This window comes from Tasmannia lanceolata, unplaced genomic scaffold, assembly GCF_043159265.1.
Source record: "Tasmannia lanceolata isolate RefF3 unplaced genomic scaffold, GAP_Taslan_0.1 ptg000019l, whole genome shotgun sequence".
NCBI classification, from domain to species: domain Eukaryota; kingdom Viridiplantae; phylum Streptophyta; class Magnoliopsida; order Canellales; family Winteraceae; genus Tasmannia; species Tasmannia lanceolata.
Window position 1 is genome coordinate 13856460 of NW_027518696.1, and position 54606 is coordinate 13911065.

Sequence of the window (54606 nt, forward strand, 5' to 3'; positions counted from 1 at the left end):
ATTACTCCAGAGCCCAATCCTGTTCCTTATCTTGCTCAAAAGCGGCTGACAATCTATAGCAGAGAGCCTAGAAGTGACAAGCGGGAGGCCCAAATATTTGATGGGGAGGGCTCCCTCAGAGATGTTCAGAATCGTACAGATGTGGTCTTTAACCTGATCCGAGCAGCCCGTAAAGAAAATTTCGCTCTTTAAGGTGTTGATATCCAGCCCAGACCAATTCCGGAATTGAGTTAAACAATTTTTTACTCCTGAAGCAGATTCCGTTGATGGATCAATGAAGATCATAACGTCGTCGGCAAATAGGAGATGCGTGATGGTAAGATCTCCTCTGGAGAAGGGGCTCGAAATGCGCTTGTGAAGGAGAGCTTGATCAAGGGAGGTAGTCAACATTTCCATGATTATACAAAATAGAAGAGGGGAGAGGGGATCTCCTTGCCTGAGCCCATTGGAGGAGTTGAAGAAGCCTTTGGGAATCCCGTTGATGAGGATAGAAAAGGAAGCAGTGGAGATGCATTGCGAAACCCACCTGCACCAAGTCTCATGAAAGCCAATTTTCCTCATGAAGGATATTAGAGAGTGATGATTAACATTGTCGAAAGCCTTCCTTAGATCTAATTTAATACACATTGCTTTTTTCCTTTGGTTTCTGTGAAAACCATGGCAGAGATCATGGGTAAGAAGAATATTGTCTTGGATCAATCTTCCTTGAATAAAGGCCGATTGATTAGGACTTATAATTTTGTCCATAACTCTCTTTAACCGGTTAGCCATCAACTTGGTTATAATTTTGTAAAGAAAATTACAGAGGGAGATAGGTCTCAAATGATTAGGACTGGTTGCATTAGCACATTTGGGGATAAGAGAAATGAATGTGGTGTTAAGAGCAGGTAAAATTTTACCTGAGTGAAAAAAGTGCTGAATAGCAAGAGTGATATCGTGGCCAATAAGATACCAAAAACTTTTAAAAAATGAGCCATTAAAACCATCTGGACTCGGGGCTTTATTCCCATCAGCCTTGAAAACAACCTCCCTGATTTCTTCATTAGAAAAAGGCAAAATGAGGGAATCTGCTTCTTCAATTGAAAGAGTTTTAGAAGGATCCGGAGAATCTCCTTCGAAAGACTGATTATGATTCAGGGTGGAATGGAAATAGCTAACCAAAATGTCTTCAATTTCATCCGGGTTAGTCGTGATCTCCCCATCGGTCCTCGCAATTGCTTGGATGCTGTTCTGGTTCCTTCTCATATTCATCGCCGAATGAAAAAAAGCAGTATTATAAACTAGCCTCTCATATTAATAACAACCCCTTTGCCTTTATATTCAAATATTTGATATTTGCAGCCCTCTTTGTGTACACGTTCAATTCCTTTTAAAAGGTTTACATGATCCTTGATGTTTGCCAATAAATTTTGTCTTGTCCTTAAGCCACTAGTTGTCGTTCATCTCGTTCTTCTTTCTCTTTGAAATCTTCTTTTTCCAATTTATTTCAATTGAGGAACCTCTGTTCGAGATGCGTGCCTCAAATAACTACTCTACTCAGTTGAGGTGCTTCAGTCCCTTGAGGTAAATGTCTTGGAGCCTTGGAGTGCATGCCTGAGAGAATTTTCTTGCCCATTGGACTCGTTCTCGCCAATTTTGGCATTGGTATGTTGTGACCCATTTAATGCAGACTTGCCCATCGAGATCGAGGCCTTGAGTCTCTCTTCGCTGCTTATCTTGCAAGCATTATTCCTTTCGGCAGTTGGCACCCGTGGACATTTGGCAAGAAGCATTAGTCAACGTTAACGGACTTTCTTCATAGGCTTGGTGTGCATTACACTAGAAGATCCGGAAATATTCCGCTTGAGAGTATTGGGGGAGTTTTTTTATTGTAATTATTTGGGGACTTTTTATTTTAGGCAAACATATATAGATTTTCAATCTATATACGTTTGAGGGGCATGTTGAGATTTGTCAAATCATATCATGATAAAGATCTGACCGTTTATGATCTTGGTGGAAGTTGGTTTAGATTAGGATGTGGCAGATTAGGGAAGTTGGTTTAGATTAGGATGATCTTCTTATCTTTAATTATCTCTCATGTTTATCTCCAAGTGCTTATTTAAGCACTAGTTATTGCTAATTGTAATTAACACAGATTAATAGAAAATCTTTCTTTTACAAAAAGGCCTATATTAGTAAAATCTTAAAGAGGTTCAACATGTATAAATGCTCCCACTGGTGATACCCCTATGGTTAAAGGGTAATATATTAAGGCAATTCTAATGTCGAGAGATATATTTAAAATGGGAAAAATGAGGAGTGTCTCTTATGGTTTCACAGTAAGGAATCTCGTGTATGATCAAGGTAACTACTCCCTTTATCAAATGAGGGCTTGCCACATTACCTGTTAAGGAAGACTAGAATGTCAACTCTCAATACAAGGAAGGAGAGAGATTTTATCTCTTCCATAATCGTCCAGATCCTTGGCAACATTTATGGGCAACATTTATGGGTTACCTCATTTACCCCATTCTCACCAAATATAGCAAGATGCATATCCAATCATGTATATTCTTTTATTCCTTTCCATTCTTTATGTTAATAGCTTTTGGGAAACTTCCTAAAACGAAGCCAATGTAACCATTGTAAATCCTCTTCATATTATTAATAAATATACAGAAGGCTCTCCATTCTCATTAATTGAGAGAGAACAAAACCAAACGGTCTATGTTTTCATTACCTGAAGGGATTGGATTGAAACATTAATAGAAAATTAAGGATGTTTATGTAATGTTTTTAGAAACATGGATTATAGTGATGTTTAAGGGGCCGTTTGGAGACGCGGATTTTAGAATCTGGGATTTCTTCAAAATTGTAGCTAAGAGACAAGAGAAGAATTGGACCAGCCGTCGTTTTTGACTCGTTTTTTACCTCTCGCCTTTCTTTCCGTCAGCAAGAGAGTAGCAGATCCTCCCATATTTTCATGTTTTAGAAATCTCAGGATGCAGGAGAGATTTTTAAAACCTGAATTTCTCACTTAAAATCAAAGAAACGCTGTCAGGACAGCATTCAACAGCTTGATCATGAACCCTCTTTTACACTGTTTTCAAACTAAAAACCTAGATTCTAAAACCCGCGTATCCAAACTGCCAAGTGTTCTACGAGGAAGTACTGTAGTATCCCAAAATATTCAATAAAAAATAAAATTCTAAGGTCTAATAAGTATGCAGTTTTTCTTGGAAAGTTTTGGAAACAAAATCTATGAAATTTTTTTGGTCCTATTCCAAATAGAATATCTTAACCATTGGTTTTTAATGTATTTTCTTAAAAAAAATCATGAGTAAGCATTTGTAGGCTTCAATTGGTTGACATGATAAACAATCCCAATCACCACGACTAATATCACAAGTTTGGTCACCAAACAGTACAAGAAAAAGCGTTTTTGAAATTATCACATTAGATGTAAAAATCATCTCCAAACGTTTTTAAAAGGGTCATGGATCTACATTGAGCCTAAAATCACACCCAAAGACAAACCCAAGCTTGATGAGGAGATATTTCAGCATATAAGGAAGAAGAAGGAACTGTCAACATGAAGTGAGATTTCCAACATGGAAGAAATACACGAAAGTCAAGTTGTTCTTGGAGGCTTCCTTACAGTGTCTCGATGGACCTTGTATGATTGTATCCCTCTTCATTGAATATTTTGGGATAGAGAGCTGTAAATCAACGAAGAGGACCCATTCTTAAGAACTTATAACCCGTTGTTAGGACACCTCCAAGTGAATGAGTTTATGTGCATATTTCCAAATCAAGATACTAAAAATGACTTGTGGACCTATTCTTCAACAAAGTTTCAAACAACAAAGGCATTAGGGTTGTAGTTGTCCTAATATCCTCTGATGAACGAGTTAACTAGTTAAGCATTACAATTTCCATCAGGCCATTTTCGATTGCAATGACAACAAGACATAATATGTTTTGTGCACTGTAAGATTAGAAGACGTGCATTGCAAGGTTAGAAGTGCAAAATATGGGAATTTTCACTAATCTTGATTAAAAATAGTTAATCCTAAACTACGCTTTTATAGAACACTTAGGGAAAAACAAGGATAACTAAAGATAAGCATGGAGGATATCATCCTAATCAAATAATCCAACTAAGTTGCCTAATCTAACCAAAATACTTAATCTATCACACACAATCAAATGGTCAGATCTGAAAATGGATATGGTATTCTCTAACAAGAAGTAGACTTAATATGAATAATATGAAGGTTGTGAGGTTGATGGTATATGGAGACTCTTCTAACTATATAATCATAGACTACTAGAATACAAAGGATATAAAAGCTCTTATCAGACTGAAAACAACTTGGGTAGAAACAGTGAGAAAAGACTTGATGGCTAGGAACATAACAGAGAACATAACCTTGGATATGAGAGAATGAAAGAAAATAATCCTTGTACACGAACCCAACTAGTACCAGGATTAGACTAAGTCAATTTGAGCCAGATAGATTCTTTCACCTTCTTCATGAAAATCTTCTAATGGATTCATTAGCCGACCTCAACTAGTATGGACAAAGGCTTATAGTTGAGTTGAGTTGAGCATCGTGTCATTGGAACATAGATGGTCTTGAAATCATTTCAAGGTGATAAATTTTGCTTACTTGTCAAGGACAAAGAACTAGTATACAAATGCTCTAGTCACGCCTGCCTTGATGTTAATGATATCAAAAGAAGGCCCAATGAAGATGTCAGATTTATAAGAGAAGTGAGCAAAACACATTACTAGTTTTTGGAAGGAGGAGGGGCACACAATCCACGGTTTGCTGATATAACGAGAATTAAAAGCAATTATTCTTTTTGAAACATGCAAATAATGTGATAGACTTCCAATTACATAAATCAATAGTTTAAACCGCACTCAAAGATAGGGCATTTCCCATTGATATAGTAACTTACGTGCGCGAAAAAATGGTAACTCCAAATGTAAAATTAAAATATATTGCTTCTCACCATCCCATATTGTGTGAGACAAACCATCTAGTGGTTAGCTTTGAAGCTCACCATAGTGGGACAACAATAGTTAAAAATAGCCCATAATAGCATGCTTCTGCGTGAGTAAGTAGAGAAGATAATGATTAATGGAAGAGATACATCAAAGAGAGTATGGACCTCATATGAGTGGCCACGTCATGGCCAAGAAGATTTTATGATTTGGGATACGATTGGACACCAATAGAATCAGATTGCAATCATATCATCAATTATCTCCCTTTGTGACCACTTGATAAAAATCTGATGGAAAAAATTTCATGTCATCCAAACATGGCCGAACCTTTTCTTTTCCTGTTTTAGTCACTTTGCACCGACCTGTCGCACTCTCCCTAATCTTCCTCTCAACACATGATGAGCTAATTAGGGGTGCAACTCGGGTCTGGTTGGAACAGGTTGAGGCCAACCTGACCCAACCCGAGGAACCCGTCTTTCCAACCCAACCCGAGTTCCAACCCAGCAGGGTTCAACCCGACCCAACCTGAGGAACAATTTTCTCAACCCGACCTGTTTTGACCATTCATTTTCTGATTTTTGGAAAAGACAGAAAGAGCCGAGCGGTATTTGTGACTTTCAGGCTTAACTATTAAAAGTCTAAAAGTAAAAGACTAAAAGTCTAAAACCGTAAATATTACAAAAATTTGAAAATAATAATAATAACTTAGCAGAAAATGATAGGGTTACAATTCAGGTCGGGTTGCCCGATACCCCAACCCGACATGACCCGATTTCCAGTCGGGTTATAAATTCCCAACCCAACTCAACCTGCCCAAAAATCGGGTTGAACCCATCAGGTTTGGGTTGAACCTGACCCGAGTTGCACCTCGAGAGCTAATATTTCATGAAAAGAAATTTCACTGTTGCCAAACATGACCTAAATGGTATGTTTTTTTACCCTGTGCAGCGTACGACAAATTTTCAAGGGTGTTATGCATAAATTTTGGCTTTCTTCTCACCATCGAGAAATACGTCAGACGTGCAATTAATGCTACACGATTTTGGTGGGTTGTACAAGTGTAAGGATCTGGTCAGACCATCAGCGACTTGTGATTTCAAATCTATCAATGATTTGAAATGATAAATTCTCCCTCTTTTTTAGAATGGGACAGCCAACTAGACTGTACGTGGCAATCAAGACCGTTGCATTCTTCCCATGTGCAGTCATAATATATAAACCAGAGGTGGCTGTCCCAAGTAATAAAGAGGAGGCGGATATATTACTTCCCAATATCTATGCCTCTATTTTATCCAATAGGGTAGGGGGTGGAAATATCAATTGCATTTCTTTTTACTTATAAAATAAGAACCAGACTCTTCTCAGTTCTCATAATAACTGGGCTAGACAATCATTGAATCCAAGGCACATGGGTTGCATTCATTTTACAGACAATGGAAAACAGACAAGAGGAAGACGACGTTTGGGTTCTCGTTCGTACTCTTTTCTTGTACCAAAATTTGCTACTTTTTCTGGGAGAAAATGAAATGATTTTGATGTGACTGAACCAACAACAGAAGAACTTTAATTTTGATGGGACACACCTTAATTTGATGAGTGGTAAAAGTTAGTTGATGCTTATCGAGACAGATATTCAGATTCTTCCAATGAAATTTCATCCTTTTGTTGGTTTTTTTCAAGTCATTCTCAGAGAAAAAAACAGATAAAAGAGAGATGAAAATGCTCTGATATTTACTAAAAGCAGTGATGGGAATATCTCCATTTTCTTTCCCAAGATGAAAAGAGATAGAAAAAGTAGAAGAGAAACTGAGAAACAGAGCTTTCCTTCTCTTAAACAATGGATAAAATGCAATAGCCAAAATTTAAATTTAAGATATTCAGAACCCAAAAGTAGAGATGGGTTTGCATATTAGAATTATGGAAAGAAAGATTACAGAAAGAAGTTCATAATAAAGGAAAACTTTTAATAGCTTTGCCCAAAGTCCAGAATCCAGATCATACACACAAATTCTAGAAGAAAGGATCTTATCCAAAAGTCAAAAAATTTCTTTCCCAAAAGATAAAGGGAAAAATACACCTAGACCATGTGGTTTCTGACATATTCAACTTAACCCCAAAAGTTTAAAAAGTTATAAGGAGAACTCCACTGGTTTCATTGGTTTCTTTTAACTGGACGGAGCTGATGGCTTGGGGAAAATGCCAAAATCCCTCGTCTTTTCCAACTGAAAATTAGTGTTTTCCTACTTGAAAACTAAAAATTGGGGTTTGATTCAAACACTTCTTGATTTATCAACATAAACCCTCAATTTAGGAGTTTTATTTGTCTTCATTCACATCATTATAATGATTTGCACATAATCCCTAATGTTTTAGGGCCTTATTTTTTGTTTTCGTTAAAGTTTTTTTCTTGAAATGTGGGTTTGATGTAACCATGGGGCGAGGTTCGATTATTTGTGGTGGAGGTGACGGCAGTGGCCGGAGATGGCAACGGCAGTGATGGCCGGAAGGGCTACGGCGGTGGTAGGAAATGGTGTAACCCTAATCCCTTCGCAAATGGGGGTATTTCTGTTCTCAAAATATTAACCATGGTTAGATTAATTTAAACTTAAACTGACAGTTGACGAGGGGATGTAGTTGTCACATTTTGAAACCACAAGGTAACTTTTTAAACTATTGGGGTTAAGTTGAATGTGTCGGAACCACAGGCGGTCTAAGTGTATTTTTCCAAAAGATAAAATGAGATTGAAAAGTATATGAGAAACATAGGAACCAGCCTACTTAATTTCTTAAAAGTCAAAATTCAAATTTAAGATGGTCAGACCCAAAAAGGAGAGATGGGTTTGCAAATTAGAAGTAAAAAAGTAAAAGAAACAATTACATAACCGAGTCCATAATAAAGGGAAATTTTTAATACCTCAAACACATGAAAATCCCATAAGATCATCCAAGCAAAACCCAAGAGAAAAAAATCAATGACATGAGTTTTATTCTTCAGATTGCTCTCATATCTTGACTTGGGTCATTGAATTCTTACAATGTGTGATTGCACCTTGGATTGCACTCTGCAACTCTTCCATCTCAGATCGATCCGACGAATAAAGAACGCCGGAGTGCGTCGGAGAAGACCGCATTGACGAAGGACAGCTCCCCACCACACTCCTCCTCCTTGGATACCTCAAATTCCCTGAAAACGAATGCGAAAAACTCCCGGACCCATCTCGGACCCTATTCGGACCCAACCCATTTCTCTCTTTCTCATCATTGAATGGCTTAACACAATAAGAAGCCATAGACATAGACATAGACATCTTAGGGTGTTGTTGTTGTTGTTTAGAGGAGAATTTCTCATAGAGAGGCTTAACTTTCTTCACATACTTTCTTATAACTTCCTTAGCTGAAGTACTAATTTTCTTAGGTGTAGTGATCTTATTGTCTTTGGGAAGGAAAATGGAGGAGAATCTAGAGAGGGAAAAGTACTTGTTGGGTTTTTTTGGAATGGGGATTTTTTTGTAGAATTCATCCTCAGTGGCACTGCTAGGGCGAGAGGAATCGGATTCGGAGAGGAGGGAGATGTCGGTAGAGCTACCGGAGGAATCACGAGAGGCGGTGGTGGCAGTATCAGAAGAAGAGGAGGAAGAAGAAGAAGCTAAGAGAGTTCTGACCATGGAGAGACGAGGAGAGAGATGGAGAGGGAGGAGTTGGCCTTTGTAGAAGAGTTCATCTGCTGGGCAAAGATGGGAGGATTTGGAATGGGATTTTGGAGAGAGAGAGACTGTGAATTCAAAATCTGAGGAGGAGGAGGAGGAAGAAGGAGAGGGTGGTGAAGATGAGGAGAGATTTAGTAGGTTGAAGCTTTGATCTTTATCTTTCTCAGGTGGTTTTTCCATCTTTCATTACATGGGTGTTTGAAAGAGAGGGAGAGGATGAAAAAAAGACAGACAGAGAGAGAGAGAGAGAGAGAGAGAGATGGAGAGATTCAATGTAGATGGATTGTTTGTTAATATTATATGAAGTTGAGAAGTCACATGGAAGAGAGAGGTTTATTTACAGTGAGGTGGCTTTGGGAAGAAAAGGGGGTGGATGTATGGTTTCTCTATAGATATTTAGGTTTGTATTATGGGGGTTATCATGTGCTGTCACGAGCAATGTTTATATTTTAATGTCGATTCTGATACCAAGTAAGTTTCTGTAAGTTATATAGTTATATTATATAATCTCAGATGGAGCTTTCAAGGTGTACTCTTGAAGAGTTAGATTTTATTGTAGATGGGTCAAAGTACAAAAGTAACAAGTGATTGGATGATTAGGATTGTCTAATCAAATTGTGAGGACTGCTTTATGGATGGTGGGGATCATCCATGATCCAACTGTATTATCTCCATGTATGATGGTGATGTGTGATGGAACTAAAGCAACTGAAACGTGTCTGTATCCTGGCCTCTCCATATGGAGGGAGTGATGGGGCCCTCGGGTTGGTTTGGGTCCCATAGATTGCATCAGTTGGAGAGGATAGACTTCAATTTTGGGCCACTCAACAATGATAAATTCACCCTTCTTTTTAATTGAGACAGCCCCTATAATGTATTTATGACTACTCTTTCACACTAGATGGGGCTGTCCCAAGTAAAATAAGGGAGCAAATATATCACATACCTAGCAAATCACTATTTTCAAACATATGGATATGGGTTGTGCCAGTCATAAAATTATTCCAGAGATAAAGGGGACCACGTAATTCCAAATTTCCAATGATCCAAAGCAAGGGATGGGAGATAGACCACATGGGGTGGGGTCAACTCCCCCCCCCCCCCCTCTCTCTCTCTCTCTCTCTCTCTCTCTCTCTCTCTCTCTCTCTATAGGCTGCTGATATTGGCACTACCATGTTTTATTGCACAAACTCAGTTTGATTTCTCTCTTATAATTGGATTATGAGAGGAAATGTAGGTAATATAATAACCTAATAACCTTTGACAAGTGTTTAAATAATCTCTCTCTCTCTCTCTCTCTCTCTCTCTCTCTATAGGCTGCTGATATTGGCACTACCATGTTTTATTGCACAAACTCAGTTTGATTTCTCTCTTATAATTGGATTATGAGAGGAAATGTAGGTAATATAATAACCTAATAACCTTTGACAAGTGTTTAAATAATAAAAGAGAAGATGAGTAGTCCAAATATCAAAACATGGTATTGAAGACATCAATTGTTAGATACATGTATACATGCTATTGTTATCCCTAGAACCATGTTCTGATAATGAGGCAAACTTTACTTTTCAATTCGGTACTGGAACGTTTTTGGAATTGTAATGGCTTTGTAGCATGCTTTCTTAGTACACATAGGCTTTTCCCAAGATAATACTGTAGGAATGTCATGTATATGGATTCACAAATCCTAAGGGGCAAAAGATATGATAGTCCAACTCATTGTAGAGAAAAAATATTCATAGTTAGGGTGCATAGGGGGCATTTCTACTTATACACCTTGTCATCAAACATTGCCTCTATACATGTATTAGGGTGACTTATCTCTGTCACTTGGGTAGGGATCCTAAGTTGGCAGAATGGATAGACCTTTAAATTCTCCATTGATTCCATCACGCAAACACAGTACCACAAGTGAAGTGGATAATGGACAAAGGGAAAACCTTCTATCAGATAAATTATAGATTTTCAATCCTTCCTAGTTTGTATCACACACAAATGTCTTGAATTAAGACAAAATAGTACATTTTATTTTAGAAAAATTCTATAAATGGTCACAGATACTAAAGCCACGTCTCAAAAGAAATTGCAGATTTCAGGGCAAGATGGTACAAGCATTCAAAGATGGAAGAATATGAAGATTTCAAACGGGTGTGATATGAAAGAAAGAAAACCATCTTTGATTTTGTCTACCACTAAAGGGCCGTTTGGACACGCGGATTTTAGAAACCAGGTTTTAGGTTGAAAACAGTGTAAAAGAGAGTTCATGATCAAGCTGCTGCATGCCGCGCTAACAGCGTTTCTTGGATTTTAAGTTAGAAAACCAGGTTTTAGAAATCTCTCCCGCATCCTGAGATTTCTAAAACCTGGAAACATGGGGTGATCTGCTGCTCTCTTGCTGCTGGAAAGAACGGTGAGAAATCAAAAAACGACGGCTGGTATATTTCTACTCTCGTCTCCCATGTACAATTTTGAGGAAATCCAGGTTCCTAAAATCCGCGTATCCAAACGGCCCCTAAGTTTTTCGAGTATTACTCTCTTTATGTCTGTAGAGAATTTTCAATCGGATTGCGTAAAACTTCGAGATCTAAGATTTGGATTGTTAGCTTTGATACCAACTGTAAAACTAGATCAGGGCATCTAGACCATCTACCTTGTTATTTTAGATTGGCATGATCATAGAAAGAGATCAAATCAAATTGGTTTCCTAGATCTATTAGGAATTATAATAATCTAACCATGCAAATTACTAGAATACAAGAAGAGCATAAGAACTTATCTCACTTGGTCATGACTTTTTATCAATTTGAGCTGGATCTTCTACTGCCTCTCTAGATGACCTGATGCCTGGTGAAAAGATTGATCTTACTATTAGTTAGATGGCATCATAGACCAACCCCTCATATTTATATAAAAACAACTGCTCCTAGTTTATATATAATAGGGCTCTAACAATTTAATTAATTACTAATCATGATACAATAAACCTTAACGCTACACTAAACGTTATGTCTTAATGAGATGAGATGTGTTGATTACCCTTACACAGTTATACCCTTATCACTTGGTCAGTGGGTAAATCTAATAATTTCACACTTAATCTCAATCTCTTCAATCTAGACACCTGTTCTAAGATAAGTGATTTGCCATATAATGACTTACACCCCCATCCAACATCAAGGAAACAATAGTTTTTTTGTTTTTGTTTCCGTGGTTTTCTAATTTCCATCGCAAAAGGCATTTCGCAGATGGTCTGTCGCATGTCCAGACCAGTTGCCTCATGAATGATGACAAAATCTACTAAAAAGTGAGCCTCTGTAGCTGGTCTGACAAGCGACTGAACATCTGCAAAACGCCTTTTGCGATGGACGCTAGCAAATCCTTTTTTTTTCTCTTGAAAAATGTGAGAGAGGACACTTTAGACAAAACCAAGTGGCCCAACAGCAATTAAACCTAAAATTTATTTGTGGAGCCAATGCCATTCAAAAATTTTAAAAAATCCCTTTTTTCCTAAAATAAAGCCCCATGTCAAGCTGCCACTCTTTCTTCTCCAAAGCCCTTCCTCATCCCACTTAAATGGATGAAACTGTGATGTTTAGGAAGACAAAACTCCAATCTATACCTCTTCTCCATTTCTGTTTCCAGAAAGAAGTGACTAGTTTCAATGCCTTTTCTTCCTGGGATGAGAAATATGTGGTCCCCACTCAACCTTCTAGACCTCAGCACCTTACTTTCAATCTCAGGAAAGCAAGGCCATTACCATCTTGGGTCATCCCTTCACGGTTTTATCATAAAAAATCCAAACCTCTTCACTATAGAGAATCATAACAATCACCATAATATCCTCTCTGTTTGGAATTCTCTCATCTCTATGTATTCAAAATGCGGCCAATTCTCCGAATCCGCCAAGGTTTTCGAACTAATGCGAATCAAAGACACCATTACATGGAACTCCATGATTTGGGGTTGTCTAAGAATTGGAGAATTAAGAAAAGGATTTGGGTTTTTCCAAAGAATGCGAAATTCGACAATTTCTCAATTTGATCAAGCCACTCTAACCACAATTTTGTCAGCATGTAATAATTCAGATCTCCTCTACATGATCAGAATGATTCACTCATTGGTAATTTCAAGTGGTTTTGAGTTGGGAATTTCAGTAGGAAATGCGCTAATCAGTGCTTATTCGAAATGCGAGTGTTTGTATTCAGCAAGACAAGTGTTCGATGAAATGCCACAAAGAAACGTAGTTACATGGACTGCAGTGATTTCGGGTCTTGCACAAAGCCAATTTTGTAGAGAGAGTTTGGTTTTGTTTTCGAGAATGCGGCATTATGTAGATGCTAATTCTATGACATATTCAAGTGTGCTCCTTGCCTGTTCTGGCATACGGGCGCTTAAAGAAGGGACGCAGATTCATGGGCTTGTTTTGAAATCTGGGGTTCAATGTGATTTGTGCATTGAAAGCGCGCTGATGGACATGTATTGCAAGTGTAATATGATGGAAGATGCATATTTGATTTTTGAGTCTAGTGAGGAACTTGATGAAGTGTCCATGACTGTTATTCTTGTGGGTCTCGCGCAAAATGGATTGGAAGAAGAATCATTGGAGCTTTTCATAAAGATTATGAGAGGAGGTATTGAGATTGATGAAAACATGGTTTCGGCCGTTCTTGGGGTGTTTGGTGTGATTACTTCATTGGGTCTTGGCAAGCAAATCCATTCTTTAGTGATCAAGAAACAGTTACATTCTAATCAATATGTGGGGAATGGGCTAATCAACATGTACTCTAAATGTGGTGAATTTGGGGAGTCTATCAAAGTGTTTGGCAAGATGGCTAAGAGGAACTCTGTTTCATGGAACTCTATGATTGCGGGATTTGCTCGTCACGGGCATGGATTAGAAGCACTTCAATTCTACGAAAAAATGAAAGTAGAAGGGGCGGAGCCAACAGATGTCACATTTTTATCATTGCTTCATGCATGTAGCCATGCCGGGGCTGTCGAGAATGGTATGGAGTTGTTGGAATCCATGTCTAAGGATCATGGGATTAAGCCTAGGATGGAGCATTATGCTTGTGTGGTCGACATGTTAGGGCGAGCCGGGCAGTTGAACAAGGCAAAAAGCTTCATAGAGGGTTTGGAAATGGAGCCTGGTGTGCTTGTATGGCAAGCTTTGCTTGGTGCTTCTAGCATTTGTGGGAATTCAGAGATGGGGGAATATGCAGCCCACCGCTTGCTTAGAGTTGCGCCCGAGTGCTCTTCAGCTTATGTTTTGATGGCCAACATATATTCTTCTCAAGGAAGGTGGGAAGAGAGGGCAATGCACATAAAGAAAATGAAGGAGATGGGTGTGAGGAAGGAGACAGGGATGAGTTGGATTGAGGTTGAGAAACAAATCCATAGCTTTGTTGTGGAGGATAGAGCTCATCCCCAAGCAGAGATTATTTATGAGGTGTTGGATGTGTTAATTGAATTCATGGGGGATGAAGGGTATGTCCCAGATAAGAGGTTTTTGCTATATGATATGGATCTAAGATAGCAAGGGGGCTAGTTAAAGTTAGAAAGGAGACTACGGTTCTAGTGGCAAGCAAAATGCTTTACTGGGTACTCTGCTAAATGGGCTGGTTCTAAAGAGCCAATTTCCTCCTCACTTGTTTGGTGAGTTAAGCTTACTCAGATGCTGATGCATTTTGGCAGCATCCGATTATATTCATGAATTTATAGCCAACTATCCATGAATTTGAATCATCGATCCACTGGCAAAAAGAATGCCCATGGTGTCATCAAATGATGCAATTGACGATATCACCCATGTGCCTTTTATCTATCTTTGGCACTCAATCCTATGGGATCAAATGCCGTCGTCGATCTTGGATGTGTGATACTGCCTAAGAGTCTTTGGATGATCCCTCCGTTGGTGATAGCTTTCGGCCAAATCTTTGATTCGGTTGTTAATTTGAAGCATCAGATTTCGATCTGAAAAATCTTAACGGTCTGATCATCGATTCGATCCGTCCGATTGTCAATCTGATGCATCTGATCATTCTGACTCTGCATCACACACCCCTGCAAGTGAAGGGGTTATAAATCTAATTTAAGCAGCCTATATGGTTCCAACTTAACGGTGTCACGAGATTGGCAAGACATGCCATGTCACCTATGTGGCACTCATACACCATGTAATCCATGTGCCACTCACATACCACATTACATTTCATGGGCTGGGCCGTCAGTTTTGGAGCCTTTGGGATCACCTCATGGCCTTAGGATGATCCATCTTCTATTGGTAACCTTTGGCCTACTCTTCGATCTGATCAATCTGATTGAATGCACCTGCACTGCATCATCACATTTTGTTTTCTTTACATGTCTAATGAAATTGTTTTGAACAACTATCTAAGAATTTCCCCAAAGATAATGGTTGGAAATTATTATTATCCCTTTTGTCAAAAGCACTTGCATATTTGAATGGATATTATTGGATGTTTCGAACTCAGTTTGCATAGACTCGTCTCTGGGTGTGTCAACCGAATGCATATAAATCCAATAAAACAGCTCAACGGTTCTCTGTAACTTTGTAAATAACATTTGGAAGTCTCAAGTGCTAGTTTGTATATGAGTAGTTCACGGAGAAATATATGATAACACATGATTAGTTGCAGCTAAAACTAATCTTGGGTGGTTTCCTAAATGGACATAGTTGTTTAACTAGAGGGTTTTTCCATTTAAAAACGTGTGCAACTAAGCTAAGAAACCATGCATAGAAAAACTCTTGCAAAAGAAAATCATGAAAATCCAAATATGATATACTTTCCTACATTTTATTCCTTCCAATTTTGTTCATTTTTATTTCTCATTTTTCCTAAATTTTAGAAGATCAAATGCCTCCTCCATTTTTTTTTTGAAAGTAGCAAAGGAGCTTCCTACATTTAAAAATTGCAATGGAGCTTCCTACATTTTAGAAAAATGCAAATGTTTCTATATTTTTGAAAATAATAATAGGGTGTCACTACATTATATAAAACCACAAGGAGAGTTTCTTATTTTGTTTGTGTCTTGCAAAGTGGAGATACAATTTGAAGTAGTAAACACCCACATGACATTGACATGATCCAGTCTTCAAGACCCACATTCAAGTTCTATTATCAAATAGTTACAGATGTTTGAAGTTCCTCGCTTGAGGACACATACCATTACTTATACAAAGGACTTCGATCAATGCTAATATTATGTGGGTGGACCCATATCAAACTTCCTATTTGCTTGTGACAGCTTCAATCTTGGAAGAATGACTGTTGACCAGATAGTGGGGACAGAATGCAGGTCACATGGATGCTTCTCTACTTCATCTCATTGCCAACACCATGTGAACAAAAGAAAGAAACTACTCATATCTCATGTGACACCACATGCTCTACTTGGGACCAAAACATGTTAAGCAATGGGAGAAAATCAAGCTAGGTGTATTCATCATTGTTTAATTGCTTAAACCCTTTATCTTTTTCTTCTCTAGGTACCATGTGCTTTTCTTATATTCTAACCAAATATTAGCTCACCTGTTCCTTCTCCACAGGACAATGTAGCTTTTTCTCTTTAAGAAAATCTCATCATAACACTGCCTCCTCTTATAAAACACACACCCCATGCATCCCTTTGGTCTGAACGAGGGCTGCCCAAGTTGCCTTGGTTTTCTCCTGTTTCTTTCTAGCCTTTCCCTTCTTGTAGTTGTTGGGGGTTTGGGCTGGTGGTGGTGTCCCTCTTCCTTTTTTTTTTGTGGTGGTTTCTTAGTGTTGCCCCTTCTTTTTACTCCTGAGGCAAGGTGGTATGTCCTCCTCTTTGTAGTTTTGTGTTATTTCTATATAAATTCTGAGGTCCGCCCCAAGGCCGCATTCCTTCAGGGTGGTCGTGCCCCTCTTCCTATTTTTGGCGGTTTTTTTTATGGTTTTCCCTTCTTTTTACTCTTGACGCAAGGTGGTATGTCCTCCTCTTTGTAGTTTCGCACAATTTTCTATATAAAATTTGAGGTCTGTGCGAGGGCGGCATTCCTTTCCGGGTTAAAAAAAAGTACCATTGTCTCCTTAGGAAGGTTGACATGGAGCCTATGTCAGGCCCACGGATCTCTTTCTCAGGTGGTGACTTCCTCATCTTAAGCAATAACTTCATTCCCAAAGACCTTGACTCTAAGAGAGACAAAACCCATGTCGCCGCCGAGAGAGCGACCGCTGGCAATGCCGATTTCGAGTTTCTTTCCGGCAATGCTAGTGCGAAAATGTTAACGGCCGACGAGCTCTTCTTCGAAGGAAAGTTACTTCCTTTTTCTCAACCACAACATGTGGATAAACTCAATAAGATCATTCTAAAGACGAAGGAAGACGATATCGAGAAGAGGCCCGAAGAGGCTAGCACTGTAAGTTGGTTTGTGGATGATGACCCATCTCCCCGGCCTCCTAAATGCACACTTCTATGGAAAGAATTGCTAAAATTGAAGAGGCAAAACTCTTCAAATTCACGGATGTCAGTGCCGCCGCGTTCTTCAGTTGATTCGCACTCAAAGGATGATAGGAAGGGAGAAAAGGAGGGGTCATGGAAGAGGGAGGAGAATGTGAATGATAGGAAGGGAGAAAAGGAGGGGTCATGGAAGAGGGAGGAGAATGTGAAGAGGATAAAGAAAGGGTTGGGGAGAACAAGGTCTCTTACTGTTAGAATAAGGCCAGTGTTAAACACACCCAATTGCACCCAAGGAAGGATCAATGCCACCTTCTCTAGTTTGTTGCTTTAAATAACCAAATTAGTAAAAACGAGGAAGAATACTAGCTGAGAGATGACTAGGGTTTGTTTTCTTTTGTGGGATTGTGAAATATTTGTGTCTTTGCTTGTATTATTTTTTTACCATTTCCAATAGTTGGTTTTGTATGCTAGTTCATGATGCTCTATCTATTTAATTTTATGTTTTTCATGTAAATATTGTTCTAATAGGGCGAGCGAGCCTGGCGCTACGGTAAGGTTGCTCAATTGTGACCTGGTAGTCATGGGTTCGAGTCGGGGGGTTCCTCTCTGCCTCGGTAAGAGAAAGATAAGGCTCAGAGACCTCTAACTGAAATCGATGAGCGAAGCGAAATTCTTAAGCGAGTCTTGATTCACCATTGTAATACTAGCTATACCATCTCAGGGAAACAGCCTCTCGCAAAGTAGGGGTAAGGCTGAGTACATCTAGCCCTCTCCAGACTCCGCTGCGGCCTCTACCACGGCCACCACGAGCCATGTTTGCATTTGATGAGCCTGACCAGTAGCAGCAATGGCGGGACTCGTGCACTGGGCTGCCCTTATTATATTATCTATCTCAGTATTGTTCTACTTTTACTAACTTAGATCATATGCTTAGAAACCAAAATATTTTGGAAGTGGGAAGATCTGGCTAGAGCTAGTAGAAGGGGTATGAGATGTAATTTCTCTTTCTTAGGAATCCCTTATATAGCTTTTATATTGTTCTTTGTATTTTTTTTAGCTAGGCTACTGGTATTTGTACTATCATGCTTTGATAACAAGGCAAACTTACCTTGTCTTTTCCTTTTTATCTGGCTGCAGAAAACTTTTTGGGAAGTGTAATAGCTAAATAATAACAATGTGAGTTAGTCTGGTTATCAAAACATAGTAGTGGGAATATCAGTATCTTGTTCTTATTATCAATAAAATTTAAGGTCCCCTAGAGAAATTCCGGGTAAAAACAAAGGCATAGCTTGACCAAGGCCGAGATTAGTCTCTTTGGTGAAACAACCTCTCTGTATTTTTACCCTTTCCAATACTCTTTTGCTTGTGCGATATCTTTGGTTGTCCCTGGTGTTTGTTACATGTAACAGACAGAGATGAGCATTCTAATACACCAAAAAACTCCGTTTCCTTAAATCACTTTCTAAAACTACTCAAAAGCCGTACGATACCCTATAACTCGCACATATTTCAAAGGACTTACCTTTTTTTTAAATCCTCCTCCTTTCTAACAATGTCACTCACTCATGAGATTCACCCATTCAAACATATCCCAACAGATAAACTAAAATCCTCTAATGACCTCTATTTTGGGTTACAACTTACAAACAAACCAGGAAAAAACAAAAGGAATGTCTCTAACCCTCACAAATACTCGGGTCCGCAAAGGAAGAGACAACTCTCTCCAAGGAACTCACAAAATAGTCCCCAACGGGTGCCTCATCCCAAAGGGGTCGCAGTGACTAGGCCCAGGTGATGCCTCATCCCAAAGGGATGGCAGTGACTAGGCCCAGGTGACTATTTACCAAAAATACAGGGCCTCCGCAAAGTCGTAAGACCAAATATGGGATAACTGGAAGAACCTCGCAGAGCCCTACAAAGGGATAAGACTACTCTCTCCAAGGCACTCGCGAAACAAGTCCAGTAACTTCGGGAGAAGGGATGCCACATCTAAAAAGGGTTCATAGTGACTAGGCCCGAATGACTACTTACCCAAAAAACAGGTCTTCGCAGAGTCACAAGACCATATATAGGATAGTAGGCGATTCGAGCCATTGGTTATAATCAACCCACAATTGAAGCCTAAGAAAAAGTTCCAGAATAGATTGGATGATCAGTATTAATAGTAGAAAACCTAGGACAAGTTACATTTGAAACATAAGAATGTGAAAGAAACAGGCACTTGACTTCAAATGAGATTGTGGACTACAATCATTTTGCTCCTCATTTGTTCAAAATAACATCAGTGATGCCAATAATGGCAAAATCGCCACTGTACAGTCTTCAACAGATGTGTTAGCTAGAACCAGGTTAGCAGTTTGCAATCTACAGGCGAGGACCACGTTGGTTAGGTTTAAATGCTTTAGAGAAATAACTCCGAATTTCCGGGACTATACGTTGAATCAGATGAGAAAACCTGCATAATTCATCAGTACAGAATTACTAGATGGTGAAAAACTCACTCTATGATCCTAACTGATGCATACTCAATATTTGTAAGGGAATGACATTTACACCCCCTTTTCCAGCATTTCCAACCCCTTTCCTGCTTTTTTTCCTTTAGGTTTTATTTCTTTCGAGTAAAAATTGACGTAAAATTTGTTTTATGTTCAGTTTTACAACATAGAACAAATTTTTCGTCCATTTTTACTTCGGAAGAAACAGAACCTTAATGACTTCATTTCAGGAAAGAGAGCCGCTAGGAAGACACGCCCATGTCAGGGAGCTTCCTAACAGCCCTCCTTATTATGCCACTTAGCCAACAGTACATTAATTGCCCTTTTGAAAAGAGAGAATTAACCCTAATCCCTGATTAAATGACAAATATACCCCGAGGTATGTACATATGACAATGATGGGAGGGCTGTTTCTTTAGCTCTGACACAAGTGTGTTCATATTGGGCATTAAGATAATTAGCAGCTCAAAAATTTTGGACATTAAAATTAAAATTCCATGCATATGTAGGAATGAGAGAGATGAGAGGGCATACCCAGGCTTAGGGCACATCTTATCAAACTGCTCCAAAATAAACAGGACACACGTGTGCCTCAACGACATGGCATGGAAGGCCTCTGACAATTCATACATGCTCGAAACATTGTCCAGAGATATATCCTACATAAATTAAAACTTGCCATAACAGATCCACCTTCCAATCAAAAAAATCTTAAGGATTAACATGAATTATAAATTTCCTCACCTGTGCAATGGCATACTCGCATAGACGTTTAAGACCCTCTAATAGATACTGATCTGCAGCTCTGAGAAGATCTTGTGCAATGTCTATTGTAACATCAACTAAGCCTGTGTAGATGAATCTGTTGGGAACAAAAATAAATTTTTCAAATCTCACCATAAACACGTTACATAAAATGGGACAATAAAAGAAAGAAATGACCGACCTCATCATTAACTCAAATACCTCCCATCTTATATTGGGAATCTCAATGTCTCTTGCATCCTTCTCCTGTCTCACCATAAACATGATCTCAATAAATATGTGAATAAAAAATTGATAATAAATTCAGCTTCCATTATGAAAATAGGGATTGAGATGAATGAAAAATACAAGTAAAACAAGAGTACAATGAAAATCAACAAAAAGTTCATTAACAATCAGGTTAACATCTAAATACATCACAAAAGAACTTTTAATATGTTTAGGGTGGATGCTCAATTGTTATAAAGCATGTGACAGATATCATTGAGTCAAAAAGTTGGAATATGGAATAGGGAAAAACTCGAGAGAGAGAGAGAGAGAGAGAGAGAGAGAGAGAGAGAGAGAGAGAGAATCACCATTGAAACAAAAAATTGGAAAATGATATGTTGTTTGTCATTTTGAGTAGGGTTCTAAATGTTACGAAAATGCCCGTTAAGAATAGGCATAAATGAAAAAAAATACGAAGGGAATTTACATGCATGCCCCCTCCATTCGGATCTAGGACGCTACATCGAATGTTGCGGCTATGTCTAGGTCACAATCCGAAATAATTTCGGACCTTAGGGATGGATCCAATGGACACAATTTGGATCCAGTTGAGCCCAAATCCTGTCAATTAACATTTGGATCTGTCAGACCATCTAGGTTCATTGACACTCCACTTAGATTGCTCCAAATAGGAGGCATGCAAAGCCTTCCACAGATCCTTTGCGAGTGTGACATCAAGTACTTGAGAAGTAACTTCGAAGACAAGTTAGAGTCGATCCACTCAACAAACAACTAGTCCTTGAATACCAAGAATCGTACTCAAGAGTGCTCCCAATGAAGTGTCTTCAAGATGGTATTGATAAGCCTTTCTCCACAAACTGATTAGGTGGTATTGATAAGCCTTCAAGATGTTTGGTAATGCCATGAGCATGAGCAATACGAAGAAGATAACCTTTCAATAACAGAAAACTGTCGCAAGAGAGTTCTATAGAGATTAGGTAGAGGAAAAGAAAATTTTCTATCCCTATTGTTCAAAGTTGGGAGCCACCAGAAAAGGGATATCTCAAACTAAACTTTGATGGCTCTAGCCTTGGCAACCCGGGGCCGGCTGGCATTGGGGGAGTTCTCAGGAATGAGGAAGGAGTGGTTAGATGGGCCTTTGGGGTCCGTTGGGAGTAGCGGATTCTAGTGAGGCGGAATTTCGGGAGGTTCATCGTGGCGTTAAGTTACTGGAGGGGGAGGATCTTAATCGTGTTGTGGACCTTGTGGTTAAAGGTGACTCCCTCAATGTTAATGGGTGGTTATCTGGGTCTCACATTTTTCCTCGGTGTTTCGCGGACTTTTTCAATGAGATTAAAGAGATTAAAGACATTGTCGGCTCCTCTAGGATCTCATTTCTCCATGTAAGGAGATCGGCGAACAGTGTTACAAACAAGCTAGCAAAAAGCAGAGTACACTTGGATTCTCTAGAGAAATACGATTTTCTTCCACCTTGAGGCTTGGGGGGCTGTTTGTATATATTCAATTCTTGTATTTTCTCTGTATCTTTGACCATCTCGGTCCTTTAAATGAAATTTTTACCATTCAAAAAAAAAAACAGTGTAGGAAAAGAAGTGGCGGATGACAACAATAATAGAAAGAGATGGCATGGAATGATAAAATAATATAGATAGAGAATAGAGGATAATAGAAAAAAAGTACAAAATAATGAAAAAAAAAGGACTTTTCGGAAGAAAAGAGAAAAACAAGAGTGACAAAAAGAGGAAAGTAATAAAATGATACATGAATCCATGTTAAGAGTGAAAAGGAAATAGAGAACAGAACCCAAATTGAAAGATAAAGAGAGGGAGCAGCCCTAACTCTCGAATGGGAGCTAGGGTTAGGGATTTGGTTGCCGGGAAATGGAGAGTTTTAAGGGGAAGGGGCAAATTTCAATGGCGTGCCTAATGCACAGAACTTACGTGATTATTTGTTGAGGTCCCTTCTTATATTTTGAAGACATCACTCAAGTGACATGCTAACACGAGCCCTAAATTAAATTAGGTGCATATTAGCAGAGAAAATATAAGAGGGGACGACTGGGTGAAAACAAGTGAGGTGAGATGGCAAAACACTAAAAATTCTTTGTCAGCGAGAAGGTGAGTAAAAGACATAAGAGATATCGAAAATGGAAAACAAAAGGAAATAGGGTTTTTTACAAGAAGAATGTAATGAAAATGAAACATGTGAAAGGTGAACAGACGTAAAAGAGTATGAGAAGCAAAGAAAGAAATGCAAAGATGAGAAAAATAAAAAAAGGATAAACAAAACACCACTTGTCAGGAAATCAGATACTAGCATTTATTGGTTGATCCAATTCAAAAAAAGCATTTATTGGTTGATCAAATGCCTCCCAACCAGATGTGATGAATACCTTGAAACAAAAAATGAGAATGAAGAAGACGGAAAAGCAATAGAAGTTGTATGGGAGGACGTGGATCTGATTTTCGTTACAGTAAAGTAACATGATACAAGTTGTCTAATATAGATAAAATAGTGAAAGACCAAAATAGTCTTAGTGATGGTTTGTTGACCAAGCGCACTCAACACACAATGCATGCCCATTTCTAATAGTAGCATCTCAGTTCGCACAAAAATAACATAGTGGAGACATATTCTGAGAATATTTATAATGGAGGGGTTGAGCCTCTAAGCTCAACCTTGAGGTCAGAGGCTCAATACCAGCTTACCTACCAAAAAAGAATATTACAATAGAACTGCAGAGTATAACATACTTTTTTATTTTGCCGGACACCTAATGGAATTTCATGCGACTCAGCTGCATTTTGTAATCAGAATTTGATATGAAACTCAAACCCTATGTTGTTACATACCTCAGTTATTAACAAATATGATTTTTGAGTTCACGAAAAAAAATTAAATAGCATTATTAGGAGGAATACTAAACTGAAGGGTACCCTTCCTAAAATCCAGCCACAAGGGCGCCCAATTGGATCCATATCACCTAAACGAATTTAACATTCCTTTAATTTAGCATTTCCAGTGCCCTTGTAAATGTGGTTGTGTTAAGTGGATCCAATGAGGCACACTGTCTATTGACTTTTGCAAGGGCGCCCTTCACATAAGCATTCTTCCATCAATGGATAAGATACTAGAATATGAATATGCTCACCCTATAACCGCCGTCAAACATTGCACGAAATGTGTCCGAAGAAGCAAGCAAAGCAATTCTGTGGGCATAGAACCTTCTACCTGAAAAAAGAAAGAAAAGTATTGATGAAGAATTTATAACGCCCTTTTTATCCATATAAACTTTATAATTAAGATTTTATGTTAGATGATGCGAGTGATGCTTAATATTCTCTCAATAATCCAAGCTGGAACATACAAACAACTGAAATGATTCAGGGTGGCATGAATGATTAACAACCTTCAACTAGGAATGTAACATCGGACAGTGTAGCGTTGTTTACATACTGCTCACCCAAATATACCTGCAGCAAGAGTTGTTTGTCAGCATAGGCACCAAATGCTCTAACCAAATCAAGAATGATGCAAAGCAAATAATATTTTAAAAATATCCATCATAAAGTGAAAGAAATCCAATAATCAAATTTGCAAAGCTAGTCTAGAATTAAGCATTCAAGTCAAAAAGTGATTTATATTAGCAGAAAGGTGGAAAATATCAAAAAATATGACAATTTTGGGACCACCACCTTTTCCTTCCAGATGTTTTTCCTTTAAAATGGGATATTCTTATACTTCATGCATACATACAGTATAATTTGTGTGTGTGTGTGTGTGTGTGTGTGTGTGTGTGTGATCCTCATAAACCACAGCAATTCTTTCTGCACCTGACCACAACTATAATACAATGTAACGTGTGAAAGGGTGCTCATTCAGATTATATATTCTCCACACATGTAGGATAACTGCATGAAGCTAGGCTTGGTGACACCTCCCATAAGTTTGCAAGGAAAGTGTTGCGGGTCCATGGACCATGTTGGTCCTCTAGGTACAGTAGATTTGAGATGGGACTTATTCAGCAGTCTGACATATTTTTATTTGTTTCCAATCGAGTACAACTTTTGGATGGTGCACATGGGTCCCTCAACGCCATATGATGGGGTATTATAACGGCTTTTTGAAGAAATCAAGCACAACAAGGATGTAGAGAGAGAGAGAGAGAGATGGAATTATCCATACAATTTGAGTCGTTTGGCTTGCATTTTAGTAAATGAAAACAGAATATACCTTTCATATCATCTAAATGCTGACAATCATGATACACAACATAGGACATATCTGGTCTTGTGAATGTTACGTACTAAAGAGCGCCCATCAAGCTCATGCATGGTGCTAAACAAGGTTTCATCTTTTGGTTTCAGTATGCATTTCGATTGTGACAAAACGGAAATATGACGGTTTAGGATGGGAATTTCAGTGGAAATCTTGTAAAATAAAGGAAACATGTGCAAATGGAGGACATTTAAGATGAAGCTTTAGGCATTGCTCGAATTAGCACAAATAATACACATTAAAAAGCCATCATTTAAGTAAAAAAAATACCCATAATGGTTTAACCATAGTTACCAAGTTGGGAACCAAATTCGGGAAGCGAAACGTGAAATGGTAAGCACAGGAAAAATATATTGGAGAAACGAGAAAAGGGAAAACAATAGAAAATCGTATGAGAAACACATTGAGAAACGTCTTAGGAAACACAATAGAAATGTTTCAGAAACGATAGAGAAATGTCAATGGAAACACGAAATATATGGAACACAAGGGAAACATGAAAACATAAAGTTTTAATAAAAATCAATCCAGCTACTTAAATGTTCTAGTCAGTTTAATCATCCTGGCTGCTGATTCACTAAAAACGTAATACGGCGTGGCTACTAATTCGCTTAAAACGTAAATTTCTATATATACTTCCATGTCTTTTAAAACAAATTTAATCATCAGCACCTCTTTAATGCAACCAATTGGGGGGTTTTTCTTTTTTTGCATAAAAAATCTAGGAAAAGATACAGGCAAAGACCCAAGTAATGTTTTCCAAAAGGAAGCAGACCTGTGGTGTTGGCGATGGTGGAGCTCCATCCATAGGAGAGAGTGACATCGCCTTGTTAGCCATCTTGTACAGGGCCACAGAAGCATCATGCTGCAGCTTTGGATCTTTGGACACAAGAAGATTTAAAAGCAACTCAAGTCCTGCATACAACAACATGATTAAAGTAATCTTCCAAATACAAAGAACACGAAAGAAGAGAGTAAATAAATACATACCATTGTTATCAATGAATATAGTTCTCTGGTCATCAGGTGAACAAAGGTGAGCAAGAGCCAAAGCAACTCGCTTTGGAACCTTCTCTCCAACGTGCATCAGATACAACAAATGCTTCAATACCTACCAAGCAAAAACATGAACAGAATATGTTGATTAACTAGAATTAATTGTACTGATAAATAAAAAGTTGAAAGAGGACTGTTACGAATTTGGTGTATGAATGAAGATAAAAGGGAGTGATCGAGCCACATTTCTGTCAAAGAAGGTAATGATTAGAGAAGAGAAGGCTCACTCTCCCATGGATCTTCTCTTCCAGTCTTTTCAATGTCTTCGCTACACAATCCTTGGTCGCCTGTAAAAAAAAATAACATTGAAATCAACACATGGTTTACTAAATTATGATGGACCTTAAGAAAATATTCACGATGATTCAAAAATTGGTAAAATCATTAACCAAAAAAAAAAAAAAACTCTGCCCTTGTGGCGATATGATATCTGCTCAACACATTAGGCAAGCAAATGGAAACCTCATACAATACGAAGAAAAAAACAAGGAGAGGCATGCATACCTGAACAATGAACTCTCCATCTTGAAGCTTTTGAACACCTCCCACCTTTATAAAATCGGACACATTGTCCTACAGGGAAAGATTAAAAAACTAAAAATTTAAGCGTTTCAATATTGAAGAGAGACAGCAAAAAAAAGAACTGTACAGAATGTAGGAAAAAGAAACACATGACATAAGGAAATTGTGGTCAAAAGGCCATGTGACATGGTTACACCTCATTGTCTGCAAGACCATAAAGAGCAAATGCAGCATTGTGTTGTAGAGAACCATTTTTGGAGTCAAGAAGCTTTAGCAGCGGAACTAGACCACCATTGTGAGCTATACCAGCTTGGTTGTGCATGTCCTGAAAAATGCAAAATATCCTTCAGACAGAAAATAAACTCCATGTAGTGATGAATGAACCAATTGATGTTAAAATACACCACAAACAACGAAATTGAGGTGTAACTGATCGAGCATTAAAGAAAATGTTATAATAAATCCAAAAAAAAAGAGAGCTCCTAGGAAGACACATCTAGAAAGGATGTGCATATCAGCCCTCCCTATTGCGACACATGCTAAATCTGACTCTAATTACCAATTTTTAGCATCAAGAAAATCCTAATCTTTACTATAAAATGAACAGCCTTTGACACAAGAATGTCTTGATATTGTTTTCCAAAAAGAAAGAGAAAAGATAAATCACAAATCATTAATTTTGAAGTAACAAGTGAAAACAAGCAGCTCAAGTCCTAAACAAAAGTATAATGTTACAAAACACAATCTCAACAGTCCCTCCAAGCAGCTCAAGTCCTAAAAAAAAGTATAATGTTACAATCTCGACAGTCCCTCTGCTACAGAAAATTAACATTGATGGAGTTACTATCCAAATAAGTATACACCCATTAACCATACTCTTCAACAGCAAGCAATAAATGAATTTTGAGCTTACTATAAGTTACTCTTCAAAAGAGAAAGGGAAACAGAAAAAAAGAAAAAAAAACAAGGACACAAAAAGTAAAATGTTTATGTTTCCACATTAGAATGTTTTCAGTGTTACTATATGAAACAATCCCCCTTTTTTTGAATGGTGATATTTTATTAAAGAAAAAAGGCTACACCCAATGACCGAGATGGTCAAACACAAAAAACAAAACCAAAGGAAAAGAAAAGCAAATGCAAAATAGCATATACAACAGCAGTAGTCAAGAACAGAAAAAACAATCAGTAGGCGGACATCGTCAAGGTAAGACCTGTTCTAACACAAGGGTCGAGTCTCTAGTGACCCGGATCGAGCAAGAGAATCTGCATCCGAGTTCGCAGATCGGAAAAGTGTCCGAGCTCAAAGTTGTGGGCCTCTATGCTTTTCTAAATCTGCTCAATGGCATCCGCTAATCTCCATCAGTGACTGATATCGTCTCTCAACCATCTAACCTTATTGAAGGAGTCAGCCTCAATAATAATATGATCCAGTTGTGGCTGATCCAGCAACTAATGCAGTGATGAATGGCAGAACCTCCACCTCGATGGCCCGTCTAAAAAGGCCCAAAGCATCACTCTATATGCAGTCCCCAAGAGTCATGCAATGCCAGGCGGGCCACAATTCTAAGAACTCGAGCCATCAAAATTCAGTTTCAGCTTTCCAAGAGGGGATACGCTATTACGCTCTCTCCATAGAAAATCTGGTAAGCCTGACTTCCTCCAAAGCACTATGGAAGGAAGTCACTGATATTCCCCTAAAGGAGCAAATGATCGAAGCCCATTGAATTGCCTCTTAAAGCTGCTCGTTTCTTTTCAATGTTGCCGTCTCTAATCACGCACAAACAGCACCTATGCAAATGAGCTAGACACCTAGACCATTCATCTAGTGAGCCCACCAAGATGGGGGCCAAAAGTTGACCAATGGTCCAACTCAATGCATAGATATCTTTAATTGAATGCTTAGGTAGGATCGCCTAATTGCTGTGGTATTTGGGCCAAGGCCCATCCATGATGTGGGCTTACCAACTGAATGGTATGAATCACACGTATACGATTTGTACCAAATTAGGATTCTCTAATTTTTTTCAAGAAAAATAAACAAAAAAGAGATTTTTTTATCCCTGAAAAGATCCCAAGGCCCTGTTTGGATTGCAGGAATTTTCTGGAACAGTTTGGAAAAGAATTCCCAAATTTCATGTTGTTCCGTGGTTTAATTGCATGTGAAAAAAAGTGAGTTGAAACACCCGAGTTCTAGTTTTATATAGAGGGACTTTTAATTTATAATGATATCCCTAAAATTTATTATTTCCCTCTAAATTGTGAAAATAAAAAAATTCTGGGAAATAAAATTACCTCAAGAAATGTTTTTCTTGTAATCCAAACAGGGCCTAAAATAAAAGAAAATACATGCACCTGAACAGCCCCTAACTATTTATTTGGATCTTTATATGATGCCTTACAGACAGGAATGTAAACTCTTGCCATTCGAAAAAAAAAAAAAAAAAACATAGAGTAAATTCATGGTGAAATTTCAGTAACTTGATTGGTATTGACCAGGAAAGTTATAAAGCATGTGCAAATGCAGAATAAGATTTCCTACGCATGCATAGTAATTGTGCCTTTTAGAAGCTAACAGAAAATAAAAAATAAAAATAAAAAAACTGATTTTTCAAGTGTGTGCTCCCTTTTCACTTTATAAATGTAATGGTGTGTGTATGTGGGTTGGTGTGGTTTGTGTGCCCCCCTGATGAGGTGTGGTGTGCGAATGAGTAAACAAATATGCTGCAATTCATAACTGACAGCTCCTGTAGAAATGACTTGGAAATGTGATGTGCTCATAACTTTTGCACAAACATAAGTCAGAAACTTGGATTAAGTAGACTGCTTGAATCTCATCAAGATGAGTAAAATCACTAAAGGGAAGCACCCGCTACACCTTGGACACCTAACATTATGTTCCAAGAATCCGGACATCGCTTTCCTCGGTCTATACGACTATACCCAAACAATGTCCCAGAAACACATTGCAAAGCAACTGTAAAAGCCCAAAACAACGAAAAACATGGAGTTCCACATAATAACCTAGTGGCATGTCTCCTTCATAATAAATATATTATTCCAAATCATAAAAATAATAGGGATTAATACATTTACACCCCCTCTAGTTTCTGACACATCCACTTCGACCCCTGTAGTTTAAAAAGTGACAAAGACATCCCCTGTAGTTTCAATTTGTTTAAGGTTTGCCCCCTCAGCTGAAGGTTCGTCCATAGATTGAAGGGTTAGGATGATCCGATGGAGCTGATTTTTTGGGCACACCCTATCTATGTCAAGACCCATCAAATGAACGCTTTGGATCATCCAAATAATGTGGGCCCATACCCGAATCCAAATAATTTGGGCCCATATTCGGGTATGGGCCCACATTATTTGGATGATCCAAAGCGTTCATTTGATGGGTCCTGACATAGATAGGGTGTGCCCAAAAAATCAGCTCCATCGGATTCCTAACCCTTCAATCTATGGACGAACCTTCAGCTGAGGGGGTAAACCTTAAACAAATTGAAACTACAGGGGATGTCTTTGTCACTTTTTAAACTACAGGGGTCGAAGTGGATGTGTCAGAAACTAGAGGGGGTGTAAATGTATTTATCCCAAAAAATAAAAACTAAAAGAAGAAACAAATCACTAGCAGGATATTAATCATCACTCCAGAATAAGAATGTGTTTCACAAGTCCAGACAATGAAATTCAAACAGAATGAACAATCAAAGATATCCCCCATCACTATAGTTTTAAGAGTTATTTCAGCTGCTCAAACATATAACCTTGTACTACAACTAAATATTTTGGACAAAAAAAGATAGTCACTTAAAAAGCTAGCAAAGCTTCCTCCACACAACGAAAATAAATAGCCAGAAATAGAACTAATAATTTTGAACGATAACAGAAATGATATGGTTGATGCAAGATGCTGTTGATTTAATGTTAGCCATTCTTACTTGAACTGAGCAAAATACATAAGGTGGTCGGTGGAAGTAAATAACCTGTGCCAACCTCCCAAGTGCAAAGGCTGACATCTCCTTAAGCTGTGTATCAGGGGATTCGAGCATCTGAATCAGAGGTCGGACTGCACCTCTCTGTACAATATGAACCTGCAACCACTGCTTTTTCAGGAAAATAAAAAATAAAAAACAACATATGATAACACTTTGGTTTCTCTATTCAAAGTGACAGTTTGTCTATTCAACTCTAGAACCAAAAAGAGACGAGAGAAATAGGAAACTACCTTGCAATCTGAATCTGTAGCAGCGAATTGCCCAAGTAACAAAGCCGCCTCCCTTTGGCTCTCTGAACAGCAGGAACTGTCATCCAACATATAAGGTTAACCATAGATCACCCCATGGATTCATAGGTGCAAGCAATTGAGCTTAGAATCAAGAAAACAACTTAATGCATTTCCTCAGGTACTGGAACAGCAGCCATTGTTATGTACAGGCAGTTAAACTATCTAACCATGGCCAATGTCCAGAAACTACCTCTAGAAAGTATTAATTCAAAATAATGATTTTGTTGAATCCCTCAACAATGCATTGTTCTGAAATGATTAAAAGACCTCACTTCCATAAATTAATGAATCCTGACCCTGTTTAACTGATAGCTTTAGCATGCTAATTGTAAATCTGTAAAAAGGTGTTTGCGTAATCGAGGCTGTTGATCTTGTAGACCATCATGAGGCAGCCCACATGGTTTTGACCGGTTTTGATCCCATGTCAAAATGACATTTCATCCATAATCTAAAGGACTAAAAATCAACAGTTTAAGAACAATGCTAGTGATCAATTTTTGGGTCCCGGATTGGGCATGTATGTATAATCAAATTTGTTGGATATTGTAAGCCATTATGAGGCAATCAAAATAGTTCTGCTTGCATAATGAACATACATACCATCTGTAAGATAAAGGACCAGAAAGAAAATATCCATGGCTTAGGATCAATTCTAATGATCATTTTCTGGGCCCCGCATGGGGACATGTATGGTTATCTAGACCGTTGATCATGCAGGTAATTGTGAGATGACCCACATGGTTTTGGTCACAAGCAAGTGGGCCATAGATTCATAAGATAAAGGAATACACAAAATCAACCTACAATATCAATGGTCTTTATTACAAATAGATGTCCTCGTGCAGGATCCAAATGAATGGTTTGATCATGATCATAGGATTAATCCTGAGTTACAACAGTGAACAGTCCACATACAAAAACCTTAAACGAAATAATTTTTTTTTTCTGACACGTTTATCAGCTGGAGATAAAAATGGATCAGCTGAAGCACAAATTAAATTTGCCAATCTACAGCTGGAGAAAAAATTGGATCAGCTGGAGCACAAATTAAATTTGCCAATCTACAATGCTGAGAGACCAACACATTTGTTATTGACCCAAGCAATAGCACGTGGAGTCCCCTTTCAGCCGATCTACAGCTGGAGAAAAAAATGGATCAGCTGGAGCACAAATTAAATTTGCCAATCTACAAGGCCCGAGAGGCCAAGACATTTGTTATTGACCCAAGCAATAGCACATGGAGTCCCCTTTCACCCAAAGATGTCTACATGGTGAGTCTAGCATAGCTGATTTTTTCATTTTTCTTTTGCTTTCTCCAGTTGTCTGTTGCAGTTTGTTTTGTAAGTTCTTTTTCCGTCTTGACTTATATGCTATTCTATAAAAAAAATTTAAAAAAAAACCCTTCACCCCGATTTTTGTTAGTACTTTCTCCAAACAATGCCCAAGCTTCGCTCCTCCTTTTCTTTTTAGAAAGATATCGTGCTCTAAATTTTACAAAAACTCCTCTTCTACACTACTTTGGGCACCCATTGGTGGTTATAATTCCAAAGCCTAGGTCTCTCTAGCAAACTCATGCCACCAATTTTGCCTGAACACAACGCACCATGAGGAAATCATTGTGAAGTATCCAAGGTTTAATGGCAGAGCTCATGTGCATCAGCTCATTCCAACATCATAATCTTATACAGTCATGATAATAGTGCTGAAAACAAGGCACTCTCCTTGTATACGATTTAAGGTGCAATGCAAGCTATGACAAATTTTTCTTTGAGTAACCAAAATCGAATTAACAGTTGGGAACAGAGTTAAAAATGGACAAGTCATCATTTTGGGTCTTTGATTTAAATGAAGAATAGAATCATATTGTCCAACACAACAATAAAGAAACATCTTGTTAGTTGAAGAATTTAAAAAAATGTCAAGACTCGATTTTTTATCAGGCAATGTTCCCCCACAATATTTGCACAGATATTTCAATTGAAAGGAACTTTAATCCAACAAAAAGCAAAAATCTTTTTCCAGAGACTTTCACGAGCAAGAATCTCGGTGATACCATTCAAAATAATGATAATAATAATAATAATAATATCGGCTATTCATCGTGTTTGAGCATGTTGATCTCCAATGGCAATCATGCAGGATTCAAGTAGAACTTTATGAACGAGTTCTAGGGTGAAGACTAGCATTCACTGACCAAGAAACATGCCAACAAGTTTCTACCTCTGAAGGCCACGTTTTGAAGGAATTAGTTGAACTTTAAATATCAAGAAAACATATAAAAACATGTTCCTCTAGAAGAGACAAGCACACACCATGATGGCCAAGTTTTTTAGCAACTCATATAATACGCTGAATAGCATGCCAAACACTACATGATAATGAAATTATTGTGGAGGAGAAAATGGTCCCCACAAAATGAGATTTCCATTAGAAAATATTGGCAAATAAGATCAACAAATGGACGAAAGATATCAATAACCAAGAATTAAGGGGTATTACAGTATTCTACACAATATCAAAACCAACAGACATTGTTGCAGTTTTGTAAAACTTAGTCTTCTAGGATACATAATAACAAGTCATCTTCTTAGTATGTCCATAATTTTGCCAAAGCCTAACATTTCATCTTCTTAGTATGTCCATAATTTTGCCAAACCCTTATATATTAGAAGAAGCCTAACCTACATGAATACTAGTGTGAGTGTACATGAACAAAATTCAAGTTTGATTGAACAAATTATTATCATATTCCAAATGTAGTACGACTAAGTTTTTCTGGAAATGCTTTAAATAATCTTGACACCAAGTTTTGACCCTAATTTAGATTTAATTTTAATTAATTAAGTTAAACAATGTAGAATTCTTGTCCAAATTTAAAATATGAAATGTGTTGGGAATGTAAATTCCCTGAAAAGAAAATACTTAAATGGCCAAAAAAAATCAAATCCATGAATGGTATTATGGCAAAAATTAGCATTTCTGAAACCACAAAGAATTGCAATACATTTCTCTAGAGAACCTATACAAAATTTCCAATGGTAGAAAAGCAGAAAGAGAACAAAAATCGTATAATTCTTCAACCCCTAGAAATAATTCAAGCATAATTTTTTTGTAAAAGAGAGCTTGAGAAGAGGTGACTCGTGCCAAATTGATGGAGTAAAAAGAGGTAGGGGCAGACCCAAAACAACTTGGGTAGAAACAGTGAGGAAAGACATGATAGCTATGAACATAACGAAGAACATGACCTGGATAGGATAGAATGGAAGAAAATGATCCACGTAGAAGAACCCAACTAGAGCCAGGATTAGAGCCGGGTAGATTCCTTCTTCATGAATTTTTCTAAAGGATTCATTTAGCCGTCCCCAACTAGTTTGGGACAAAGGCTTTGTTGAGTTGAGTTGAGTTGAGCTAAGAGCTTGTGATAATATTAATATGGACCATCAAATGTAATAAAATATAGCTTCTAATGGAGACTACCAAATATAATTAAAGATAGCTTCTAATAGAACTGCCCCAAAAAGAAGAGAATAAAAGAAAGCTGATATTGTCACCCGAGTAAGAAGAAAATGGAAATAGTTAACAGAAAATCAAGGAGAAAAAATTAATGGAACAATGTTTTGTTAAAAAGAAACCTTATTCGATCATAAGCAACCTTTAATGAATAATGGTTAAGAAAATAAATACATCAATACTGATCACGAGATTCCTTTCAAATTCTATAGAGAATCGAAGACACGATGCAAGGATGATAGGAACTCAAAATCCAATCATACCTCAGTAAACCAATAACGGGCTGCAAAGCTCCAGCAAGGAGAACTTCTTTCTTGATGTTTGGGGATGAATGGACCAGATTCCCTATCACACCAACCTAATGGACAACACATAAGAAATCATTTCAGCCTACAGGCTCCAGTAAAACCAGTTGTATAGATTATTCAAATTTTGCTGTGCGATGAACCCTACCGCCTCATAATGTATAGCAGCATCCTCAGAACGAAGCATTAGGATCAGAGTGGGGAGAGCATTGCATTCCACTATCTGTAAAATGACAAAACTCACAACATCAATAGTAATTTAAAACAAATTTTTTTCTGAAAAGGAAAACAATTAAGAAATGATGCCAGTCTTCCATTCCAAAAAGAAAGAAAAAAAATACCCACCTGATTCTTGTTTTCATCATTTTTAAATGCTAGGGTTCTCAATGCCCCTGCCGCTGCTCTCTGTACCTTTGTATCAGTGAACTCAAGAAACTCAACAAGAGGCGGAATTCCACCTTCAATCCTGTAAAGCAAAATATCAAAAGGAGAAAACCTTGATAGCAAATGTAAGTTGGAAGTAAAAGAAAGAGAGCAAACCTGACACGGGTTTTGATACTGCTGTTCTCATGAGCAAGATTAGTGATCGCATCAGCAGCTCTCCGAATAACACTATTCACTGCACGAGAGCTAGAGCCATCCCTGTGCCTTTTTAACAGACTCACTAGATGGGACAAAGCACCAGCATCTACTATGAGCTGTTGATGCTCTGGCTGTTAAACCAAAAAAACATAGACAACCTCAGCATTTGAAAAACAGAGACATTCAAAAGGTAAGTCGAGAGAAAAAATTTCCCCAAAACACAAGGGAAATGGGTAGCCATAACAATTATAGGGTGGATGGGTCAAAAGGGCAATAAAATTTCATTTAAAAGCAAGCAACTCAAATGGAACGTTAGCACAAGCAGGTCAGGACATGTAAAGGGAGGGTGACAAAGAAGCTGGTGAGTTAAATTCACAATTCCAACTGTAAGTACTACAACTACAAGGTATCGTGATAGATCATTTTCAAGATAAGAAACCCACTTTTTATTATTTTTGTCAGTACAAAATACAAACAAAATGGTGCCGATCGTTCTGAGTTTACAAGGAACTTATTAATAACGAGGAAAACGAAAAATGGGAAAGTAGAACATCCTACCCCCCAAGCTACATGGGGAGTGGGAAGCAAACCTAAAACAAATAAATAAATAGGAAAGATACATTTCCCATGCAAAAAAATAAAATAAAAAAAAGATTCATGATTGATGTTATCAGATTATTTAATCTACATTTAACAAAATTTGTTAAAAAGAGGAATGTTGGCACCCTGCAATTTTTGTAACCACACTTAGGCTTTTAGACATTTTATTGTTTTGAACTTACAAGCAGGAACCTCCTCTCGAGGTGCCGCTCCCACCTCGGAACCTCGATTCCGCGCTGCTCCTTAGGAAGGAGCTTCCAGGGAGCGCGACCCCAGAGAGACAGGAACTGCTCTAATGACGCTCACAGCCTGCTTCTATTACTCTATAAGTCCCTCGATCACCAACTTCCTTATATCAAACTCCTCCAACTCTTCAAAGTAATTCGTTGGAGAAAGCACAAAGGCTTGTGCATCTTCAGAAGGCACGAGGAACGAGTGCACACAAATGAAGATGGTGAAGATGATTAGAAATTAGCTTTTAGATGTACTTAAATTTTGAAATATACATATGAAAATGGTTAGAAACTATTATTTTTTGATGTACTTGAATTTTGAAAGATATATAAAGAAAATATTACATACACGCTCCCATGGCACTCCCAAACTTAGAGTCTTCTAGAACCCACGCTTCCCCGCCCCCGCTCGTGCCTCCGCTCCCGCCCCCGCCCCCGCCCCCGCCCCCGCTTCGTGCTTCTAAGGTTTTGAATACCATATTTTGCTCAAAAAGAAGAATTGAGGAAGAAGGAAGAATTGGGTAGGAAAGATGAAAAAGAGAGGAAAAGAGGCCAAGAAGAGGAAAGGCTTACACAAGGACAGGTTATCTTTCTTGATATCCATTGAGTTTAGATATGTGGGTGACAGGAATGTGGATGACAGGCTTCTTTGGTTTGTGTCTTTCATCGGTGTATATGTGTGAAACAACCCAAGAAGAGAAAGAATTGGAATAAGCTATGATTTGTGGACAGGGGCACTCAACACCGACATGGAGTGTCAGACACGGCAAACCCCAAAACTTTAGAAACGGGGACACGGCTAAAATTGAAAGTATATGTAATCATGATTTGTGGATATGGATTCGTGTGTCCAGTTTCGACATGGATACGAGTTATCTAAATGAGGTAAACACAATATTCAATAAAAAAACAGAATGTCAAACTTGACATGGTACAAAAACATGTTCACACACCCACATTAAGTATAACACTTCCAGCAATACAAGTAAAAGTATCCAAAGGAGTGTCGACGAGTGTGAACACACGCGTCGTGTTGGACACGGCAGGACACGTGAGTCAGCGCCAAATCAGAGGGAATAAGTAAAAAAATCAAGGAAAATTCCTTGGTGTGTTGGACATGAGACAAAGAGAATAACTTACCTACAACTAGCATGATAATATGTTCAAAGTTTATCAATGGAAATGGTCTGGTTGACCATAGTCTTCAAAGTGCATCCATTAATTAGTCTAATAACCGTGATAGACCTGTGACAGCTGGGTTGAACCGGTTTTCTAAGGACTGATTCCAAATTAGAAAATTGGAGAAGTAAATACCTCGCTTTACATGGAAGGATGACTCTTTAATTGCATCTCTATCTAACATTCCGACATATTATTTATCCATTGCATTCCATCACAGGTAAGTGAAAAGGTTGAAAGAAACCAAAATATAATTCATATGGAATGATAACCCTCCCTTTGGAAAGGGCCATTTAATTAACTACAATCAAGTCTATCACCCCACAAATGGAGGGACTGGACATTAGACTTCAAAATGGAGCCCTACTAGCAAAATTGTGGTGGAGATTGTTTAGTGACAAGAACGAGTAATGGGCAGGTATAATAGAAGCTAAAGACAAATGGCCAAGGTAAAATCCTCATCTTGGAGGCTAGGTGAATGAAGGACCTCCCATTTGGCAAACTTGGATAAAAGAATTCAAACCCTTTAGTAATGATATAATTTGTAGTATTGGAAACAGGGAAGAAAAATTGTTTTGGATGGATAGATGGTGACAGAATCAAAATATTAGCATGGAGTTTCCATAACCTTTTTTTAAAAAGTTGTAACCCTAGGGCTTCATATGTGAATCGTTCAACTTGTCTTGGTAATAAATCAATTATTACTCCAATCTTTCAAGAAGGCTTATCTTTTCAAGCTCCAAATTAATTTATAGAGTTACCTAAAAGACTCGATGCTAGCCTTAGTATGACTTTGGGAGAAGTTGATGAAATCATTTGGGATGCTAAGTACAGTATCACCCATCCGGTGAAATCTTTATGCTCCTCTCCCAATCTACATAAAGGAACTTTCTTAATATCTTGAGAATCCGACATCTCCCAGAGGTATCACTTTCCTTTGTTGGGCTTTGAGTGGCAAGATTATAATAGAATATTACCTGTTTAAGAGGAACATTTGCAATCCAACGAACCGCCCGTTTGTGGCTTCCATGGGGAAAATCCAACTCACGTTTTTATAAATTGCCCATGGTATGATAAATTTTAGAGATGTTCTGGCACCTTATTTAATATTTCTAGTAGCGTAAACAACGTTTCCACATCATTAGATCTATGGAAATGGTGGAATAGTACACCTTTAGGAAACAAAAAGGTATCTTGCAATTGGATTATTTCGGTTCAGTCAATAATAATCTGGCTCATATTGCAAGAATGAAGTGATCGGATTTTCAAAGGATCTTCTATGATAGACATTTTAAATGATTGGATTGTGACCAAGGTTTTACATTTCAGTTTCGGTTTCTTTCATCAACGACATGGAAATATTTTGATTTCGTTGCGAAATTTCAATCAAAATCTTGTAAAATCACGAAAGCATTTAGGTATGAAATTACGGTCAAAATCCAGGTAAGATTCTTCTCCACTGGTTTTTGTTTTTATTTTTTATCGTGTTTTTAGAAATACCTTAAGAGATTATCGTTGTTCTTTTCTTTTCTACGAGTGGAGTTCATTTATGTCAGAGTTTCTATCAAAATGCTGACATTTCGACAGAAAATTTGTTTTTTTATCTGAAAAGTTGCAATTCCAAATATTTCGTACGAAACATTAATGAAATTCCTAAATTCCAAGCAAATCAAGTAATTTTTCGAATCCAAGTGGCTTTCGCAGCCAAAACAAAATATTTCGACCGAAATGTAAAACCATGATTGTGTATGGGACCGAAGATGCTGGTGTTGCTCCCCCTACTGGTTGGATACAACTAAATCGTCATGGGAGCAACAAGGTCACAACGGTTATTAATGTTAATGAAAGGCAAGAATTGGGGGCATTATTCTATATGTTAACGGTTGTGTATTGTTAGCTTATGCAGGTCTGTGTAGCAAGAGTTTGGTGATAGAAGTAACTATTATGTTTGCTAAGATGGGTATTCAGCAGTAGAGAAGTTTAACAGATATTTAATCATGGTTTCAAAATTACAGTCCCAATCGAAATCCAAAATTTCAGATTTCAATTGGGGCCGAAATTTTGAAATTTCAGATTTCGGCATGTAGATTTCGGCTGAAATTGGGTCATTTCAGCCGAAATTTTTAAAATTCCGACTGAAATGGCCAAATTTTTTATTTTTTAATTTTTTTTTTAAATCGGTTTCGGTAGGGATTGAAACTGAAACCGAAACCGAAATTTGAATCCTTGCATTTAAGTGCTTTTGTTTTAACATGTAATACAACAAACTAAAGAAAGAACCAGATACAACGAAAAAAGAAGATAAAGAAAACGAAAAAAGAACATAAAAATGTTAGTTTAGAATGAGGGCGACTCCCTTAATACTATATCATGGCTCAAAGAAGATGGCAATTCTCCATAGAGACTGAGAAGTTTATTTTGAGATATGAAAATTTGTTTATTTCACTTTGTGAGTGCTCCTACACCCATATTTGCCATGAATGATATGACAAATACTTTAACAAATTATGGGGTCAGTTGTAGTGAATTGAGGGTGTAAGATGAAATGCTTGTTTTGTAGGTGTATACCTATTGCGTTTCTAAGATTGATGTTTTAGTCCTAGTATTTTTTACCTCTACTTGTTAGGAAAAAAAACAGTTTTGTATTGTTAGAGTGAGAGAATCATTTTATTGATTTTTGCCAATTGACTATTCACATTGTCCATGGTCCATACGCATTTAAAATGTGATCAACTCCTCGGGAATTAGATAAAGCCCTTTTCCAAATTAAATTTGGAATTTTTTGGTGGGAAAACGCAAGATCTAAAAAAGAGTTGAAGAGTTAGCGTGTTACGTAGTGGAAGGATGTTAAACTTATCAAATGGGAAGGGTTCAAGGTTATGAAAAAGCTTAAGGCAAAGAATGAAGTGAAAAACAAAGAATACTACTAGATCTATAGATCAGGTAAAAAAAGTTTTGTCCCCCATGGCAATTCACAACTATGACAATCCAAGTCCAAGTAATGTTTATTGTTATGTGTTGGTTGTTTTTGGTTTGATTCTATTTAAAAAGTACTGAATGCAAGTAGTCATTGAAATTATTTGAAATTTCACGAAAATGTTTCAAATTTAACTTTGAATTGCAATCACATGGTGATCCCATTTGGGGAACAATTGCCGTTAACTGTGTTTCTAATTTAACTATTGAGTTGCAATTCCATTTTCAAAAAAAAAAAAAAAAAAACTATTGAGTTGCAATTGCATGGTGGTCCCAATTGGAGAACAATTTCCCTTGACCACAATCTTTGTTACTTGGATTCTTAGCCATTGTTATCGCCAGTAGGCTTGTAGTATAACCAAGATGCAAAAGGAATTAGAGTACTTGGCAAGAGGAGGGTTGGACACGGAAAAACCATGCAGGGCACCTTCTCAACTTAACCCCATTATACATCATTTGGGAAGTTTGGAAAGAAAGGTGTGTGAGAAGGAACGAGGGTAAAAGAAAATAAACGTTGAATGGATTATTAAGTAAACAGTTGAGAACCTAAGATCAGCTCAACCAAATGAAATGTTCACAAAACAAGAAAGCATGCTAGATCGTATGCCTTTGGAAGAGATCAAGACCCGAGATAGAAGAAAATATTCAGGGACAGATGGATCACTTGGATAAAACCAGCCCATGGAAGCTTCAAGTTAAACATTGACAGCACGGAAAAGGGGAACCAAGGAGAGTCTGGAGGAGGAGTGGTGCGCGATTCAAATGCCAAGTCCTCCTAGCATTTGCTTACTACGGCTCTTCTACCAATACAATGGCTGAATCAAGGGTTTTACTTGACGGTCCCCGATTGTGCAAAGCCTTTGGAATTGATGTTTTGCTGTGGAATCCGATAGCAAGATGCTCATGAACCTCATCTCCAAGAAAGGCAACCACCCCTGGTCCATTTCCTTCTTCTGGCCGGAAATTATTGCCCTTGTGGACAACCTTTCCCCCTCCCATCAGCATCAATTCAGAGAAGGGAACAAAGTAGAGGGTGCTTTGGCAAACGAAGGGTGCGCCTCACAATCAAATCAGATCTACCTTTGTTGGGCTGATATGCTGCTCAGTGCTCGTGGGGCTGCTAGATGCAACATTCTCGGTCCTTCGAACCTCCACCTCCGAGGTGCAGGCCGTTCTGAGTCTTTGCCATGGCACATGTACCCAATGGGTTCTCCTTAAGGCTTCTCCCCCTTCCTTTTGCTTGTTTGCTCTCTGTAGAGGCAAGGCTCTAGCCCTCCTCCTATAACCGTACAAATTATGATATAAAATTTCGAGGTCTGTCCCAGGGCCACACTCTTTTCCAAGCTAAAAGAAGGAATTATAGTACTTTCAAGTACATCCACTCTAGGAATAGGAGATTAGATAAGAGCATCAAAGATTAAGTAATCTAGTGTTAGATTCACGACAATATGAAGTTTCGAGAAAGGCATATTGTTATGGTGCTATTGCCTTGCCATACATTAGTGATGTTTTGCTCTCCTAACGATTCTACACTTCTACTTACTATTATGCCAGGGCTTATTAGGAAATCTTCCAATCCAACATAAAAATGAAATGGTCTTCAGACGAAATTAACAACTATGATATTAACTCCTGAAATCTTTCTGGAATGACAAAATGATTATGACTGCCAAATGGCAGCAAAATCTAGATATAGAAAAAAGGAATGAGAAGAGAAGAACAGGCATCTGCCACTGTGAAATTCGTTTGCCCAAGATAGCTTCCATTTCATGAAGGAAAAAGATCGGTCATTCTGTTAATGAAATTATAGAATTCACCATACTACCACCACGCCCCTACAGTCATAAAGAACATCAGGAATCAAACAAAAAACCACAAGTTTTCATAAATAAATGCCTGTCGTAGAACACATAATGAACAGACAAACATTTTTTCCCATTTCACAACAATAATTTAAACCGCGAACAAGAAAAATGAGCAAAATAAACCGCATTTAAGACTCCATGAAAAAACCGGGGAAAATGAAAAAGAAGGCATAAAAGTAGATTCCTAAATTACCTTCACGGCGAGCAGCCCCAGAGCAAAAGCACTCCCTTTCTCGACCTCATGTTCGAAAAGCTTCTGACTGTCAATTTCCCTCAATAGCGGCGGTGCCAGAAGGTGCCTCACAAGTGCCGGGACAGCACCAGCATCAACAATAACATTCACAACTTCTTCTGCAAGACTCATAACTTCAAAATCAACCAAAGAAGTAACAACAAAAACCGTAAAAATTCTATAAAAAAAAATCTCTAGAAAAATGTAAAGAGGCATGGAGATGAAGCATAAAACCCATACAATTCCTAGAAACTCTATGTTAAATCCTCTGCAGGTACCTATCACTCTAGCTATACAGAAAACCTACCGCTCTTAGCGAGATTCGCGAGGACATAAAATGAAAACACTAGAAATGAAAAGAGGCACGGGAATGAAGCATAAAACCCATACACCTACTAGAAACCCTAGGTATACAAAAAAAATGCATAAATGGATAAATCTAGGGCAAGAAATAAAGTTTTTCCCCTTCTGATTCCTCATATATATATATATATATATATATATATATATATATATATATATATATATATATATAGAGAGAGAGAGAGAGAGATAAACACAGTTCATGGTGAGATTGGCGAGGACATGAACAGAACTTCAAATCAACCAAAGAAATAACAACAAAAAGTCCAAAAAATCTAAAAAAATAAGTAGAAATGAAAAGAGGCGCAGAGATAGAAGCATAAAACACATATAATTCCTAGAAACCCTAGGTAAACATAAAAAAAAATACAGAAACAGAAAAATCTAGGGCAAGAAATAAAGTTTTTTCCCCATCTGATTTCTGAGAGAGAGATGAATACCGTTCTTGGCAAGATTAGCGAGGATATGAACAGAATCCCTAGCAGTAGATCGGTCGATGTGATTCCAAGAAAAAGTTGTGTTGAGAATATGAACTTGAGCTCTGATCTTACAAATTAGGGCATGGCGAGCGTCAGGAGAGTTACTATTATCAGAGATCTCGTGTTCTTCTTCGTCTTCTTCATCGTCTTCTTCCTCTTCTTCTATGGCTTCTTCCTCCAATTTTCTCTTCTGGCCTTTTCTCTCTGGTACGATCTGTTGTTGTTCTTGTTGTTCCATGGGAGAAAACGGAGGAGAGAGAACAGAGAGAACGGAGGAGGAAGAGGGGATTTTGAAGGGTAGTGGTGGAGGGGTATTTTGGGAATAAAAAATGTTATTTTCAGGCTTTTTTTTTTGGAGGGGCCCTGGTAAATTCGCACCCCCTATTGGATAATTCGTGCCCCTCTAACGGGAGTGTTGACGTTAAAAAGCGTTAAAGTCCGCCACATGCCCTCTTTCAAAGGAACAAGAATTTAGGCGAATTTTTATCATCGCTCTTTTCACGTTTTCGCTTGCTTGAATTTTGAAAATTAAATGAAAATTGAAAATGGTCCGCGGTTATTTTACCTCCGTTGCGACTTAAGTGCGTCGCCCCAAATTAGCCTTCGTTCGTGACTATATTGAGATTATCCTTTTAATTTCTTCTTACTGGGATTAATCTCACTAAAACACATGTTTTTTATTTCATATTTGGATGCCGGGAAAAAATATTGCATGGGATATTTATGGGGTCGATAGATATGGGTAGGAGATTGAGAAACTTGAGGGGAATTTTTAAAAGGGTTTTGTTATGCTTCGTTTGGTTGCACAAAGCTCACGAGCAGTTGGATTTTGGTTTTGATTTGGCATGACGACATTCCATGTTTGGTTGCCAAAATAGTATTGGACTCTCTTGTATGTCTCCCATACAATAAGTACTTGTGTGATGATGATGTGGATTCCTTATCCCCTCTAAAAGCAAATCCTTCCAGAATTAAAGAATTTTGGTTGAATTTTCTAGGGAATGATGTTCTCTCTTTCTCTCTCTTCCCGTTAAAAGCAAGGGCACCCGTTAACAAGTAATGGGAGCATGAAAAACACCTAAGAATCACGAAAGAGCATGAAAAACACCTAAGAATCACAAAAACAACAAACTAATTTTAAGTAGGTAATTTTTTCACTATTTTTATATTTGATGCCCTCTCCACTCCCACTCTTGTTAACTAAACCCCTTGCCTCCCCCTCTTTCTCCGCCCCTCAGAGGAATTAGACCCACCAATAAGCCATGGAATACTACTTAGCTTATCGAGGTGTGGAAGAGAGGCAATTAAGGTGGGACAGGGTAAGAACTCACACAGCATTAGCGAGGACATGGTGAGAACAGGGTGAAAAACAATGAAAATAAAAACTCAACTCAAAATGGAGTTTTCATTTTCCCTAGGATTAAAGATCTTGGGTGGCGGGAAATAGTTGAGATTGCCATCTCAGAATACCAAAAAAAAAGGTGGATGAAAAGTGGCATTTTACCCCTTTTTCCAAACCAAAAGACGAGTCAAATAAAGCACAGCGGAATCAATTTTTTTTTTTCCTTGTTCCTCCCCTTCATTCCCATTTTTTCCGACGTCTTCCATTTTTTTAGCAACTTCTATTATTCCGGCATTGATTCTTTTTTTTTCTTTCTTCCTCTTCCCTTTCTATTTTGTCTGGAGCCTTCTTTTTTTCCGGTGCCGATTCTTCCTTTTCTTCTTCTTCATCCTCTCTTTTTCATCCTCCTTCATTGTCTTCCTCTTTTCTTCTTCTTCTTCTTCTTCTTCATTTTCTTTAGAGTTGTGGAGATGAAAAACTGATGAAAGTAGAGGATGAGACGAGGAAGACATATTGATGTGCTTTGTTTGACTCGAGGGTAAAATTGTCTTTTGGTTTGTAAAAAAGGTAAAACACCACTTTCTAACCACCTTATTTTTCAATACTCCCATATGATAATTTCAAATATTTCGTGCCACCCAATGACTTTTAATCATTTCCCTATTTTGTAGCTACTCTAGCCTTGGGGATTATTTCACAAAAATCTACAAGGAATTTTCTCATAATATCATCTGTCACTAATTTAATAATCATAAATCTAAATATAAATTAAAACGCTTACATAAGACATGTTTAGGTATCAAGGCACACCGGAAATCATGCTTTCCTTAGAGTCAGTACGTCCCCTTCTAGGTTTAGTAGCATTTGTCTCCCAAGATACAACAATTGTTTAGGATTATTCCTGTGCAGTCTGACGCTCCCCATGAACTCCTAATCGCCCATATAGCAAAAAGAAAAATAAAATGTAAAAATTCAAGAACAAAGATGAATCTAGGGAGCTTTTTCATGAAGACGACGTTTTTTTAAGATCTATGGAAAAAAAATCAAAGGGAATGTTTGGAGGTGGTCTATCATCAAGAGAATATTTGTTTACACAAGGTGGAAGGGGAGTAGAGAGGGCTAAAGAGAGAGAGACTTGAGAAGGCGATAAGTGAGGAGAGCATAGGATAAGGTTCGAAAAAAGAGAAAAAAAGATTATGTTTTATTTCAAGTCCCTATTCATCCTCTCCTTAGTCACCACCTCATCAAATATTTCTTTTATTTGCGTAGGTAAGTTCGGGTTTGGCGGGGTCCCCTACCGGTTTATTAAATGAAAAGAAAGATGATACATTTAAGAATGAAAATTACTGTCGCTATCCTTGAGACACTAGATAGGGAAAACAAAAGGAATCAGATGATTTAAGAAACATTTCGTAACAAGAACTTGATGCTCCTAATGTTCCTGGAGGTCTATCATCTTCTAACTCAATTTCTTGATTTTCTTGCTCCTCCCCAACTTCTGGTGATTTGCTCTTCATGACTTGTCCTCTGTTTCTGGTGGTTTGTCCTCAGTGGAAGGAAGGCTATCATCTCTTGACCCAGCTTCCCGTTTCTCCGGATCTTCTTCGATTCCAGTATTTCGTCTATTCTCATCATGGATGGTTCCTAGAGAATTTTCTCGATGGAGGTTGCCTGCGTTTCCTTCCTCCATATTCGAGTCTTTACTTTCAGAAGTTTCTGCTTCATCAGTAGAAGGATCACCTGTCTCATTTTGATCAATGTCCTCTATTTCATAATCTTCCTATCGATTGTCAAGAGTTCTTCAGGAAAAAGTTACTTTTGGGCCTATGTTTTTTTCTTCAGAGCTTGTGGTATGGCATGTGTGATTTTTCTCTTTTCTCTTCTCCTTGTTCCTTCATTCTTTCATGGTTCTCCTTCTTGTTGTTTGCAATGAGTCTCCATTCTTGGTGGATGTTTGGTTCCTTGGATCTCTCCTTTTTTGAGGTGGTGTTCGTTTGAATGACTGAAGTTACTACATGTACCGAGGGTCTCCATTCATATTCAAATTTCTAAAGTTTCTCACTTGTTACCTCTCTATTACGCTAGGAAAACTAGTATTTCATGATTTTTTTTTCATGGTTGCCAACCATGCCCTAAAATCTCTGATCTTCACTGTTATTTCTTGTTTTTCGCATAGATAAATTTTCCTTTGCTAACTTTGTCGATAAAATTTTACAAAGAAAACTATTTTCATTGTATACTTGGACATGCGAATGATCTTGGTCTTACCTTGAAAGCCTACAATCATGTTCGATATTATTCTAACATTTTGAACTTGTGCTTTATATTTATGTAATCTATAATATATATTAATCATGTTTCTTTCTGCTATCATTGTTATTTTTTCCAAATGATTTTTTTATTGGAAAAGTTTTTCTTCTACGCCACTACTAAATCGGTTTTCTGCCACTAATTATCCGTTCCCCCTTTTTTAACAACTAATTCTTTTTTGCCACTAATCCCCGTCCTGCTATTTTGTTATCCCCTTTTGGTCATTAGCGGTAGCTTTAATGTTGCATTAATTTAGCAGTTAATTTGGGTCATTGGCATTAGCATGTATTGTTTTAGTCTAAAATACCTCATCTCTCTATCCCCGTCTCTATTGGGAACCAGGTAGAACTCACCCTTAAAAGCTAGCCATTTGCTCTGTTTGGTTGCCGGGTTTTTTTGTTCCTGGGAGTTTTCTGGGAGAGTAAGTTAAATTTTGGTCCCATCCCATGTTTGGTTGCCTTTTAGCACTAGGTTTATTTTAATCCCACTCTTGTAATGATTACTTGTGGGGTGAAATTTTTAATCCCACTTTTGTAATGATTGCCTTTTCATCCCATCCCAAGATAACCCGGAACAAAAATAAACTCAGGAACCAAAAATAAGCTTGAGAAGAATTTTTTTCTACCCAACCTATCAAGCAACCAAACAAAGGTTTTTGTTTTTCCCACCATATCTCCCAGGGTATTTTTTTTCTCCCACATAACCAAACATGGGATTTTTATTTTACCAGGATACTTCCAGGACTTTTTTTTTCCCACCTATCTCCCAGGGTATTTTTTTTCTCCCACATAACTCCCGGGACCAAAAAAAACCTGGCAACCATACAGAGCATAAGGGGAGGGATCCCGTTCCCTTATAAGCACATCCACATCTCTACATTTTTTCGATGTAGGTTCTTGCTTTTACGTGGAATCCTACAACAATCTGCCCCTACACGCGGAAACAACATGGAAAATCTGCCTCTCCACGCAGCAGCAATGTAGGAACTACGAGATCTTTCTGGAGGGATTTCACCGTCCTCAGAGGGTACACCAGAGTTATCAAGATCTTCCCCGAGAGAATTTCACCGTCCTTGAGGGTACCCCAGGGTTACCACGCCCCGACTCTGATACCACTCTTCGCGACCCGGGTAGAACTCACCCTTGAAAGCTAGCCGTTAAGGAGAGGGTGCCCATTCCCTTATAAGGCCATCCACATCTCTACATTTTTCCAATGCGGGATCTTGTTTTTGCGTGGAAACCCCCAACAGTCTCTAAACCATTTTCCACGTCGTGACCCACCCTCCATGTACCATTTTTTCTCCAAAAACAATTCTATTTCAGCATGCAATAGCAATGCAAATTTTAGGGGGCATTCACTGATGAACGTGGTCGAAATGAAGACCACCATATCGAGCACCACAAACAAGTAGATGACTTAGGTGTTCTCCTTCTTGTGGAATTGGGATCTAAAGAACATGATCTCCTCAAAGGCAAAGGGATGTGGGATTTGACATGAAGATGGAGGTGGTCTCCGATGTTTTCTTCTTCTACAGTGGATTTTTCCAAGAAAAAAGGAATGCGCGTGTCTAAGATGTAGCTTGCATTTTCTTCCAAGAAGAAGCTAGTTTTTGTTTTTAAATGTCCTGGAGAAAGGATCTCACCCATCTTTACTACTTTTCATATGTGATGATTGTTAAAAGTTCAAGCAATTTCTGTGTTGTTATAATGAAATGATCAACTCATGTCAAGTTTACACCATGCATGGTGAGTACTAGACAAATTAGGGTTGCACAAGCACAGTACTTTTCCTAGGAGAGTCCTAAAGGGATGTAGGGGCCAGGGGCGATGGCACATGAAAGGGAAGGGGGACAATTGCTGCCCTTAATTTTTGGGGAAAAAAATGAGGAAGTCTAGCGTTTCGGGACTCTATTGGCCAATAGGGAAGGGGGACAATATGAAGCCATTTGGGACTCTATTGGCCATAATGTGCCTTGCCGGCTTTCCCTTCTAAAACTACAATGAATACATCGGCAAAAAAAATCGCCCATCTCCTCTGACGCTAAAACTGATAGGCTGGCATTGATTTTGAAATAAATCATTCTCTTAAATACCATCAATAGAATCCTAAATAGTCGGCATTTTCCTCACAATCCAAACCGTTGATTTGTTGCGCCCTTGCCCATAAAATCATCTCCATTCGATGATCCTAACTCTTCAATCTATAGATATTTCTAAATGTAATTTATCTACATATTAGAGGGTTAGGATCATCCTATGGAGATGATTTTTTCACATGTGATTCCTAAATCAAAGTGTACTAATAGGACACACGCAGAATCTAATATTTGCACTCCATTTAATTGAAAGGTCTCAGATCCCTTGAGAGACATCTTTCAGAGAGGGAGATTATATGATGGACAGTCATGTATGAGGGTGCAGCTCAGGCTCACATCAATTGGGTGATCCAAACCGTTCATTTGTTGGGCCCTAATGTATATAAGATGTGCCCCAAAATATCTTCTCCATTGGATGATCCTAACCCTCCAATTTAAGGAGGTTTAAAATTGACAGTACAATATAGAAATCTGCACATAACAGAGGGTGAGGGTTCGGATGAACAGTATGGAGAATTTTTTTTGGGATACACCCTATGTACATCTACTTAAGACCCAAAAATTAATGATTTAGATCAGCCAAACGATGCGGGGCGGCCACCATATATAATCTCGTTAGAGAGAGGGGTTTTTTTGTTGACTCAAATAAACCCCAACAAGTTGACACGTGATAACATAGAAGTCTCAAGTAACTATATTTACTCCGTCAATGCCCGTCAAGAATAACGCTATAACGAGAAAGGCGCATTAAAGAATGGAACAAGGCCGACTATTTTGACCGATTTTTTTGCCGATGTATTAATAGTAGTTAGAGAAGGGCAAACCAGCAAAGCGTATTATGGCCAATATAATCCCGATTACAAAATAAGTTTAAAATTTTAATTTTACCATTTTTATATCCCTTCCTTATAAAAAATATCTTCTTCTCTTCCCAAGTGAGGGTTTTTCCCTCCATTCTAAAAAAATATGCCCCCTTTTAGGGATATAATAATGAACATTTGAGGGTTTTTTTTTGGAAACTATAATAGCGCTTTCATTTGTTTGGAAACTATAATTTTTGCCCCCCCCCCCCCTCCCGTGCAAAATTTCTTGCATCGCCCTGCACCCTATCTACATCTACATAAGGCCCAAAAATTAATGGTTTGGATCAGCCAAACGATGCGGGGCGGCCACCATATATAATCTCGTTAGAGAGAGGGGTTTTTTGTTGACTCAAATAAACCCCAACAAGTTGACACGTGATAACATAGAAGTCTCAAGTAACTCATGCCTGTCAAGAATAACGCTATAACGAGAAAGGTGCATTAAAGAATGGAGCAAGGCCGACTATTTTGACCGATTTTTTTGCCGATGTATTAATCGTAGTTAGAGATGGGCAAACCAGCAAAGCGTATTATGGCCAATAGAATCCCGATTACAAAATAAGTTTAAAATTTTAATTTTACCATTTTTATATCCCTTCCTTATAAAAAATATCTTCTTCTCTTCCCAAGTGAGGGTTTTTCCCTCCATTCTAAAAAAATATGCCCCCTTTTAGGGATATAACAATGAACATTTGAGGGTTTTTTTTGGAAACTATAATAGTGCTTTCATTTGTTTGGAGAAAAAAAATTACTATAATTTCTGCGCCCCCCTGTGCAAAATTTCTGGCATCGCCCCTGGTAGGGGCCACATATATAAAATCAAGATCATTGATCTTATAGAACATATGGAGTTGACTCACGTGGTCTTGGAACCATCCCAATTGGGCATTTATGGTGCAAGTAAAAAAGACTACAAAATCATGGGAAACCATTGACCATTATTTTTTTAGCATTTTCATATCATTTCTACACATTTCGTTTTATTTTCACAATGAAAATAAAACGGCCACAGCACCAAAAATAATAATAAGTCATGGAATCATGGGTTGGAGTCTGGTTATTTATAGGGTAACCCCAATAATGCAGCAAAGTATACCTCTTTTGAGTCCCAAAAACATGGTAAACTTCGTTACATTTATAAGAGTCCACTAGCAATGTACAATGTGGATAAAAAGGAAAGGGTTCGGATTGAGCAAATGGTTGCTCGGGTCAGGTTGGCCTCAACCCGACCCAACACGACCCGAGTTGCACCCCTACTCTTGATCCGGCAGGATCCACTCTTTCTACCCGAATCCATGCATATAGTGTGCCCTACCACAATTTTAACACCTCTCGCTTTGATTGAGTGGGGCCCATTGTTTCACGTGGGCCAAGAATGATATTCCATTTATGAGTACGTTAAACATTTTATACCTCATGTATATATGCTATAACTACGCACACACTTGGTTTTTGTGACAAGATGTGAAGACTCTGCAATTCAGAGAGTATTGAACCCCATGATTCGAGTAGGTATGTGTATAATTAATTGACATTGACCATGGGTATCCACACTATATGATATTCAACCTAAGTGTATGCCACTATTCCTATCACAAAGACAAGGTGGTGTTCACGTTAGACTTCACAGGCTGGATCGTTTGAACATTGGTAGAAAATTGTTACTTGTTCATTCACTCTAGAGGAATGATAGACTGAAGGGCGCCTTGCAAAAAATCAGTTACAAAGGCGCTCCTATTGGTCCTTGACTCCTTGTCAAGTAGCTACATTTAATTTTATTTTAGTCAATACCATTTCCATAATTTTTCATAAATGAACTTTTTTTAAAAAAATCGGCCAATGAGGGCGCCCTTGTAACTGGTTTTTGTGATCCTCACATCCAACTATGAAGTTTCTGGTAACTACAGTTTGTCATCCTTTCCAAATTCATTTCGCTCTTTGCCTTCCACTAATTTTGCCCCCAAAACTGCACCAAATAACCATCAGTGGTTGAAGGTGGGCCCACTGAATGGATGGTCCAGATGGATTATTCCACCTTCCACATCATTCCTATTTATTTTAACAATCTATCATCAGAGAATTATGAAGTGAGACGTCAACATATTGCCGAAAGCTTGTTTTTTATTGGTTAAAAAATTAAAGAGTTGGTAGGATTAACACACGCCATTTTCAAAAGCACCTCAATATTATTGGTAAAATGACAAATATATCCTTATTTAAGGTATCCATGTGACAATATTACTAGGGCTGTTTGGGGTTTGCGTGTTTCATGTGCTTCTCATGGTATTATTTTTCTTTTGCTCAGATAGTTTAAACTTTTTTTTATGGTCTATTATAATCTCCAACAGGCTATAAACAGAGGTGTTTAAATTAAAGAGAGGCTGCCAATATCAAAAGTGAATACCATCTCTGCTAATCTAATTTATCTAACTACTATATATATAGAGGCAAAATGATGGGTTAATGTCTTCCACCCTTTGCCAAAAATTCCATCTATATCCCAGTTATATTATGCCTATTCTCTTCAATAAGACGTTATGATATTACCTACTTTCTTTCGGGTAAGATCGTAAACTACATCTACATATATAAGGCAAAATATTGCGTTATTCTCTTCCACCCTTTGCTAAAAATTCCATCTATATCCCACTTATATTATGCCTATTCTCTAGAATAAGACGTTATGATATTAACTACTTTTTTTAGGGTAAAATCATAATCTAATATACAAAAATTACCGACACGGGTACCTGTCTATGACAATTACGGAAAAAAGTACCAAGAAGAGCTAAAGACATATGACAATGATGAAAGAACTACTTGATATTATTCATGCAGGACACTTGTAAAATATTGACGGATTCCGGGCACCTTAAGAGGAACAACAATTATGGAAACCTCTATCGATTGGAGGGCTAGGATTAGCCTATATCGATTGGAGGGCTAGGATCAACCTATGGAAATGATTTTATGGGCACAACCGATTAATGTTGTGTTCCATCACATGGACGGTTTGGATCAACCTATAACCCTCTATAGATCGGAGGGTTCGGATCAACCAATGAAAATTATTTTTCGGGCACCACCTATGTGTAGGCAGTGGCCCATCTAATGGACGGTTTGGATCATCCTATGGTATGGACCATACCGTACATTTTCATAAAGTGGGGAGTGCGATCATCAAAATACGGTGAGTAGTGCCATTACAAAATATGGTAGTGAGGACATTAACACTATATATAATTTGAAACCATCGTTGTTATTTGGATGTTCCCATGCAAGTCGGGTTCAACATTGAAATAGTCTCCACAGTCCACAATAGACGGTTTGGATAATCATATGGTGCGGGCCATACCGTACTTTAATAAAGTGAGGAGTGTGATCCTCAAGATATAGTAGTGCAGATAATATTTCCCTTTGTTAATTGTTAGTCCCTGTTTGGTTTGGATTTTGAGAACCGGTTGTGAGTTACAAATTGATTATTGGTGACTCACTATTGCTTCTCAAAATCCAAAACAACCCGACTTGAGTTGAGGCGGTCAACAATTGGTACCATATCTCGGTGACATAGATTCATTGACATAGATACAATCCAATCTCTGCCAAAGGGGATAAAAAATCGGTCAATACATTGGCAATGAATGATTATGAAACTCTACTTTTTGGCAAAACTAAGAAGGTATATTTTATAGTTTACATTTACTTTCTTCTTAAGTTGTCATCTTCATATTAACACATCATTTAGTTATTTAGTGACTTGCCAATGTATGTCTCTCACACTTCCTTTTTTCTTTTGAAAATTTTACTTTTATTTATTTATACGCCAATACTTACATTTTCTCTTCGATTTATTTCTTTTTCTTTTATTTATATGCATCCATCTAAGAAATAAGCTCTCAACTTTATTCTAGGTTAATTAATATAAATTTCCTTTGTGAAGTCTTCTTAATCACATTGTCTTATGCTCTGTTTGGTTCACGGGTTTTTTTTTTACCCGGGAGTTATGTGGGAGAAAAAAATACCCTGGGAGATAGGTGGGGAAGATTCAGTCCTAGAAGTATACCGGTAAAATATAAAACCCATGTTTGGTTCACCAAGGTAGGAAGAAAAAAGTCCTAGAAGTAACAACAGAAATGATAGGCATCACGTTTTTGGCCATACCCATTCTCAACCGGAGCCCACTAGATGAACAGCTGAATGAGGAAAGTGAGATATTCTTCTCTCTTTCTTCCCAGGCCCACTCTGAGTATTTATGAATTATGAATGGGCGGTGATAAGTTCACCCCCTCCTGTCACAATCTTCACCCCATATTTTCAAAATGGACAGTACAGCCCACACATAGGATGATCCAAACCGTCCATGAAAGATGGGCCACAATCTAAATAGGTTGTGTCCCACAAAATCATTTCCATAGGGTGATCCTAGCCCTCCGATCTATGGAGAAACTCCATTCATCAAACCTCAACAGATCGAACTGCTAGGATCATCCTATGGAAATGATTTTTGGGGCACAACATATTTACATTGTGGTCCATCAAATGGACGGTTTGGATCATCCTATGGTGTGGGCTGTACACTCCATTTTGAAAAATAGGGGGTGAATATTTTAATCGAAGGGGTGAATTTATCAATTCCCATTATGAATTTATGAGGACGGTTTGGATAATCCTATGGTGCGTAATTACTGTACGTTTGATAAAGTGAGGAGTGCCCTCATAAAAAACCCGTCCTGCACATAACATTTTGAAAAAAAATTAAATACACGGTAAAAATGCGGGTGCCCGCGGGTTTTCTCAACCCGACCCGTGTTTTTGCGGGTTGGGTCACCCGCAGGTTAGTTTTGACGGGTAACTAAAAATCAGACCCATGTCCGCAAATTTGCGGG

General features: G+C 38.0%; 4 protein-coding genes across 7 annotated transcripts; 2 read left to right on the forward strand and 2 right to left on the reverse strand.

Moving 5' to 3' along the window:
* Positions 1 to 7817: 7817 nt before the first annotated feature.
* On the reverse strand, positions 7818 to 9155 carry MAKR1 (membrane-associated kinase regulator). Its single transcript, XM_077362441.1, has one exon. The coding sequence runs from the start codon at positions 8884 to 8886 to the stop codon at positions 8002 to 8004; it is 885 nt and encodes a 294-aa protein (XP_077218556.1). The 5' UTR covers positions 8887 to 9155; the 3' UTR covers positions 7818 to 8001.
* Positions 9156 to 12222: 3067 nt separating this feature from the next.
* On the forward strand, positions 12223 to 15195 carry LOC143852859 (Tetratricopeptide repeat (TPR)-like superfamily protein). Its single transcript, XM_077362484.1, has one exon. It carries the CDS (start codon positions 12368 to 12370, stop codon positions 14240 to 14242), a length of 1875 nt encoding a protein of 624 aa, XP_077218599.1. The 5' UTR covers positions 12223 to 12367; the 3' UTR covers positions 14243 to 15195.
* A 1412-nt stretch (positions 15196 to 16607) lies between these two features.
* On the forward strand, positions 16608 to 17615 carry LOC143852229 (uncharacterized). Its single transcript, XM_077361623.1, has one exon. It carries the CDS (start codon positions 16796 to 16798, stop codon positions 17480 to 17482), a length of 687 nt encoding a protein of 228 aa, XP_077217738.1. The 5' UTR covers positions 16608 to 16795; the 3' UTR covers positions 17483 to 17615.
* A 1658-nt stretch (positions 17616 to 19273) lies between these two features.
* On the reverse strand, positions 19274 to 43466 carry ARIA (ARM repeat protein interacting with ABF2). 4 transcript variants are annotated; one of them, XM_077362191.1, is made up of 19 exons: positions 43072 to 43466; positions 42230 to 42387; positions 35142 to 35314; positions 34947 to 35067; positions 34750 to 34824; positions 34560 to 34654; positions 30727 to 30802; positions 30440 to 30601; positions 26692 to 26820; positions 26478 to 26546; positions 26201 to 26260; positions 25908 to 26028; positions 25693 to 25832; positions 24049 to 24112; positions 23791 to 23870; positions 20593 to 20657; positions 20391 to 20508; positions 20181 to 20305; positions 19274 to 19606 (listed from the first exon to the last, which is right to left on the reverse strand). In XM_077362191.1, exons 1-19 carry the CDS (start codon positions 43346 to 43348, stop codon positions 19516 to 19518), a joined length of 2199 nt encoding a protein of 732 aa, XP_077218306.1. In that variant the 5' UTR covers positions 43349 to 43466; the 3' UTR covers positions 19274 to 19515. The 4 variants fall into 4 exon arrangements, with proteins under 4 accessions (XP_077218306.1, XP_077218307.1, XP_077218308.1 ...); XM_077362192.1 differs by having other exon boundaries at positions 30440 to 30592; positions 43072 to 43464; XM_077362193.1 differs by having other exon boundaries at positions 30485 to 30601; positions 43072 to 43462.
* Positions 43467 to 54606: the final 11140 nt, after the last annotated feature.

Coding starts and splice junctions, on each gene's coding strand:
- MAKR1 (XM_077362441.1), bottom strand. CDS start 8,886: ATGGAAAAACCACCTGAGAAAGATAAAGATCAAAGCTTCAACCTACTA.
- LOC143852859 (XM_077362484.1), top strand. CDS start 12,368: ATGCCTTTTCTTCCTGGGATGAGAAATATGTGGTCCCCACTCAACCTT.
- LOC143852229 (XM_077361623.1), top strand. CDS start 16,796: ATGGAGCCTATGTCAGGCCCACGGATCTCTTTCTCAGGTGGTGACTTC.
- ARIA (XM_077362191.1), bottom strand. CDS start 43,348: ATGGAACAACAAGAACAACAACAGATCGTACCAGAGAGAAAAGGCCAG. Junction 30,803..34,559: donor CCCGTTATTGGTTTACTGAG/GTATGATTGGAT, acceptor GTTGGATGACAG/TTCCTGCTGTTCAGAGAGCC. Junction 26,261..26,477: donor ATGGAGAGTTCATTGTTCAG/GTATGCATGCCT, acceptor TTTTTTTTACAG/GCGACCAAGGATTGTGTAGC.